The sequence below is a fragment of the Electrophorus electricus genome, chromosome 7 (genome assembly GCF_041902795.1).
Source record: "Electrophorus electricus isolate QZ-2024a chromosome 7, ASM4190279v1, whole genome shotgun sequence".
NCBI classification, from domain to species: Eukaryota; Metazoa; Chordata; class Actinopteri; order Gymnotiformes; family Gymnotidae; genus Electrophorus; species Electrophorus electricus.
The window spans coordinates 25,082,678-25,149,674 of record NC_137503.1 but is presented as its reverse complement, the minus strand read 5'-3'; the positions used below and the strand labels follow the sequence as shown (position 1 = coordinate 25,149,674).

At 40.7% G+C, this 66,997-nt stretch overlaps 4 protein-coding genes across 6 annotated transcripts in view; 2 read left to right on the top strand and 2 right to left on the bottom strand.

Annotated features, from left to right (window-relative positions):
• Positions 1-8,932: 8,932 nt before the first annotated feature.
• Positions 8,933-15,285, top strand: LOC145658797 (plasminogen-like). 2 transcript variants are annotated; one of them, XM_081718414.1, is made up of 16 exons: positions 8,933-8,998; positions 9,122-9,151; positions 10,178-10,304; positions 10,424-10,542; positions 10,864-11,026; positions 11,212-11,336; positions 11,459-11,615; positions 11,876-12,090; positions 12,215-12,363; positions 12,463-12,556; positions 12,680-12,794; positions 12,897-12,971; positions 13,103-13,237; positions 14,250-14,356; positions 14,625-14,755; positions 14,976-15,285. In XM_081718414.1, exons 1-16 carry the CDS (start codon positions 8,950-8,952, stop codon positions 15,138-15,140), a joined length of 1,956 nt encoding a protein of 651 aa, XP_081574540.1. In that variant the 5' UTR covers positions 8,933-8,949; the 3' UTR covers positions 15,141-15,285. The 2 variants fall into 2 exon arrangements, with proteins under 2 accessions (XP_081574540.1, XP_081574539.1); XM_081718413.1 differs by having other exon boundaries at positions 14,613-14,755.
• Positions 15,286-16,024: 739 nt separating this feature from the next.
• On the bottom strand, positions 16,025-25,884 carry slc22a2 (solute carrier family 22 member 2). 2 transcript variants are annotated; one of them, XM_026998201.3, is made up of 12 exons: positions 25,754-25,881; positions 24,221-25,655; positions 23,811-23,914; positions 23,313-23,467; positions 22,415-22,583; positions 22,199-22,313; positions 21,788-21,885; positions 21,498-21,712; positions 20,956-21,064; positions 20,657-20,769; positions 20,339-20,438; positions 16,025-20,231 (listed from the first exon to the last, which is right to left on the bottom strand). In XM_026998201.3, the coding sequence occupies exons 2-12, from the start codon at positions 24,623-24,625 to the stop codon at positions 20,144-20,146; spliced, it is 1,671 nt and encodes a 556-aa protein (XP_026854002.1). In that variant the 5' UTR covers positions 24,626-25,655; positions 25,754-25,881; the 3' UTR covers positions 16,025-20,143. The 2 variants fall into 2 exon arrangements, with proteins under 2 accessions (XP_026854002.1, XP_081574541.1); XM_081718415.1 differs by lacking the exons at positions 16,025-20,231; positions 20,339-20,438 and having other exon boundaries at positions 21,460-21,712; positions 25,754-25,884.
• Positions 25,885-26,555: 671 nt separating this feature from the next.
• On the bottom strand, positions 26,556-52,036 carry igf2r (insulin-like growth factor 2 receptor). Its single transcript, XM_026998238.3, has 48 exons — positions 51,827-52,036; positions 51,174-51,313; positions 49,593-49,708; positions 48,705-48,803; positions 48,422-48,554; positions 47,982-48,093; positions 47,789-47,888; positions 47,358-47,517; positions 46,938-47,127; positions 46,598-46,701; positions 46,312-46,467; positions 45,048-45,194; positions 44,638-44,925; positions 44,358-44,508; positions 44,087-44,264; positions 43,610-43,725; positions 43,114-43,273; positions 42,335-42,511; positions 40,780-40,881; positions 40,290-40,391; positions 39,866-40,040; positions 39,508-39,681; positions 37,848-37,991; positions 37,582-37,760; positions 37,399-37,486; positions 36,783-36,986; positions 36,557-36,687; positions 36,303-36,406; positions 36,090-36,217; positions 35,555-35,751; positions 35,293-35,419; positions 34,886-35,017; positions 34,514-34,779; positions 33,536-33,748; positions 33,214-33,264; positions 32,985-33,083; positions 32,738-32,896; positions 32,101-32,299; positions 31,770-31,922; positions 31,419-31,659; positions 30,768-30,904; positions 30,550-30,667; positions 30,131-30,277; positions 29,773-29,957; positions 29,384-29,570; positions 29,104-29,250; positions 28,909-28,978; positions 26,556-28,799 (listed from the first exon to the last, which is right to left on the bottom strand). The coding sequence occupies exons 1-48, from the start codon at positions 51,946-51,948 to the stop codon at positions 28,434-28,436; spliced, it is 7,374 nt and encodes a 2,457-aa protein (XP_026854039.2). The 5' UTR covers positions 51,949-52,036; the 3' UTR covers positions 26,556-28,433.
• Positions 52,037-60,808: 8,772 nt separating this feature from the next.
• The window catches only part of cnksr3 (cnksr family member 3), a 24,225-nt gene continuing 18,036 nt past the window's right edge, over positions 60,809-66,997 (top strand). Inside the window, exon 1 of the mRNA XM_081717606.1 lies at positions 60,809-61,061. Coding sequence (XP_081573732.1) covers positions 61,010-61,061 — 52 coding nt within the window. The 5' untranslated portion in view covers positions 60,809-61,009. The remainder of the gene's footprint in view (positions 61,062-66,997) is intronic.

Below are 66,997 nucleotides of genomic sequence, written 5' to 3'. Positions count from 1 at the left end.
CAGGTTGGATCAAGCTCCCATGCAAGAAGTTTAAGAGAAAAGGGCAAGGAGATGCACGATCAGGAAGCTAAGAAACATAAGAAAGAATTTAGTAAGGCTTGTGACTCCTGGAAGCAGTTAACAAGAGAGGCAAGAACAAGACTAAACGCATTCTGTTCTAAAGAAGACTGTGTTAAAATCCAACAAGATATTCAAGTTAGTCATGACATTGTTTGCTAATGCTATGAACCCATTTGACACAATCACACTAGTACTTGAGATATTGTTAGGAGAATGGATGCTTGTGTCACCTTGACAGTAGAGATCTGTGGTCTTGTGACCAAGCAACTAGAGACCATTGAAGAAGCCTTTAATGTCCAACTGGAGAATGAAAGGGTGAGGATGGCACTAAATAAAAATGAATATGAGTCTGTCTTTGGCTGCACAAAAACGAAAACTGCCATTTTAAATTTATCCCAGAGATCATACAGCCACTCAAAAGCCACCTCCAGGATCTCTTGTAAGCAAGCAGATGCAGACGAAAGCCGAAGTCACAGCAAAACTAGAACAAGCAAAGGCTATGCAAAAAGATCTATGCTCAGCAAGCAAGACTTCATAAACATAAAAATGACTGGGAACTCTTGGGTGAAATTGTTGGCTGAATTAAGACTTAGGAAAGCAGAAATGAAACTACAACTAGAGGAGAAGAGGACAAAGCTACAAGCAGATGAGGAAGTTAAGGTAGCTATAGCGCAAGTGAGGGTATATGACAACCTTGAATCTGCTCTTGATGGTTATGAGGATGAACATGACAACAGAACCTTGAATCCAGCAGCCATGTCATTCCAACTTCAACATGCGCCCCAATAATCAGCAGTTACTCAGGAGACAGTCAGTCCAGCCCAGGCAATTGTAAGCTCACAAAGCATGAACCGGTTGTCTGCTCCAGAACCAACAACGTTTAGTGGTGACCCTTTAAAATTCATAAATTGGAAGACATCTTTCATGGCCCTTATTGACCGTAAAGCCTCTCCAGTCAGTGAGAAGATGCTTTATCTAAAAATCGGCCTTGCTGGAGGGGCACATAAGGCAGTGGAAGGATTCTTCTACAGAAACTCAAAGGATTCATTCAAGGGCACCTGGTCAGTCTTATGGAAACCCATTTATTGGTCAAAGGGCCTTTCATTAGCAAATCATTGCCAATGATCCTTTAGAGCTTCCAGAGTTTGCTGAATTCTTATAAAGTTGTGTCAAGGTTACTCCACATATCAAAGGACTAGCCATCCTAAATGATTGTGAGGAAAATCATAAGCTGCTTAAAAAACTACCCGAATGGATTGTGTGCAGGTGGAACAGAATAGTGGTTAGATAAATCTGGAGACTACCCCAGTCACAGATGAGGAAACACCAAAAAGAGCTAAGGGCTTCAACACCAGTGTTCAAACAAAGAACTCCGCCTCAGTGATGCAAAGAGCATCAAAATCAAAGCCACCTTGCGCTGTCTGTGAAGATGAAATGCATGGCATTGCTACATGCCCCAGTTTCTCAAAAAAGCCGTCTGAAAATAATGCCTTCATTCTTGAAAATCGCCTTTGCTTTCGTCCCCTTGCCTTAGGAAGGGACACACCAGCAAAGAGTGCAGAAAGTGACACACTTGTAGCACATGTGGCAGATGCCATCCTACCTGTCTGCATGAAACAAAAGGCCTTCTGACAAACCAAAGAAGGATTCCGTTTCCACAGAAACCCATTATAGCCAGAGTGTCCTCAGCATCAGCTCACATACACTGATGCAGTATGTGTCCGCCAGCAGCAGCGTTGTCCCAGGCCTTGTGTCACCAATAGGGGAGCCCCAAAGGGAAGTTCTCACCTATACCCTACTTGATACTCAGAGTGATTCAATATTCAACATTCAACATTCATCATGGAAGACTTGGTAGAGAAACTACAGCTGGCTGCACAGCTAGTGCAGTTGAAATGACAGCTTTAGACACGGTCATAGCGAACAAGAGCATCCATGGGTTACAAGTTGGAGAACCACACTCTGAAAATCATATCCATCTACAGCAAGCTTATGCTCAAGACTTCATTCTAGGTGTGGTCATCACAAGAGGGGAGAATGAATTATTTGCACAAAGGACTGAACTCGGCTGGAGTATAGTAGGTTCATCCGATCCCTGTCTGGATAGACAGGGAAGCCAGCACTTTGTACATCGAGCTGTTGAGAAATACCACTTTGGAGACCTCTTGAGAAATAACAATAAAAACTCTGGAGTCAGGCTTCAATGAAAATAATTATAAGGACAAGTATGTGTCCCAAGTTGATGTTTACTTCATACAGTTCCGTAGTGAAAACATCTGGTAAAAGCTAAATGGACACTATGGATGCCCCTCCCTTTCAGGTGTGGTAGTCCACCCTTGCTGCCAAACAACAAGAAGCAAGCCATTGTTTTCCTTCAGTATTTAAAAAGCACATTAAAGGCCAACAAACAATATCATGACCACTCTAAAACCTTCATGGAAGAAATTATCAATAAATGTGATGTGGAGCTTACTCTTACAATGTCTGAAGGAGAGATTGTGTGATACATTCCCCATCAAGGTGTGTACCATTCCAAAATGTCAGACAAACTGAGAGTTGTGTTTGATTGCACAGCAACTTTCCATGGCATCTCTCTGAATGGCACTTCATTGACAGGCCCTAATCTAATTAACTCTCTGGTGGGAGTTCAGTACTTTGTTGCTTCAGGAAGGAAAGTGTAGCTGTGATCTGTGATACAGAGAGGATGTTCCACCAGTTCTCAGTCACTCCTGAAATGCGGAATAACTGAGGTTTCTTTGGTGGGAGGGAGGTGGTTTGGAAAAGGAGCCACAAGAATATTGAATGGCAGTTTATGTCTTTGGTGCTGTTTCATCACCTGGATGTTCCAATTTTGGCATTAAATATCTAGCAAGGCAACACAAAGCTGACTATTCATCTGGAACAGCCTTCATAGAGAAGAATTTCTATGTAGATAATGGATTAACCAGCTTTCCATCTGTCTAAGATGCCAGAAAGCTGATCAACGTATCACAGATGCTGTGCAAAAGGGGAGGCCTACATCTTCACAAATTTGACTCAAACAAGAAATAAGTTCTTGACATCATAGGCCCTTCAGAAAGGGAAGCATATGCTAAGACCTTAGTTTGAATCAAATAACAGCAGCTCATGCACTGAATATTCAGTGGTCGGTTGAAAGTGATGCCTTCAATTTCAATGGTGACCTGAAAGACAAACCTTTAACACGTCCTGGAATTCAGTCATTGCTTCTCTTTTTGACCCACTAGGGTTTGCTGCTCCATTCACTCTAAGTGGAAAGCGCATCCTACTAGACTTGTGCCATAGAAGTGAAGGCTGGGATGATGATTCTCCTGTATCAGGAGGCCTCTGGAATTGCTGTCCAGAAGGCTGACTTCATCTCAGCCCAACCATCCCTCCACTTGCTACAATTCCTGGCTCTAACAGAGACCTGGATCACCCCTGAGAACTTGGTGAAACTGGCTGCCCTGTCCTCTGCCTTTTCATTCACACATTCTCAGAGTTTTACTATTGTCTCGAAAGTGGTATTTCAACTCCACTTTCCTTCTCTGCTCTTTCCACCTCTTCTTTTGAATTTCATGCTATTACAGTGTCTTTCCCTAGCAAACTTCAAATCATTCATCAACTGCCTCCAGGTTCCCTAAATAACTTCATTGATGAGCTTGATGTTCTCCTGAGCCAATCCCCCATTAAAGGAAATCCACTCATTCTCCTTGGGGACTTCAACCTTCCATCAGACAAGCTGTATTCCTCCAGCATCCTTCCACTGTTGATATCATTTGACCTCACCCTCAAACAGTCTCCTCCGACTCACAGAGCAGGCAATGTTCTGGACCTGATTTTTACCCAGATCACCACAACATTGGACATCGCAGTCAACCCCTCTACCTCATTTTCTATCCTCTCTCTCCCTCTCTTGTTTTTCCACCTATACCTCCCCAACTTGTTCTTTCTCCTTCCATCACAATCTGTGCTTCATCACTTCCTCTTCGTTCTATTATTTTGTCCACCCTTCCTCACCCTGACTTTCTTTCTTCTCGCACTGGATACCGTTACTAATACTTTCATTTCTACACTCGCCTCATCAATGAATCTTCTGTGCCCCACCTGCCCACTAGGTAACAGAAACACTCCACTTCCACAGGAGAGAGGACTGCAGAGAGATGGTGGAGGAAAACTCACCTAGATTCAGACTTCAGCTCATACCAGTCTTTCCTTTCCAAGTTCTCACTAGAAGTAACATCTGCAAAGGCATCGTACTACAGAGGAAAATGTGAATAATCAGCATCTGATCCATGCAAGCTCTTCAGGATTTTTTTCTTCTTTCCTCATCCCCCCCCCCCCATTCCTCATTTCATCACCTTCTTTGAGGAGAAGGTTGCAGCCTTTTCAAATGTGCCAACCCCTACAACCAGTGTTCATCTCAGCATACTTGACTGAAGTTGCATTATGGATGACAGCCCACCACTTGAAGCTCAACCCTAGTAAAACTGAGCTTCTGTACATACCAGGAACTTCCAGACCTTACCATAACCTTTGGCCCTTTCTCTTGCAGGAAGCTGCCCAGGTACTTTCGCAGTCTCTTGTAATCTCAAAGCTAGACTACTGCAACTCACCACTTGCTGGTCTTCTTCTAAGAGCCATCAGACCTCTACAACTTGTCCCGAATGGAGCAGCATGACTGATCTTCAATCTTCTGAAGTTCACATGTCACTCCACTGCTGCGCACCATTCACTGGCTTCCAGTAGCTGCCTGCATCAGATTTAAAACCTCGATGCTTGTCTACAAATCCAAAAATGGATCAGACCCTCCATACATAATGTCAATGAACAATGAACAAAGTTCAGTCTGTACCTCGAGTTCTTTGAACCTCATCTTGATATGGCTCATCTTCAAATTTCAAGCTTGAAGACTCATGGAAGACAAGCAGTGAGACTGTTCTCTGTCCTAGCTCCTAGATATTGAAACAAACTTGCTGTCTGGTCAGCAGAGTCCCTTGCAGTCTTCAAACACAGACTGAAGACCCATCTAATTGTGGAATATTTAAATGACCACTGGCCCTGCTCCTATGTTTACTAACTGAAACTCTAGTACTTATTGTTTATTGCACTGATTGTTGTCTGAGATAGAGCTTATGTATTTTGCACTTCTAGGCATCAGCATTGATCCCTAGAACAGCATCCTTAGATTTTAACAGCTTTCTAGTTCATTGGTATCCTGGACTCTAACATACTGTACTGGCTAGGATGTATTCTATGAGTAAATAACAAAGCTCTTTTGTAAGGTGCTCTGGATAAGAGTGTCTGCCAAATTCCATGAATGAAAATTAAATGAAATGCTCTTCCTGAAGATCTACAGCCACGGTGGGAGGAATTAATAAATGGCCTTCAGAAGCTGAAAGAAGTCATGATACCAAGATGTTATCACTCACAAGACTTTAGCAACATTGTCAGAAGACAACTGCACCACTTTTCAGATGCCAGAAATGTGTGATATGTTATATGCTCCTATCTAAGATACAAAAATGACAAGGATGAAATCCACTGCAGTATTGTAATGGCCAACCTTTTTATTTGCTGTAGTTTCTCCTCATTTTCCATTTCTTTACAAAATCCAACAAATACAGCTACTAAAACAGTTAAAAGGTTGGTCGAAAAGAGTTTAAAAAGTATAATTAAAAGAACCTATGATCAAAAACAGTAAGAAGGGGTTGAAATATAGTATTCTAGTTTGGTAAACACACTCTGACCTCTGCTCTGTGGTAAGCACAATATGACCTTGGCTCTATGTCCATGTTAGGATAATGACTGGCTGAGGACTGAGATCTATTCCTTTTGTTGACAATAAAATCAGCGTCAATACTAGAACATGGACGTGTACAAAACTCCTCTTTTATTCTGCTCCATTCTCTTTGCAGGTGAGCTGTTTCTTTAACATAATTACAATAGCATAATATATTAAAATAAGCAACATAAGTGCACAAAAAAGGGAATGGAGAACAATAATGATTTAAATTAGCAGTAAATTTTCATCAACGGGTGTCTTGGCAAGGTAAACCAAGAGCACAGGTAAAGTAATTCTGACCTAAACTAACACCGTACATGTTTACATTTAACAAGAACAACAACAGCAGCACCCACAGAGGTCACAAGCATCCCAAAATTAGAACTTTCTGCCGCTGTGGTCTCTGCCAAAGTGAGCATCATGCTGAAAGTGAATCAAAACCATGAACTTATGAACGCTGAATTTAAATAAAGATTGATGATGAGTTCTTCTGGACAGACTCTCGGGTTGTCCTGGCTTACATCAACAACAAATCTCGAAGATTCCATGTATTTGTTGCTAATCGTGTTCAACTGATAAGAGAAAACACCGATCCTAGGCAGTGGCACTGTGCTGATAAAGCAGCAAACCCCGTGGGCAATGCCTCTAGAAGTCTTTGTGCATCGGATTTCTCTTCATCTGTCTCGTTATCAGGACCCACATTTTTGTGGGAGCAAGAAGTGCACGTTACATCTAACCCTTCTACTGAGCTGCTTGTTGGCAATCCTGAGGTCAGGTCAGTTCAGGTATTTACCATCAAGAGAAATGATTGTGTAGACATTCTTAGCCATCTTAGACAGTTTTCTTCTTGGTCAATGCTCCTTAAAGTGGTTTGTGAACACCCTTTCTTTACTGAGAGGTCTACTGACAAGTTACTTTGCCATTTTATATGCTGCTCGCATTCACATAAATTTGGATTAAGGAAAGGGTTACACAGTAACCAAAAGGAGAAATTACAAAGCACTTCGAGTAAAACTGCACCCTTGACACGCGGAGTTTTCACGGTGCTCTTTACTGTGCTTATTGCAATGCTCATCAAGGAACTAAGGATATTTGAAATCTGACAAGCTGAATAAATCTAAGCACCCATTTTAAAGACTCTGTGCATCTTATTCTTCAAGGCCAAGGGCTGTTAAAGTTGGGGCATGGATTTCTGAAACACCCACAATAGTTATGATGACATGTTGGTCTTTGAGATAAAATGATCAAAGTTGCTTTACAATGAATGACCTCTTAATGCTTTCTGTGCATATATCTAGTCCTTTATGGTTAAACTAATCATATTTTGATTACTGTTACTGTTATAGTTACTATTACTTACTGCCATGATTCACAAACTTTTTTGGGTTAGGACACCATTGTAAATAATTCCTTTGTCCAAAACACCACAAAATGGCATTTAAAATTTGCAACATGTAATAATTACCAACATGTAATAATTATCTACTCTCCACAGTAGATGTTTAAACATTTACATGGAATGGACAGATGCATTTACAGCAATATATTTTCATGGCGGTTGTACGAATATGACAAGAGGTTAGTTGGGGCATAGATTTCACGCACAAGAGTTATGCTGACATCTTGGTCTGTGACATAAAATGACCAACGTTGCTATGAATGACCTCTAAATTCTTTCTGTGCAACTCTAACAACTCTAGTCCTACACATTTAAACTCCACATATTTTAATTACTTCTGAACAGTTACTATTGCTTAGTGCCATGGATTTTATCTAAAGATTAACATGGGATGCATAAACTACTGTAAAACTGAACATATTTCAGTCACCATCACAGACTCAGTGTCTTAAAAATCCAAAAGTAAGAATGTGGTTTTAAAAGAACATCAAGCTTCACCAGCAAGACAGGAACCAGACGGCAGGCAGCATGATGGTCACCCACAGCCAGTGCTAGTCAGAGATGAGGTAAAGTGAAGACAGGCAGAATGAGAATGCCAAAATATAAAAACAATTGTCCCCCATTTTGGTCTTTGCTCCAATAACTGAGCATAGAATGTGATGGTTGTAATTGAATGTAGGTACATAAGGGTACAAGTACACCTGGATGCATGTCTCAAATTGCAGCTCTTGCTCCATTTCTGAAGTTGATATTGTGGATCGAGACAAGAAAGAAAGCTCCACCATATGTTTTCGATAGTCTGGACTTGGGTAAGATGGTGGAAGAGGATGATATTCTTTAACATTGTTTTATTTCACAAGATAGAGGAAAGGAAATTATCCACATCCTCCTGCTAGCTGCCCTGAAAGTGTGATGTGTTGATCAGCCTCCATAATGTCCATGCACACCAAGGATATTTATTAAATATAAATCATTATATGTAACAGTGGTGGAAAAAGTGTGAAAGATTTTGTCAAATGTAGCTAAGGCAAAAATATTAAGCTTTATGGGACATTTGATAGCTACCAAACAAATTGTTATACTCTCTTTTAATTTGGAAAATTTGAAAGCATCTTTAAATGTCATGAAAAAGTCCTTATCATGACTGATGTATTTTCAAAAATATTTATAAATATTCATGAGCAGGCCAACCCAAAGAAGAGTGTGCCAGCAAAGTTGATGAAGTACTTTCTTCAGCACGTAAACAGTGCGTGGCCTCCCAATGGCAATTTTAGATCAATCCAAATGAGCAGGCCATTCACATATGAAGTACAGGTGTACTACATATTTGTGGCGAGACTAATGGAACCAGAGTGTCCGGTATTGGCCTGTTGGGAAGGTGGCAAGGCTAATAGGAGCACAGTGTGTGTTAGGTGTGCAGTGTCCACTTGTAATGGTATTATGCACATTGTATTAGTTCCAACAAATAGCTACTAAAACAGTTAAAAGGATGGTTAAAAAGAGTTTTAAAAGTTAAAAGAACAAAAGAACTGATTAAAAGAACATATAATCACAAACAGTAACAAGGGCTTCAAATCTAGTGATCTAGTTTGGTAAACACAGCGCGACCTCTGCTCTCTGTCCATGTCAGGACAATGACTGGCCAAGCACTGAGGTCTATTCCTTTTGTTGACAAACCTGCATAAAATCAGCGCGTCACTGCTAGAACATGGACGTGTACAAAACTCTCCTTTTATTCCGCTTCATTCTTTATGCAGGTGAGCTGTTGCATTATCATATTTAAAATAGCATAATATATTAAAATAAGCAACATAACTGCACAAACTCGGGAGTGGAGGACAATAATGAGTTGAACTAGCAGTAACTATTTTCATTAACAGGTCTACTGGGAGCGATAACCGAGAGCACAGGTAAAGTAATTCTGACAAAAACTAACACTGTACATGTTCACAATTAACAACAACAACAGAAGCAACAACAATAATAATAATGAATGATAAATAATATTTTATATATTATTTACATCAAGTAACGAAACAATATTTATCATGTCGTGTTACTGGTGCTTTATACATAGGCTATTTGCCAGATATGTTCTCCCAGGGACCTCAAACTGTCCATCTAATTTTGCAAGCATTGCTTTAAATACTAACATGGAAGCTAGCATACTAAGAGACAGAGAGCCTGTTACAGAATTTGTTTAAATTCTCTACCTTGCAGTGTCAACAGTATTTACAGGATTTGGCAAATGTTGACACATGACATGGCTCTTCTGTTGATGATGCTGCGAGCTCATAGATGGTGGGAGCTGAGCTAAGGTGCTGGAGATAGATTGTCATAAACACGTCTGTAGATTTGATGTGATTCCTGAAGAACATTCTCTGGTTCTCCCTGATCATTTGATTTATTCAGTTTTGATTCACTGATTTGCAAGCTCAATTTTTTAAACATTATACATCCTCACATTGTTAGTGCATACTACTAACAATTAAACTTATAGCCTGACACTGGCCTCCCCTATATTTCCTGTTTACTTTAGCAAATGCAGCAGAACAGCTACAGTTCTACTTGAAGAGAATCATTAACACTTACAGTAAATGTATTTAGGATATCAACTACATGTCACCTATACATCACATGGGAATAAAAGTCTATACTGGATTTTACATCATAAAAAATGTTTTTGGTTTTCCTGAACTACTAAGAGGCTTACTCATCCCATAGTAGGAGGCTGCGGAAATGAATATTGACAGAATAACTACATAACATATATTGAATGTGCTATATAGCCTTCTATTGATAGTATGTTGTGAGCCTTTTACCCATTGTTAGTTAACACTTTTGTAGTCATGCCTCTTCGAGATTCAAAGTTCTGTATTCCACATTGACTTGTCTCCTTAAATGGATGCCATCTCATGAAATATTCTCTTACATAGCTATAGAGGAATGTATACATTGCAGTGGGGAAAACTACAGAGGCAAAATCTCGACAACAGAGGGAGGATATACCTGCCAGCGGTGGAACTCAGAGAAACCCCATAACCATGGATACATTCCCTCTGTGTAAGTGCTCAAAGCTTTGTACTGCCTCCTGTGTATCTGTCCAATTTACAACTAATGTAAATTTTATGTTCATGCTACATGCATGAGCATCCATGTTTCAATGGCTGTATCGTGTGTAGGATTCCTGATAAGCACCTGGAGGAGAATTACTGTAGGAACCCTGATGGAGAACCCAGACCTTGGTGTTTCACCACCAGTCCATCCAAACGCTGGGACTTCTGCTCCATCCCTCGCTGCAGTGAGCTCTACTTTTCTCCTACTCACTCATCACAGTCTGTGAGTGCACAGACCCGCAAAGAGACAAAAACATAAAGTTACTATTTGCTGTTACTGTGTTGAGAAGTTGTGTATTATTCACAAATTTTCACTGTTTTGATATAGCATAAGCTTCACAATTTTAAAGTCTGCAGGAGTTCATTCATCCTCACACTAGATATTAAGTCAGCACCAAGGGTGTTTGCTTTGTCTCATTACCTCAGCCATTCATCTTTACATTCAGATGAACAAAAAAGACTCAGCATGAATTGTATACTGTAAATGTGCCTGTTTTTTCTTGTAGTTTCTGAGTGGCCAAGCACTGTGCCAAAGCTGAGCTGTGCTACAGGAGATGGTAGTTCATATAGAGGCACTGTTGCTGTGACAGCGTCAGGGAAAACCTGTCAGATCTGGGCATCTCAGTACCCTCATATACATTCTAGAACACCAGAAAAATACCCATGCAAGTAAGCAACGATGTGTGATATGCGCATAAGTTGATGAAAGCATTTACAGTGGAGTCTTTGCTTTCTTATATGTCAGTCTCATGCATGTTATTCTTCAACCAAACCTCTAAGATGCACTTTTACCTTAAAATTTATCTTTTTGCACATGTGGACTACATGCACTGTTAAATCTGTGCATATTTCAGAGGCCTTGAGAAGAATTACTGCCGAAACCCTGACAATGAGAGGAAACCTTGGTGTTACACGACTGACCCAGAGACCCGCTGGGAGTACTGCACTGTGCCCATCTGTGATGCCATCCCACATACTGGTCAACTTCTCATTAAATCAGAAGGAACTTACTCATCATGTATTCATATGTCTCTACCTTTTGGGGATGTATATGTATGTCATGAGTACAATAGAGCTGATATAATGTTATTGTGTTTTTAGAGGAGCCAATTATCACTCCAGCTGAAGACTGTTATGAAAGAGATGGGAGCTCATATCGTGGAGTCATGTCAGAGACCATCAGTGGGAAGAAATGCCAATTATGGACTTCCATGGAACCTCATGCACATCAGAAGACACCTCAGAAATTTCCCAATGCGTAAGAGGAGAAAGAGCGTCTAAATGGCATAAACCATGTGGCATTCCTTCACAGACATTGTCTAAAATATAAACAGATTACTGTATATGCCTTCTTCTGGAAGTTAATAACAACACTGGTGCTAGTTAAAAGTTCAAAATCAATTAATAGTATGGTTGGAAATGACCCTATTCTGATTACCTGAAGAGTTGCAGCTTTACATTCTGGTGATTTCAAATTTAAATTTCCATGTGTGTATATGTTTCTCCACCAATATGCAGAGACCTGAGACGAAACCTATGCAGGAACCCTGATGGAGACCGTGCTCCTTGGTGTTACACCACAGATCCCTCCGTGCGCTGGGAGTACTGTAAGATAGAGCGCTGCAGCAGTCAGCTCCCCTTTTTCCACCCAAAGCCCACTCAGTCTGCATCCAAAGCCTTAGCCCCATCACCAACTGCTGCTCGTCCCATCACTGTACCCACGCCAGTCACAGGTCTGCCATCATGCAGTCAAGCACATCACTTGCTGTTCACTGTGGTGTTGACCAGGAGACTTTTGCTACTAGTTCTTGTCTAAATGCTTTAAATTTCTTATTCTGTTTATAATCTGATTTGAAGATTGTATGGTTGGTAGTGGAGAAAGCTACAGAGGTCCTACATCAAAGACTGTAATGGGTGTGACCTGTCAAGCCTGGAGTTCCATGATCCCCCACCAGCATTCTACTTTCACCCCTGTGACACATCCAGACAAGGGTCTGGAGTCCAATGTAGGTCCCTTAGCACATTCACATAGTATATGTAGTTGACACTGAATTGTGATTGACTAGACTCTCAAGCACTTTTCTAATGTCAATTTTAATGGATAGCAATGCAGAAATCCTGATAATGATGTAAATGGACCTTGGTGTTACACTACGGATCCTTATAAGAAATGGGACTACTGTCAGATTCCAGACTGTGGTACGAACTTTCACTGTTGCCTAAAGCTGAAAGAGTGCTGTTTGCTGCACTGATGTCATGGGTTTCATATCTGCCTCACCATAATGGCTGGTTTTAAATGCAAGAGATTTTCTTTGTAAACAGATGGCATGAAGTGTGGACAACCAGTAACAAAACCAAAACAATGCCTTGCCCGGATTGTTGGAGGATGCGTCTCTAAAGTTTATTCCTGGCCTTGGCAAGTCAGTTTAAGAACCAGGTACTGCAGCCCTCCCTGTGTCTGTGTGAGTCGATGTATGATTGCAAACTATATTCATGTCTGCAGAGTGACAGCATTTCAGTGCCTTCCTGTGTTTCATAGCTCTGGAATTCATTTCTGTGGAGGAGCTTTAGTTGATGCTCAGTGGGTCCTGACAGCAGCACACTGCCTTGAGAGGTGAGAGACAGGTGGTCTATAAATGTCCATAAACTTAACCATTCAACTTGCATTGGGGATCTCATCCACAATACGATAAATTTCTTTGTGGTGACATTTTACCAACAATCCTTAACACATACTTTCTGCAGATCTACGAGTCCATCTGCATACAAAGTATACCTAGGAATTCACACAGAGAGTGCCAGTGAGCCATCCAAGCAGGTCCGAGAGCTGGAGAAAATTATTATGGGCTCAACACATATTGCACTTCTCAAGCTTGACAGGTGAGGAAGTGTCTTTTGTTGGTTCATAGGGTGGCCAGTCTATTTTGAGTTTAACACTCACTGAAAACCAGATAGCATCTCCTTTTGCACATGTTGTTTTGCCTGATTGTTCAAATCACTATTTTATGGAATTGTATTGGATTAGTTACTGGAATTTCATAACAAAGAACGTTGGTGACTGCATCTTTAATGTAGGCATTATATTCTGGTTCTCTGAGCCTTGTTACAGGTAGGTAGGCTACAGCCTTGCACAGTCTACACATAGACACTACAAATTTGCATAAGATGTGTTTGGCTGTTTTATATACATTTTTGGAACATTTCTACCTTTATCTGGCATTGACTTTTAATGGTTTAGCCTTGTGTCTTTTTTATTTAGTTTGTCTTGTGCTTTAGCTTCAAATCAAAACAAAACAAAAAAGAGATCATCTCAAATCAAGCAATATTTTGCATTAAATATAAATTGCTCTGACAAATTGTTCTGTGGTAGAGGGTAGCCTATCTCACATCGTTCAACTGCATCTCCACAGGAACCATCAGATTTAAAATCTAAAATGTTTGTCCCTTTTGCTCATAATTTGTGTATTAGTCACATACAAAGGCAAAGATGCCCACCGTACCTGCTGAATCTTTCCTAGGTGCTACAAAGATCAGGCTGCCAACTGCTGGGTGTGAAAAGCTTCTAGAATTTACAGTCATTTTAATACATCATCGGGGTATTAGCACTATACTACATCTCATTGCAACTTCCATTGGCTGGTATAGGCTCACCCCATGCCCTGTTTGAGATGCAGTTGCAGTTTTAAAGGGTTATTTAAAGAAGCCAACATGAATTACAGGTGCATGTGTTAATGAGCAGGTTCACGAACATTAATCTAACATTTGTCACACTCAAATGGAACATTTCAATTTCTGTCTAGATTGCTTAATGCATCATATCTTTATTAAATATTTGCTACGTACCTAGAAAAACAGTTCCACATACCTCAAATAAAGACTTCTCTCCTTTCAGGCCAGCAATTATAAATGATAAGGTGTTGCCTGTATGCTTGCCGGAGAAAGATTACATTGTGCCAAGTGGGACAGAATGCTATATTACAGGATGGGGGAATACAGACGGTATGTTTCTAGCATAACAAATATACATTTACAAATATACATATACAAATATGCATAACAAAATGCTCCAGAAGCATTTTACTTAAGACCTAATAATATTTGCTGTAGGTGGTTTTCAACTGCCTTCCAATTGAATCTGTGCACTGCACATTTTTATTGTTTTCTTTCAGGGCCTGTGACTAATGGTTTCATGTATCAAAGTAGAATTAAGATGTTGACTCTCTCCACGTTTCTATGCTTATCTGTTTTCTATGAGCTGGTGAAAAAGGTATTCTAAAGGAGACTGGCTTCCCTATCATTGAAAACAAAATATGTAACAGCAGATTCTACTTAAACAACCAGGTAAAAGAACATGAGATGTGTGCAGGAGACACTGAGGGAGGAACTTATAGCTGTCAGGTAACAAAAATTGCTTCATACCTCTAATATATTTTATCGTTAAAAAAAAAAAAACTTTCTGATTGACATAAAGCTCAATTCCTTGATCAATTAAAAATACACCAACTTGTGTTAAATGTAATGATACAGTAGCAGGTACACATGGCAGTTACATGTGTGTCTTGTATTACTGCTGCTTCATGCTACTCTACTCTTATTACTTTCTCATTTTTATTCTAAGATGGAAAGTGGAGGTCCTCTTGTGTGCGTCTCAGAGAATAGCTTCATTCTTCAAGGATTAACCACACTGAGACTTGACTGTACCCATGCCATAAAGCCTGGCATATATGCCCGTGTTTCCAAATTTGTGGACTGGATTGAGGGACAGATGAAAGCAAATGCTTAGTCGCACAGCTCAGTCACAGACATGTAATGAGTTTGGTGTATACATGGAGTGGTAATCTAGACATTCATTGTTAAACTTTTTTTGTCTACGTTTTTCTCATAGTCCAAGTTGGATTAATTTTTTGATTGGTATTAATGTTACAAACCCAACCTTACCTACATAATAATAAGGCTACTGTTGTCTAGAAAAAATTAAATACACTGGCCAGCTCGTAATGTGACTGCTATCCCTACATGACATAAGAATGTGAAAGTAAGTTTATTGTATGTTTATGCATTTGACTACCCTGTCCCAGTGGCCTGTACTTCCGGTCGCCAGAGAGGGCCAGCACCACTACTTTTCTCGTTACCTGGGGAATCTGATCAGTTTTAGTTACAAATTTTCTAATTTGTGGCGGTAAAACAATAGAAAAATATGATCACTAGGAACAGAACTTCAGATGCACTCAGAAGAAAAGATACAAGTCCACATGTCTCCAAACATGCCATAGTCTCGTTTTTTTGTTGTTGTTGTTCCTTTTCTTTCATTTATGGCTCACAGGGTAATCAAATTATGATACCCAGGTAAGTGACATCTGGAGTTCCCTGATTAAGTCAGTCTCTATCTCTAACCATGAGCCTATTCTAAATTCCTAACAATCACTGACTTGAGCCAATTCTAACCTCCTAACAATTACTAGGTAACATTGTTAGAATTTTTAGTGAATTTCACAATAAAGGTCATGGGTTCAACTCATATTCAACTCATAGCCCATATACTATCATACTGGTAAATATGTAAGTCATTCTGGACAAGTCATTCTGGTCAAGAGCATCTGCCAAATGCTGAAAATGTATATCATCACTAAGAATGATGATAGTGCTTTGGTTTTCTCATTAGGAGTCTTTACGATTGGGTCCTGTAAAGCTGCTTTGATACACTATCTATTAGCAAAAGCTGTGTATAAATAAAATTGAATTGAACTGAAAACATTTGTGGCCTGAAACATGGTCTACTCCGATATATGAATGCTTGCTCTGTAAGATTATTACTAGACAACAGAGGAGGTTACATTAATCCCACTAGCATCCACATCTTAGTTGTCTCAGAGACACCAAAATGGCCAGACCTACTGGTATTCCTTTTCCATGTTGTGGGATGTTTTTAGAATGTGATCATTTTCGATTGGTTATGACAATGATTCTGCGATTTGGTAAAGATAAAACCACAAGGATTCTGAGACCTGTTAAAAGTTCGTTAGAGCAGAGTTAGGGCCAAAGAGGAACATTAGTACCTAAAGAGATCTGAAGAGATCATTCCTCGTATGTGTCTGTGGTGGCAAGTGTGTTGTTTCTTTCTTTCTCTCCTGCTCTTTTGTTTGCTTTCTCTCTTTGCTCAATCTGTTATTATGCTGTTATTATGGTGTAATTACAATCGTACAATGAGTCATTACAAAGCATAATTACATAGTAATTCGGTAATGTTATTACAATGCATTATTACATAGTTATTACACTGTGTCATTACAATGATTTATACATTAGCATATTACAGAGCATTACAACACAAACTTATTACAATGCATTACTACAGTGTGTTATTACAGTATTATTACAATGTATTACATAACAATTACACATATTACAATAGGTTATTACATAGTAATGACAATGGTAGTGCAATGTTATTACATTGTTATTACAATGTGTTATTGCACTGTTATTACATACGCATTACATGATAGTACAATGTTATATTATTACAATGTATTATTACAATGTTATTACATATGCTAGTGCAATGTTATTACATAGTAATTGCATTATGCTGGTGCAATGCATTACTTATAGTAATTGTAATTACATTGTTATTACAATACATTATTAAACTATTACATTGTATAAATACAATGCATTATTTTAATGTTATTACATTGTGATGATTGTAGCTGCATGTTGCTACATTATTATTGTTATTACAATGTGTCATTACATTTTACTGCATTGTTATTACCTTGCACATGCAGAGCATGTCTTGCATGCCCTTCCTCTATGCCAGTGGGCAGTGTTAGTATCTTCCTCATTTAGGTGAGTAACAATGTTCTGTAGTAAGAGATATTCAGATGTAGAGATATTCAAGTTCTTCACTTTGCAAGAGCCAATGAAGAACTTCTGTCCAAAACATACTTCTTTTCTGGAAACTTTGTGTACTTTTGGAATATCTCTACATCTATATGCAGACATTGGCATTCTCGTTCTATGGGCAGTGCTCTGCCAATGAATGAATTAAGTTATATTTATATAGCACCTTTCAAGGAGCCCAAGGTTACTTTACAATTAACACACACACCTTTTGCATCCAGTCAGACTCCAGCGAGAAGCACCAGCCAATTGCACGCAGCGTACTCAGAACAAGAACCCCCAGCCCCCTGGGGGACTGAATCAAGTGCAGGGGGAGGAGAGAGGGCAACACTGGCAACACTGGTCGTGTTACCCCTAATCCCTCAGGGAGAAAAAAGGTCTGAGAAAGTCATCACAAAATGTGCGGAACCACTTAAGGGCAAGGGAAGAACCACTGACAACTTTCAACAGAGTGCTGAAATGCAACAAAACTCTGCTTGGCACTATCAATATTTAGACAGGGAATTCCTCCTCCAGCAAAAAATACCAAGAGATGCAATAATTCTATTATCAGTGTTACTAGCCTGATTCTAATAGTGAGGTGAGAGAAACCTATGTACCTGTCCTTTATTTGTGTTTCCTTCATGTGATTTGCTAGAATGATGGTACAATAGTGGACGGTTCTTGCTGATATTGGCACGTCTTTTGTTTTTTTGATTATCTTGTCTAAAATTGGGAAGCCATTGAACAGTTCTTTGGCCACAACAACAAGGAATGTTTTGGTATACCCACCATCTGTGAAGGACTTCCCTTTCCTCATGATTGTCAAAGTGATAGCAAATCTATCCAAGCTACCATCACCAGCATGGAGTTGCTGCTGACCAGCCCAGTACTTTCCGCTGGAGCTCTGCATACTTTTTTCCTACTCTTTTTTTCCTGCTCTTCCCAACTGGACATTTTGATGCAAATATGTCAAAGTTCTGCTTTCTTTTTCGCCGTTTCATTACTGCAGTCCCAGCTCTCTCAACAAAGGCAAACTCCTCTGTTCACACAACCTGGAACACACAGTAACCTTCTTTTGGACATGTTTTTATTCAATCTTAGGGTACAAATAAACTAGTTAGCTAGGTTAATTGACAACAAGGAGGGAGATCTGTAATTTTATTTAAAGTTGCCCTGACAACTTTCGGTGCCAACTGAGGTTAAGATAGATCAGATTAATGAAATAATTGAGAAATGTAATGTAACGTGCTGGCCCGAGTGCTGAAGGGCGTGGAGCCGAACGCACAGACTCTCTTGGCAAGGACGAACATTTAATTACATGAAACAAAACACAAAAGTGGCACTTACATACTATACAAACAACAGACAGACACACTAAACACTAACGATATTTAACACTTAACACGATCAAGACAACCAGTTATGACAGTTATGTTTTACAAGCAAATAACACACTACATTAACTTCTACAAGTACATTAACAATGACCAACACCCTGCAAACAAGGACATGGGTTTATATACATAAAGACAAGACAGGATGCAGGTGTGGCCACAAACAAATACCCTCCCACTTCACATGCCAGGCCAAACCATGTGACTCGCGGGAGGTGAGCGTTCCGTGACATGTAAGTACTGTCATAAAGGTTTTATGCTGAACTGAAACAACAGCATTATTGCTAGCTGCTTATTTATTGTATTTAAAATCTGATCTCAAATTGGCCTGTGAATAATATGCAGTCAGCAAAAGAATCTTATACAGCTTGCAAAGCATAGTTTCCTGAGCCCCTTCTTTACACACTAGACTGCTGAGAAGTTTTAAATGTGAACTTCACATTTGGATCACGTGAAATGTGGGCTACAATACTCTTGTTTCTTCAGATAGCTATAACACTCTGCATCATACTACAAATAGTGGTTTTACAGAACAGTATCTTCTAGATAAACTGCTCACAATACTGAAGATAACAACCTAGATAAACAGACATATTGTCAGATGGACCAACCTGTCATATAGCTAACATTTAACAAAGTACTCTGTGAATATTTATTTTTATACATATCTGCGTTTGAAAGGTCTCATATGTAAATCCAACATTATACTGATAAGGGTACGATTACAACAGAAGATAACTCTTTTGAGTACATTTCCATCCCCAATTTCCGATCGAGATGTGTTTGAATACTCCATGAACATGAAATTATTGGGTAAATTCACTCGGGGATATAGAATGCAGCACAACCCACATTTCATATGTTCTTCCACACATTTCACACAATTGCATATTTCCACCAGAGAGGTTGCCAAGTCCCCAAACTTACATAGTGCAGCTTTAAACAGGAATGAATAAATAGGGTCTGAGTATTTTTAGAATATATATTTTTAAAAATCAGATCAATATTATATAGTCACTATATGTTGGGTATTTCATCAAAAGACAAACCACAGAATCAATAAATGTAATCTCAGAATAGAATGTTCCAGAAAGAAAATAACAATGTATAAAAATTCCATGTGTTGAAAATAAATGTGTTGTCAAATACAAACATAAAATTTAAAATTTGATAAGTGGGACATCCTAAACTAATAAGGACAAACCTTGTACTTTCTTCTCAAAACTTGACACAAAACAAAGCTAGCAACTTGTTGCAAATGTGACATTTCTGTTTATTAGTCACATTACATCAACAAAGACTTCATGAGCTCCTGGAATAGGCACTTTATGCCAATACAAAGTCTATTAAATGTACCTATTGACATGTTTTAGTGCATACATTGTTGTAGTAGTGAAAAGTGGTGATTCCTGATTGGAGCTAATTTACAAAGTACTAACAGATTTAACTGTACCTTCCTAAAAAACGAGTAAATCGTTACTTCTCTCTCTGAGCAGAAATGCCATACTCAGACAGTCACACTCTCTTTGTTAGTTGCCACATCTGAGTGCAACAGAGTCTCCATCTGATGACTCTTCACGGTGTCTTCTTTGTTTCTGGGGCACAAATGGACAAACACAGCAACAATTACATTTTATTCTCATTGTTATGTAAAAAGAGCACTAGTCTGCTAATCCATAAGTGGTTGAATAAAACAATGTACCTGTTCGGGTGTTCAATGTCGTCAATGGTTTCGGGAAGAGGTACACCTCTAGTTTCAGGCAGCAGGAGCACCAATGCCCCAGCAACAAATGCCAGAGCTCCTGTCAGAGTCATCCAGTCAGCTATCCAATCACCACTTAGGACACCGTCCCACTGTACTGGGCATGAGAAACTAAATGCTCTCCTTACTAGTGTGATCTAATATATTCAGGGGTGATTTATCTGAGTGGATAATTTATACATTGTCCAAACAGCTACTACATGATTACGTCTGTGCAACAATGACTGAAATAGAGGCTTTTATGACATTTCTACTAACCAAAAATGATGAGTGGCAGCTCTAACCAGATGACAGCCAGCCTATAAAGCAGGAATGGAGCTACAATTCCTCCAACATCACACAGAGTGGAGCATACAGATACACCCAAATTCCTGTAGGAACACAGTGGACAGTATGAGAATTACTGCCACAGGTTATTCTTAAAATATGACAAGTATTATTTGTCATTTTAGAACCCAGTGCAGCAACCAGTTTAATATTGTTACATGTAGTATAATATGTAACATGAAATGGACCATTTTGCAATACATTCCTCTTGGATTTTAGGGTGTACTTACCTGATGAAGGTGGGATACAATTCAGTGTTTACAAACACCACCATTTCAAAGGCCAGAGTGATACCCAGTCTACCAATACAAGCCACTGCTGTCTTGAACCAGAACATATCTGCATGGAAAATCTGAACATTAAAATTGTAGGGGGAATAAAAACGTTCAAAATGGTACACAGATGTGTTTACTATATTGCATTTTCTTGGAACCTTTACTAATGTTGCAGCTTCAGAAACACCCAGAAGAGTTACGATGACCTGTGTTGGTCTGTGACTAACACAACACTTCCAGCTAATTTGTAGCAAGCTTTGAAGTGTTTATTGTGCATAGCTCTGCATTGCAAAAAAAAAACAAAAACGGTTTGTATATAAAGATCAAGGCTGCCTTTAAATTTGGAGCTAAATGAACCTCAAATTCTAGTTTAACAGATCAATAATCTGTGTTGTGTTAAGGCAGTCCATACATTTACTTTAAATTAAAACAAATTGTTTTTACAGTGTAATCCTACACCTTTAAAAGGAATGCTTTCACTCCTGTTGAAAACATACTCTCCGGAATGAAAGCTGCTATAAGACATGCAGCTCCAGACACTATATTGGCCGTTGCGAATGGGAGCCGTCGCCCAATGCGGTCAATGGTGCAGAGGATGAGAATAGCAGCAGGGAACTCCACTATTCCGGAGATGAGGAAGTCAACGTAGACGTTTCCTCCAAGGATTCCCAGACGCATAACCAGACCCTGATAAACCACAGCACTAGTAAACCTGCAGGAAAGGACACATCTGATAAAGAGGTCTGTATGTTGGACATCACTTGTGTAATGTAGTTATCAGGCTTACCAGTTGAAACTGAGGATGAGTGTATGTTTTCTTATGTTAGGAGTCCTAATTAAGTCCATGAAAGAGGCAGCAATGGATTCTGAATCATCTTTGAGTGTCTGTGAGATGAACACAGTTTTACTGTCAATAAAAAGGTTTTGGTCATATTCATTTATTTAATGTTTAAAGCTGTCCAGTACAGATTTTGCAGAGCAGGATATACTAAAAAAGAAGAATAGCTCAGAACATAATCTTTCATACAAGCTCTGCTGAAGAAAATAGTTTCTGACAATATAATATGACAATGCTTAACTTTACTAAATAGTTTTAGGAACCATTTTAGCTCATTTGCCTTACAAAGAATAGAAAGAATGTCCTATTGAGCAGATTAAACTGAAATATTATGAATACACAGCTGCAGTATGAGAACACCTCTATGTTCTTGGAGAGTGTCTTCTTATTCTCTTTAGCTATTGCCTTAGTTATCTCTACAGCTCTGCTGGAATTTCTCTGGGAGAGAAGCCACCTTGGCGACTCGGGGACAAACCTGAGATGCACAATATTAAAAAAAAAGAGTAAAAAGTTAAACAATTAGTGACTCAAAAACTCCAAACCAAGTAAGACTGCACAGGAGCATCAGGGCCTCACCAGAAGTATGACAGAAAGAAGAAGTAGGGCACTGTGATGGCCACCTGCAGCCAGCGCCAGCTGGATATCAGGTAAGCAACGAGAGGCAGTAGGAGGATGCCTAAACTGAAGAACATCTGAAAGACCACCCCCGCTGTCCGTCTGTACTCCACGCCTACCACCTCTGTGACTGAGAGTGGACAGATGGGCCAAGATCAAGAACCTACAGCCATGGGAGTGAACGTAATATTGCACCAAGTGCTAACTTATTGTGAGTAAAGGAGCAAACTGCAACAAACTGTGCTGAGCAAAGTGGCAAACAAAGTGCCGTACGTGACAAACGCCACCTATTATCGCTGTTTGGTGCTCTAGAAAATGATGTACACATACAAATAAAGCCACTATGGGCAGTGGTAGCTCAGTGGTCAAGGTACTTGACTTGTAATCGGCATTGGAAGGTTGCTGGGTCAAGCCTCACTGCTGCCAAGTTACTACTGTTGGGCCCCTGAGCAACGCCCTTAACCCTCAATTGGACAAGTTGTATTCAGTCATAATTGTAAGTCGCTTTGGATAAAAGCATCAGCTAAATGCCGTAAAGGTAAATACGCATATAAAACACTCCTCGCGTACAATGCATTTAATAATAAGTAAATAAAGTAAATTTTTTATGTTTAAAAGACGGACACTCATGGGGCATGGGCAACCAACACTGGAAAAAAAAAAACTAAGCTGTATAATCATAAACAGGCATAAACCAGCCACGTATTTAGGGAGTCTAATGGAGAACAACCTTTTTAAATACAGCCGTTAGCTATTAAAAGGCAGGCAGTGTGGGGTTAAGAAATCTAGAAAAAACTGCCACTTGTGTAGCTTATTTCTAATGTCAGTGGTTCAAATGAAGTCTAGCATGCTTTCTTACTCAATACATATGCTACCATCCAACCTCCCTTAACCCCAAAGCCGTATAGGGTTCTGAAAACCAGCAGGGCAATGTAGTTAGGGGATATCGCCACTAGAATTCCTGTAATTCCATTTAGAAGGCAGGACATCAGGAAACTCATTTTTCTACCAAACCTAGATGAGGAGAACAATGAAACAGCATTTATTACACATACATTTCAAAAATACAATTTATTCATTTACTTATACATATAAAAATATACTTTACATGTCTTATTTCATTCTGTGAACACAGTTGTTTCCTTGATAGTTTTACTATAATGTTTTGCTAAATGTATTAACATACCACCAATTTTATGTTAAAGACTGAATTAAGGGAACAATATATAAGAAGAGCATGCATATAACAGGCACTGGAATTATTATTATTTTTGTAATGTTCATGTAGCGTAAACTACTGTTCAATTAGATAACATAACCACCAGGATTCAGTAAGAGTGTCAGAAGTTAGTCATACCTATCAGCTAGGTATCCGGTCGCAATACTGCCAATTAAGAAGCCAACACTAAGTGTGGCTTGGAACATATCTGCCAACCAGGCATCTGTGCACACCAGGTCAAACTGAAACACATTATTCCCATGTTACAGAACAAAAGGTTTGCTTTTGTCCATCGCCCCTGCATTCACTTACTGCTACTCTAGAATTCAATAGTGCTTCCCTTGATTAAAGCAAAAGTTTTCAACTGCTCTGTACTTTCCATGCTCAAGCACACCTGATCAATGCAAAAATAATGTTGAGCAGGATATGTTGGGGGGGGGGGGGAGAATACAGCTATGTAGCAATGCAATAGGACCTCACAACTAGAGCTGAAACCCCTTGCAAAAAAGTAGTGTTTGGAACGTTTGTATCCATAAGCCCTTCCTTACCTCTGTGACAAAGGACTCCCTGCCTTCATAGTCGTACTCCCAGCCATCCTTGCAGACAGTTATGGGCAGTACGGTATGCTGGTTGTCACCCAGGTCATCACAGGTGAGGGCAGTGGCATTCCAGTCCACTTCATACTTCTCACACTGGCTGTGAACGGTGCCAGTAGAGGTGTTGAGTAAGGGCACGGTGACCATGCGCAGCTCCCGTGGGGTCCAATCACAGCGCTCCTGAAGCGGCTTCACCCCTGGATCATGGCACCAGTGGTCCGGGGTGAAGCCCTGGAACACAATACCTACGTAGATGCCAGGGAAGGGGATAGACACCAGACACAGCAGGCCGAAGATCCGCTTCTGGAACTTGCCAAAGCTGCCGGCTTCTTCTAGGATGTCGTCAAAAGTGGCCATGACGGAAGCTCTGTGTGTGGTGGTGTCGAGTCTGGTTGCCTGGTCAGCAGTGGGGTATTTACACTTATCCGAGTGCAGAGTCCAGAAGTGAGATTGACCCTCGAACTAGCTGCATGGAGATTGACTAATGATACAGTTAAAACAGCATCATGTTATTCTTTAATAGAGTAGACTTTGAATGACAGAAAGGTTATGCATTGCATCTTCCAGTAGTTGCTTAATAGATCTTTTTTTTTAAATCAGTGCAGTCCTTTCCTGCAAAATTCATGAAGGTCACAAGAAAGCTCAGTCTTCCAAATGAGTTAGGTTTTTAGGTTTTTCTTGCAAGCTTTAAAAGTGTTGGAAAAAACCATTGTTAAAAAAAAAAGATTATTGACTCAGCTGCAAAAAAGAACAAGGTGATATGAAATTCTTCTTGAGGACACAGCTCTTTTATGTAAACATCTGGAGCTTTAAAAAGACTCACACCAGTAAACAAGCAGAAAAGGTCACACACCCAGAGAACAAGAGGAGAGACTTAACACATCAAAACTAAACTAAATAATGTACTAAATAAAGTTCGTGGAGAGGCACACTGCATTCTGGGGGTCCTCACCATGCTCCTCTCTGCTCTCCGGACTGGCCTACCCAAATCCAGTGGCCGATGCCACAATATGTTTACATGTGGTTTTTTGCAGGCTTATTTGTTGCCTACCAAAAATTCTAAGCTTTTGTTCAAGTCAAATTTACAATGGAAATATTGATATTAAACAATTATAAGATGAATAGCCCATTATTTGCTTCATTAAGCCAAAATATATAAACTGACTTTTGTAAAGAAAAATTTTGAAACACATTATATTGCATAAATTTCATGACCTGTAGGAATCTTGCAAATGTCCTTAATTTTGTTCCTGTTGTGGTGCCTGGTGCCAACCAGAGGATGGGCTCCCCGTTTGTCTTGGTTCCTCTCAAGGTTCCTTCCTCATGCCCTTAGGGAGGTCCTCCTTGCCACTGTTGCCTTTGGCTTGCTTACTCGGGGCTCATCAAGCTGCATTGTGATAAAAGCTTAATAAATTAATTTGACTTTGACTTTAGAGACCTTTAAATTAGAAACAAGAAATGTTTTCCAGTGAAGTGTACACTTACGTGAATGTTGAGAAACTGGTGGCACAGGCCATTTTGTGCTCGAGTTGGGGTCAGAAAGGTCTATTGGGAGCTGGGATTGTGAGAACATGTAGGAAGTACCTGCATGGAGAAAGACTACTTTAACAAAGCTAGCTAAAAGGATTATAGTTGGTAAGATGGCAGGACCATAACTACTATAGAGACACTTCCCTACAAATGGCACATTGATTATGGTATATTCTTAGGATGTTGCATGTTAAAGTCAATACCTAATCATATTGGATAAATAATGAGCAAAAAGCTAAGGGTTTAAAGAGGTCCATGACCAAGGTCCTGTTAACCTTGATTAATGTAAAACCTTTTGTGACTACAGGACTCAAATCACTTCAGCAAATCTTAACCCTTAACTCCTTTCGTGTGCGTGGATATTGGAAGAAACATGCTGTAATTAAACATTGCTTTTGCACTGCATCTCACAAGGAACTCTTGTGAAGTCCATATGTAGCAATGCTGGATGGACGGATGGCCGCATGAGGAACGCACAGAACGTGTGACGTGCAGGGCTGCAATCTACGGCAGAGATAGAAGTGTGATGGAGACCACCACCCGAAGGCGAAGGTAGTGTGAATGAGAGAGTGCCCTTCTGTGTTCTGGCTTCTGTGCTAGTGATTTGGCCCTTTGGTCTTGAAGTCAAGGCACCCATTTGTCACCTAAAGACCCAGATTTGAGGCCAGGTATGGTTGCTGCTTTCAATACAAATGCATATACCTCAAAAAAAAGCAACAAAAAAAGTGCTTTAAAAGCATTCACTGAAGATGCAAAATGCTTTTACAGCTATTTTATTGAAATAATGCAATAAAGTGTCAGCCTTAACTTCTTTTAAATACAAAAAAAAACCAAACAAAATAAAAATACCAACACGAAAAGCAATAAAGCATCTGACAGAACAATTCAGACCCAAAATTTAATCACAGAACCTTAGCCTTACTTCCATCAGTAAGGATCAGGCTCTTCCACTCAGGTGACTAAAAAGAAAACAATAATAAGAGACAGATGTACCTAGCTTACATGCATACAAGAGTGGCAGATATATTCTTAGGAGCACAGAAAGGAGTTAGTGATGCCAACACCCAATGCCTTCGACGTTTGACCAGAGGACACCGAGCTTCATCGACTTCCTCTACATATAGGAAGAACCATCATTAGAACATCTTATTTGAAGATGTCAAGTCATGACACCCACACACCGTATGATACATACAGTATCATAATTGTGAGGAATGCATAGAAACATGTCAGAATGAGCTATTTAAGGAAATATTAGTCAATGGAACTCAATACTGGAGGTTGTTTTCAGTGGTCACTGTAGAAATGCATCATCTTTTAAGAATCTTATTTGAAAGCCTTATTTGAACCATTGCTGATCAAACTGATTTTGCATGACTTTTTATGAATGTAGAATATCAACATTTCAGAAAGTACATTAAGAATTGTGCCTAAAATCGAAAAGAACAGGATAAGTCTGGAACGAAAACATGCATCACAGTCTCAAGTCTTTAAATAAGAGGTAAGGCCAAGGACATTCTCAGGTGACCAATTTCCTTTCCATTGCAATTCCTAAAAAAGTGTACATTTGGAACTGAGCCATCACCATTTAACAATCACTCTTCCAGTGAAAAAAAAAAAAAGATCAAAGTGCATTGTACCCAACTGGGTGCCATAAGCTCATGTGTATGCATCTATATTATAATAAATCACGGCTGTGCAAAGAAATTAATCCAACAATTAAAAAAAAAAAATAAAATAAAAAAAAAAATAAAAAAAAAATAAAAATCCCTGAAAAAAAAATCAATCACACTGTGATTGTAATATGGTCAAATAAAGAGCTACTGTATTTTGGACTTGGAAGTGAAGAAAGGCATCAGCTTGGGACGGGTGTCCAGTGTCATGCCTCTAATGGCACAAAAATGTATATACACCGAGTGCACGTGTTCTGTATAAGGGATATGTAAAGCATTTGGCAAAAGGGAAGCTAAAGCAATACAGGAAACATCCTGTTGCTCAATAAATAGTTTTTGCTTCAGAGGCATGTTGCCCTTAACAACTGCAAATACGAAGCATAGGTGCATTTTTCTTCTTCTTCTTTTTAATCAGCTTCATGTATGAGGCAAGTATCGCAGAAATTCATGAACATTTTCAGTTGAATGGAAAAAATTAATCTGTAAAATGTTAAGTACAAGTTTCCTTCATGGCCCTCTGTGACTAAAGACATGTAAAATACTCTTTCAGGACACTGGTTTGTTACTGCTCACATAATCCTGCCACTAAGGGAGATCTAGAGCTGGTAAAAGAAAAATAATATACCCAAATCATTAAATAACAGAACACAAATCATCCCGTATGACTTAAGAGAACTTCACATCATAAAGAAAAACCTCTCTGTGATTTAAATCAACTCAAACCACAGAAAACAGACAGAAACAATAAACAATGAAACGATGCAAAAAACAAAAAAACAAAACAACTTTTCACCGCAAAGGTGTTGGCTGTCGAATGGACGTAAAAATTTGCTCTTCAACACTTTGCAGTAAACAGCCGACAGATAAATAGATTTCCCTTTAGAAAACCAGAAAGAAAACAAACTAAACGTCTGGAGCCGGATGGGAGAGACGTTCAGACGTCCGAGAGGAGTGGAGCGCTCTTAGACTTTGAGGAGGTCCTCGTCACTATCATCGGGATCTGGCTGTGTTTTCCTCTGGTGTTTGCTGCCAAATCCAGATGTGTTCCTACTCGCTGTGTCATCGAGCAGCCCTACGAGGTCCTCGTCACTCCCTCCGTGGTGTTGGGTGACCCGCGGCCGAGAAGATCCTGATCGGATGTGGACGCCCGGCACGGTCAGCACCTCGTCCTCGCTGTCCTGCTCGTCCAGGGAGAAGGACCGCAGGGCGTCAGCACTCACGGGTTTGGTGGTGACGTGTCCATTCTCCCGAGGCGCCTGTGCTGGAGCCTCGATCTCCTCCATCAGCCACTCCATCTCGTCCTCACAGCCATCCTCATCAGTGCTCACCTGACACACAGTTCATAAGTTCTGAGCCTTATCTAGTCCTAGAAGGACTTTATGCCATGTGATAAAATAAGAATATACCAATGTGTTATGTACTGTGTGAAACTGATACCTTAGAGTACTTATAGGACACTGAATTGCCTCTCTTGCAGCAGCTTGTGACTTTCTGCATAAAAAGTCCCCTAAAATGAGAGTCAAGAACATAATAATAAATTTTGAGATTCTAAAATAAAGCTTTTTGTGAAGGTAAAAAGGTGACCATAATGGAAGAGAACTGAAACTTTGGATTTTTTTGGGTTTTTTCCACCTTCTCTCCTGCTTGTGTAGAAGTAGAGTAAGGAGACACACGGTAAGCACGACCAGCAGCAGGCTAAGCACTGCCCCCAGTGCCTGGCTCCGCCCTGATAACCCTACACTGTCCTTACTCTGTTCGTCAGCCTCCCGACTCACGGAACTACAATACAAATGAGAGGGAATCACATACAGCATGTCAACCCAAACCAATATCGGAAACTATTGCATGTTCATGCATTCAAATGTCATTAAAATACGTAGGAAAGAACCTATGAGGTAGTGCTGCTACTTACTTTAGATTGCAGACTGTGGAGGTGTGCCACACAAACAGGTACTGACAGCCGTCTGACTCCAGCAGGAACTCTGGGATGCCCTCCCCCGCCGTCGGGCTGCAGTGGAACAGGATGACTGATGAAACTGTCTTCGACTTGTCACGGCCACATTGAGACTCGGATGGCACCAGCACGTCCAGGCTGTCCCCTAAAAACGTCACCACATCATTTTAACCAAAAGCGCTGCTAATGACAACAAAACAAAAATGCACAAAGTTCAAAATCAGCCCCTCTTGTGGGCACAGATGCAACGTGTGCGCTTGGTAGTGCCTTTCGGGGTCACTGGCACACATCCCAATAGTAAATTCTGGCTGAATTCTGAGAGGTGCCCTACAAGGCCTGGATCTCACCTTTAACGTAGTACTTGGCCTTGCTGGGCAAGCCGATCCTCCTGCAGTAAGTGTCGTCCCTCTTCTCCTGGCAGATGTTAGCTCCCTTGCATTTGGCCAAGGAGCTGTCTGTGATACCAGAAAGCTGGATGTGGTAGATGTAGCGGTCGCCGTTGGCCCGAATGTCTCCACTGGCTTTATGAAGGCTGGAAGTTGAAGTATACACAGTGAGTTCTCAAGAGCTCTATAACTCATTGTTGGAGAGCCGCTTAAGCTCTGTTTATATTACTTGTATTTCCCTTGAAGAGGCCAGAATTAAAAACAGTGTGGCACTGTACATTTGCCATAAAACTATATGAAAAACAAACAACAACAAGACCTGTAGTAGAGGGCTCCCAGGCTGAAGGTGGCACCTGTCTCTGGAACTTTAATGGTACCATTAACCATCTCCACTTCCTCCCGCTTCATGGCACAGGCTGCACGTGTCTCCCACTCCACCCAGAACTCGCATACCGACATGTCATCACTAAAACACACACACACACACACACACACACAGGTAAAAGTTCAACTGCCTTACTTAAGTAAACATTAACCCTGCTCACATTTGGGTTTGGGTAAGCATCAATAGGTAAATGGAATGTAAAATGGTACTTGGGGTCATTTTATTCCAGGCTTAGTCCCATCCTAGTCTGAATGAAATAGTCACCAAAGGGAATTCTCCATTAAAAATGCTTTAGAGACCGGAACTGGGATGACTGGACCCACAACCGAGTCACTCGAGTTTACTACACTCACCGCAAGAGTCTGGGGTGGCCCACAGTACTCCCACACAACAGCTGCACAATGGTTTTAGCTCGGCGACTGTTTCCACACACAGCGTCTCCCATGCTATAATTCACCTGGATTTTTCCATCTGGAAGAAGGAGGGGAGGTGAGAGATGAGGTTTTTAGATTTTTTTTCTTGAGGTCCACTACAGTGCAGATGCGAGGAGCTGCGTGCAAGGACAGCTGACCGGCTAAGTGCATGCTCTGTGTGTGTACGAGTCCAAGGGTCTCCGTCCTCCCACTCGAGTGCCTGCGGCACATGGCCGCTCCCTCTGGGCAGTCTGTCAGACCGCCGTGGGTCCCCTGGCACAGGTTCAAGTAGTACCTGCAAGAGCAGGCCGCATGCTTGCAAAACCTGGTACGTCTTTATGGAAGCTGAAAGGACACTGGCTATATGATGGTGATCAGTGTTGTGCTTGGGTCAGTTTTTAAGATGACCCTAATAAATTTCCGAAAGCTTGATCGACAGCACATGCACGCCACATCAAAATGAGCTGAAATTCAGCGTACATACACTAGGTCGATATCAATAAATTATGAATTAACTGGCAACTAAATTCAAAGAGTGCAAACGAAAACATTTTACAGGCATTAAAACACTGGAAAAACAGTGGTAGCTCGATGGTTAAGGTACTCAACTAGTAATCAGAAGGTTGCCAGTTCAAGCCACTGTTGGGCCCCTGAGCAAGGTCCTTAACCCTCAATTGCTCAAGTTGTATTCAGTCATAATTGTAAGTAGCTTTGGATAAAAGCGCATATATATATATATATATATAAAAAATTAAAATCTATATAAGAAGTGGAGCTTTATACAGAGATGCAGAAAAGCATGTACATACGCATCACTTTTGTCTCTGCTGGTGAATTTCCAGGGATCGGTGAGGGAGGAGAGGGTGCGCAGGTCATAGGTCTGGTGATGGCTGGCCAGCTTGCACTCCATCTTCTTGGGGGGGCAGACCACGCTGGTGCGCCACTGGAAGGTGCTGGAGCAGGCCTGGGTCTCACTCAGCAGCTGGGGGAGGCCCCGGCCCACCGCACGGTCACAAGTGAACAAGATGGACGACTGCCTCTTGGCCGTCACTGAAAAATGCGACACTGTGCCTTGAAGCAAGTCAAACTGCATCGAAAACAGCACACTTCGAAATGGTCGTCGGTGAAGGGAGAGAAAAGAAACGAGCATGACGTCTCACCATTGGAGCAGAAACCCCATTTCCTGTCTTTGTCATAGTTGGATGTTATAGCGCACCACTTCCTGCCATTACTCCCAGCTTTGGGCAGGCACTCTGAATAGGACTTGCCCATGTTGATGAAGGGAAAGACACACACATCCCCATCTACAGTCACTGCAAAAAGGAAGCGAGGACTCTTTCAAGGGCAATGCAGTAACAGCGATACAGAAGGTCTAACAAGTAGCAGAAATATGAGGGAAATATTAAAGTGAACTACAACAACATTTGTTAACGTAGAGGGGGACCTCTGGGATTATGAAGTTTGTTGTGCAGGCCTAGCTCGGAGACTGACCTGGAGGGCAGGAGTCTCCTCCTCCATACTGCATGATGACAGCCTGCTCCTCCCACTTGTAATTCAGGTTCATGGCCTTGCTAATGCCAAAGGAGGAGACAGAGGAACCGGAGAACAGACACACTGGGCTGTTCCTACACGCCTCGTCTGTCACAGCCCCGCACACGTTAATCTTGTAGAAGCCGGAGTTGGCACGAACCTAGAGAACACCGCAGGGTGAGCTCAAAGGCCGGAGAATGGAACGCACACGCTTCATGCAATCCTGACGGTGTTTTTTAGAACTCACAAGGGGTCATAATTATAATACCTTCATAGCCCATAGTCATAAAAGATGAATAACATTTTGCATGAAGCTGATAATGCTGATTGAGGCACAGAAAATCAAAAACTGCAAATTACAGAATTAAATACAATGACTTCATGTGGAAGACCTTTTGCATGTGAGCACCCTATATAAAAATGTATAAAGAGAAAATGGTACATAACTTCCACCCCTATTTTATAAGTTATATAGATAGTGGTTTAATAAACCAATCACACCATCTGTACAAAATTAATTAAAAAATCACAAGTACATTTATAGACACATTCTATAAATGGATTGAGAAAGGATTTGAGTGTGTAAGTGAGAAGTTACCTGCATGACCCCTGACAGAGGTGAGAGGTCAAAGGTGTACTGCAGCTGGGAAACGTTCAGCTTGCAGCCCTCTGCACTGACTGTCTCAGTGCACACCACGGGAGTGGCCCACTCAAACATGTACGTGCAGCCTTGATGGTGAATCATCACCGGGGAACCCTGCATTCAAAAGAGAACACCTCGTATTCTGTAGCTCTGCAAAGAACTCGGCTTAATACAGAACATGGATGGTCAGAAAAGCTCGCACCAGCTCTGTGCCTCTCTGGCATGTGAAGATGATTATGGAGGTATAGTTAATTTTGGGATTAGCAGCACAAGGTGTTCTGCTGGCAAAAGAGATCTCCACCTAGCAAAGGAAGAATTGAAATAAATTGAAATACGCGTGGCATATAAGGAACATACAAAACAAGAAATCAGTAAAGCCTTGAGTGAAAACAAGCTTTGAAAAAAATGACAAATTATATTTTTGTCTGTACCCCATCCTTAGCAGCGTTATACGTGGGAGCACTGGTGACACGTCCAATGTCCTGTACAGAGAGGATACGAGTACTGTTACCGAGAGAAACAGGAGACTCACTATAAAATCATACTGTAGTTGCACACGGCAGTCAGGCACACATCAAAGCCCAACCTGTGAAACAAGCCTTTGTAAGATCCGTAAATCAACTAAATGAAACTCACAGGCACTGATTCAGAGATATGTGCCTTCTACCAACAGCCCCACTAAATTTGCCTGGCAAAAGTAAAGAACCTCTGTTTCCATATCCTGGCTAGGCAGCACTGATCTAAACAACTCACTATTGGGTCGCCATCAGCAGGGTCCATGCAAACGGCAGCTCCAGGAGGACATGCGACCCCTGGGATAGGGTTGAGAGGCTGGCAGATGTTGATGTAAAAGTCAGGGGAGTTCTCTTTGTGCACATCCTCATTTGTTGCAGTGTAGTACCCGTTCAGGTGAATTAAAGGACTCAGGTCCAGCAGGATGGTTCCATTCCAGACCGAGCACTTCACCTAAAAACATAGAGCGCGTTTCCGTGTGAGAGACAGCACGGAATGTGGGTCATTAGCTGCGAGGTTTGGTGAGCTTCTGTATACAATCAGACAGAAGTAATGTATTATTATAAAAATCAAATGATAGCAGCAATAACAATAATAATTAAAAATTCACCATTAAAATTGGGTAACTAATTCAATTGAGAAATGTATAGTTTTTAGGTTTAAATTAATCAGAAGTGGTCTAAGAATGATACAGGTATGAACATATGGGTGTTCTCATAGGGGCATGAACTGACTTTTTTTTTTTTAAAACACAAAAATCAGATGTCAGCAATCTCGTTTACTCTCAAGTTCATTTGGGAGAGATTCTAAGAAATAAAAGATTGTACATTAACCACACGCCCCAAAGCATAATGCACCACACAACTGAGCCTTACTACGTTTGTATCTCTCTCTGTAAGCTTCGATACTGTGCAATGTGTCTATGGCAATTTGGGACATCAGTTATCATATGCAATCAGCAACAGAGCCACACGACTCTTGAAGCAGCAAAGACAAGGCAAATGAACTGAAGACACCCATTTATCATCTTCAGCCCCAGTCCTGGCGACTGCTGCTCCAAATGTAGATCTTTAATTTTCACTCCCGCAACATACCTTGCATCAATTCATTAACCAATTCTGAATTCCGCATTGGGGGGGAGGGGGGTCAGATGTTTTAGAGAACAGGGAAAACATCAAAAGTACACAGCATTACATTTCCCATGTGCCCCCTTGATACCTGCTCTTCGCAGACCAGAGGGGTGTGCCAGGAGAAGTAGTGTGTGCAAGTGTTCTTGTCGGAGACAACCAGAACGGGATTGCTGCTGCCGCCTTCATCCTCAGACTTGCAGACGAAGCTGATTGTGCTCTTGTGCTTCAGCGAGGGGTTGCCTGCACACGCGTCTCCTCCTTCATAGGTAAGCTCCAGCACCTGGTCCTTATAGACCAACTTCCTGTTGGCCACACCACCGTTCAAAGCCGTCCTGGAATCCTTTATACACACCCCTGGAGCACAGACAACAACTTCAGCATTCACATGTCACTTTATGAAGCAGTGTTGAGTACTATGGCGAGACAAAGCTCAACCGTAGCTTTTTTGTTTTGCCGTCACCTGTTCCAGGAACACAGCCTGCGTCGTCTATTGGCCCACACGCGTTGAGCCGATACATCTTCCTGGGGTCCACTCCATCATACACAGTGTATCCACCGTTACGGGTAAGGCCATTCAGGTCAAATAGATGCCCTGCAGAGTAAAGGAACACAGACATGGCGTACACAGCCTTTCATCGCATGCATTTTAAGCTGCCTTTATTTTCGAGAGCTGTAACAAGTTCACAACACTGACATTTTTCAGTGATTTAAACGGGTCGCTTTGAGGACTGACACGTGACCATATAAGCTCACGATGGGCGTCCAAGAAAATGAAGCAGACACCGACTGGAAGCCAGAAAAGAGCAAAGGAGCAGGGCACCAGACACCTGGGATGGTGAGAAGCAGGCGCCTGGGGAGCTGACTCACCTGTGGCTGGGTTGGTGACTCGACAGTCTCCGTGTTGCGTGCTGTTGAGTGGGCAGGCGGCAGCTGTGAACCACACGAAGCTGTAGACACAATCTTCCAGTGCAGTAATAAGAGTGGGCGTAGAGTCCTGTGGAAACACTGATGGGCGTTACTCACAGAACAGTGGCGCACTGTTCTCATGGCAATATTTAGCCGCCTACCGCTTTGTGTGTGCGCTTCACGTGAGAAAACGTCAGTACTCTAGTTACGAAGAGGGTCTCACCACTTTGTCATAGTCACATTTGAAGCGGATGATGGTGGTCCTGTTGCGATCGCCCTCTGGACAGGCAGCCCCGTCCGTGTACTTCAGCACAAGAACGTCCTGCTCCCACTGCAAGCCAGCTTGCGTCTCACCCAGGCTCAAATACTGCTCACCGTTCTTCAGACATGCCGCAGCGCTGCTTGGACAGCCCCATAAACCTGACTCACATGGACACACGCAGGTACAGGCAGACGCACACGTTCTCAACTTGGGTCACGTTTCCTAATGACCAATGCAGATTTCTAGATTTACACATGGAAAAATGGAAAACACTAAAAAGAGCTGGATCTACAAAAACTGCCAGTGAAGAGGGCAGGTCTACTTTCGAACATAAGATCTAGCTTTCCAGAAAAATATTATCCCCAGTTTTAAGTAAAATATATTATTACGGTATAACATCAGAATTCAACATTAGAAATATATAGTTCAGAGCACCAGTCTAGACTAGGCTTAACCCAGACAGTGGCTTGGGCATTAGTTCTAGCTTGGTACTCACCATTCATTGGCACCAGGGACTTGCATACATTGATATAGTAGCGCTGATCTTTCTGCCCAGTTGCGACCACCCAGTTAGTGGTGTGCTGAGTCAGGGAGGACAGGTCATATGAGTGACCAGAACCATCACTGCAAAAACAAGACACTGTCACCGTCGGGAGCCCAAAGAGATACACGATTCAGATGTGACATCATGAACAATATGGCCACTCACTTGTAGGAGCAGCTGATTGTCTTAAAAGGGGGGCAGGCCAAAGCGGTGCGCCATTCAAACAGGTAGGTACAGTCTGCCGTTTCCCGAATAAAATCTGGTTTTCCCTGTGGTGAGTGCACACAGACGACAGAAAAGAAAATTGAAAAAAAAAAAATTTTACATGATAGAACCTACTGTAGCAGGCAGCAGTTTACCTATGACCAAAAAAAAAAACAAAAACAACCAACCAAACAAAAGCAACAAAAACAACATACTGGATTCTTGCTGTGGTCACAGGAGAAGAGAATGGCCGTCGATCGCTCATAAATCTTGTGGCAGGTCTCTCCATGTGTATAGTTGATCATGATGACTCCATCATCAAAGGTTAGGTCCTGACTGACCATCCCTGTCACAAGAAAATGGAAGCATGAAACGTGGTCCCCAATAAAAAGACTCTTTGTCTGTAAAACATTCTTAGGTTCAACAACAAAAACTACTGACCAGAAATCCTGTGACTGGTGCCCTCTACTTGACAGGAGGACACAGCCTCACTCGTTCCATGTTTACAGACTGAGGTCTGAATGGGGCTGCACACCGCGAAGTGATATTCGTACTGTGCGCTTTTCACCTTGTAGTTAATTCCAGACAGCGGCGTCAGGTCATACACATAGCCGCTCCTGGGGTCCTTTACCGTACAGTTTTCACCTAGAGGAAACAAACCCAGGGCCGAGTTCACACAGGAGCTTCTTATTCTTAATGACATCACATTTTGACTTCAGCAAACTATGCCAGGAAGAAAGTAGGTTACACAGAAGCAGACAACTTTTCAAAATGTAATATAGAGTCATCACTGTAAATCTGCAATAAAATTTCATACATTACAAATGACAACTGCATTAGAAATAAATAATTACTATGCTTTTTATCATTTACAAATCATAAGAGTAAAGGTCATATTAAGCACTGTTTATTAACAAGACAAACTTATTTTTCTTCTTCATTCAAGCCACCTGCATGAAATTAAAATTTAAAAATAGATATGCAATCTGTAATGAAGCAACATTTGAAAGAAAAAACAAAAAAAACCAACACAGCATTAGATAGTGTTTCTGCTCACCTTGCACTCTCTTCACAGGGCAAGCCTCTGACGTCCTCCAGAGGAACACATATTCACAGCCATCTTTGCGATCGAATATGGGAGAGCCCTTCAAACATAATGGCATAAAAAAATTGAAAATGAATGGCTATTTCAAACCCATCATTTAGAAGAGTGGAGATGAAAGGAGAGCTGAAGTCTTACAGGGCGGTCGTCACACTGGAAAATCACACGCGTCGAGTATCGGCCTGTTGGGCCACACTTATCTCCATTCAAATACACAATGCTGATGGAGCCATCAGAGGCTGCCTGAGGGCTGGACTGCACATAGCCCAAATTCAGACCTCTGCCATTAATCTGCCCACATGATCCTATGAGTCCGACTGCCAAAGACAAACATTTGTTACTGCTCCCTTCCCTTCTACTGTTTTAATGGAGCACTTTTAGGTTACAGTGAAAAATCAACTTACTGGGGCAGCCATCAGTAAAAGGCAGGGGTTTGCACACATTGATGAAGAACCTCTGAGACTTGGCCTGCTCTGATGTGTCCAAGGGAAGATAGGCTTTATTGTCTAGACTGAGGTCACTGAGGTCATATTCATTGCCTTGAGAGTCTGCAAGTACAGCCACAGAGGTCAGATGAGAAAACCATCTTCAAAAGCTCAACATTAAGGCCGAGCAGAGTAGTGATAATAAGAAAAACATTAAAAGATAACCAACAGTAGAACCTTAAATGCTAATTGAACTAATGTTAGTAATTAAAAATGAGTATTTTAAATTACAATAAAATAATTAGACATTAACGAGGGAAGATACTTTAAGGAAAGAAAGGTTAAAAAGTCGACCCATAATGGAGAGTAATACTTTGGGACTACCAGGATAATGCACTGCCTGGCCCCCCAAAAAAAAAAAAAAAAAAAAAAAAAAAGTCACCACCTACATTTAACTAAGCAAATAGGTAAGAGCCTCCCATTGGATAATTACTGCATGGGTGATTATGTTTCAGCTGGCAACAAGTTATTTAACCCTAACTAATGCAGTGAGTAGCTTCTCATTTGTTAAACAACCATGTCGAAAGAGACATCCTGTGGTCGTGGAAAAAAAAGTAGATTGCTGAAACTACTAAAATAGGGTTAAGAACTGTCCAAGGCATTATTAAAAAGCGGAAGGACAGTGGGGAAACATCATCTTTGAGGAAGGAATGTGGTTGGAAAAAATCTTGAATGATCGTGATTGGCGATCACTTAAATATGTGGCGAATTCAAATTGTAGAGAAAACAGTAGAACTCGGGGATATGTTTAATAGTGAAAGTAAGAGTATTTCCACACTCACAATGCGACGGGAACTCAAGGGATTAGGGCTAAACAGCTGTGTAGCCTTAAGAAAACCACTCGTCAGTGAGGCTAACCAGCAAAAATGACTTCAATTTGCTAGGGAGCATAAAGATTGGACTCTGGAGCAATGGAAGAAGTTCATGTGGTCTGATGAGTCCAGATTTACCCTGTTCCAGAGTGTTGGGCGCATCAGGGTAAGAAGAGAGGTAGCTGAAGTGATGCACCCATCATGTCTAGTGCCTACCATACAAGCCTGTGGGGGCAGTGCTATGATCTGGGGTTGCTGCAGTTGGTCAGGTCTAGGTTCAGCAACGTTATGTGCCCAAAGACATCATCTGACTACCTGAATATACTGAACGACCAGGTTATTCCATCAATGGATTTTTCCTTCCCTGATGGCACGGGCATATTCAAAGATGACAATGCCAAGATTCATCGGGCTCAAATTGTGAAAGAGTCATTCAGGGAGAATGAGACATCATTTTCACACATGGATTGGCCACCACAGAGTGCAGACCTAAAGCCCACGTAGAATCTTTGGGATGTGCTGGAGAAGACTTTGCACAGTGATCCAAATCTCCCATCAATACAAGATCTTAGGGAAAAATTAATGCAACTCTGGACAGAAATAAATGTGACATTGCAGAAGCTTGTGGAAACGATGCCACTGCGAATGCGTTCCATAATCAAAGATAAAGGCGGTCCAACGCAATATTAGTGTGCGAGACCTTTTCTTTGGCCAGGCAGTGTAAATGCTATAAATAATATACCTAAGAAAGAAAAATATTTGCTTACCAATGACACGACAATCCACAGGTGCAGGCTTGCAAGCCAGAGCCGTGGAGAACTCAAAGAGCACATCGTGTTGCACGTGCTCAGACGTGCCCATCTCCTCCCGAATGAGCTTCAGGGAGCCCGTAGAGGCATTCTGGTCACACACAAAATTAATGGTGAAGGTGGCTCTGGTGCCTGCAGCATAAGAGGGACAGTTCAGTGGGGAACATTAGTGAGACTGAGCAGGGACCAGACAAGAGACAAATCCCCCAGACATGAAAACACAAAACGGCAGAAACTTTGATAGAAGACTGTGGTTGCCACGACACTTGTGTAATCACTTTGTATTACACAGCTCTGATGTGAAGCATGAACCCACCCAGTTCTTCGTCTAGCTCTCCTTTGTACGTGAGGCTGAGAAGGCCACTAGTGGAGAGCTGAAGGGACTGTTCCACGCCTACAGGACTATGCGGCTTGCCGTCCTCCAGAAGACAACCCGATATGGTCTTCTGTGCATCTGATCCACACTGAGGAGCCCCCGCACAGATGTTCACCTGGCCAAGTTACAAGTGACCTCAATACAAATGTTGCAACACATTTTGCTTCTCATGTTTTTGAAATTATTTTGAGATCTTGTAACTCACTTAGAGATACACTGTTATTAGCAGTCAAGTAGGAAGTGTTATTGTGTTATTGTTCTTACTGTACCTGCTCAGAAATATAATAAACAAATTTGATCAAATGTTTGTGTTCTTAAAAAAAAAAAAAACAGACTCAAATTTAAAAAAGTATATTTCTCTCACAATGAATTGATTTCCATTTGCAGTAGTGGTGTATCCTGTTTTGGAGGCCAGCGGATTTAGGTTGAACTCAAAGCCTGTGTTCGGATCCCTCAGAGAACAGGTCTATTTAAATAAAAACACACGCACACCAACAACAAATTAAAATGTTCTTGGGTTTCATTACAAGGTAAAAGTAGGATACCTATTCTAAATGCCTATTCTATGTAAAGGGTATCACAAGGATTCCTGTGACAGTGCGAATTCTATTTGGACATTTTTATAATTCTCTGCACCACATTAGTTTGTACTGTTTAATTGTTATTACACCTCCTGATTCTTTTATTTCTCAGATTTGCTGTTACACACTTCCTGCCCAGAGTCTGATGCACTATAATTCTACATAATGCACCACTTCGCATTACATGATATTGAATTTTTGCACACAAGTTTGTAGTCCAGTACAAGTTTGCAAGTATAATAGCAATATACATGAAGAATACAGAGTACTCACGTGACTGGTGTCTACAGTGGTTGAGATAGCACAAGCTGCCTCAGTATTCCATATAAAGTTAGCGGTGCAGTTCTGACTTGTGAAGAATCGTGGACCAGAAGACTGCTTGCCATATGGGCCAAAGAGAATGACAGGCAAACTGACACTTAGATCAAAAACTCAACAGCTTGTTCTGATAAAGATGGCACAGTTTAGAGGCATTCACCCCAGCATGTAAATCAGTATGTCTTAAGATAAAAGGTGCATCTATGACATTCAGGGGATACCAGCTTACTTCAGAAACGTAGTCCTATGGGGTCAGAGAGCCCAAGCCCAAGAGTTTGATAAATTTGATAAAAGCCTCATTATTATTCTCAAGTTGATTCAGATAGACCAATCAGCCATAATATTAAAACCACCTACCAAATATTGTGTAGGTTCCCTTCGTGCCATCATAACGGCTGAGCCATCGAGGCATGGACTTCACAAGACCTTTGAATGTGTCCTGTGGTATCTGATACCAAAACACTAGCAGCAAATCCTTTAAGTCCTGTAAGTTGTGAGGTGGGGCCTCCATGGATCAGACCATTCCTCAAGAATTTGTTCCTCAAACCATTCTGAAGAATTAGTGCAGCATGGCAGAGCACATTATTCTGCTCAAAGAGGCCATTGCCATTAGAGAATACCATTGCCATGAAGGGTTTTACTTGGTCTGCTACTATGTTTAGGTAGGTGGTACGTGTCCAAGTAGCATCCACATGAATGACAGTACCCACAATTTCTCAGCAGAAAACTGCCAAGGGCATCACACTGCCTCCACTGGCTTGTCTTCTTCTCATAGTGTATACTGGTACCATTTCTTCCCCAGATAAGAGACTCAAACAACCACGGCCATCCTCATAATGCAAAAGAAAACATGATTCATCAAACCAAGCCACCTTCTTTTACTGTGCCATGGTATAGTTCTCATGCTCACGTGCCCACTGTAAGCACATTCTGCAGTGGTCAGAATGTGCGAACTCCGACTGGTCTGTGGCTAAGCAGCCCCTTATGCAGCAAGTTTCTGACTCCTTTCAGTTGTAGTCAGCATTAACTTTTTCAGGAATTTGTGCTACAGTAGCACTTCTGTGGGATCAGAACAAGTGGGGTACCCCTCGCACCCGACATGCACCTGTGAGCCTTGGCCGCACATGACCCTGTTGCTGGTTCACGGGATAGCCTTCCTTGGACCACTTTTTGTATACCAGGTTCCTGCATGCCAGGAAGCACCCACAAAGTCCAATCATTTTGAAGATGTTTTAACCCAGTCTAGCAATCATAAGTTGGTTCTTGTGGCTCTCTCAAATCCTTACATTTGCCCATTTTTCCTGCTTTCAAATCACATCACCTTCAAGGTTGACTGTTGCCTTGCTGCTTAATATATCACACCCCTTGACAAATGCCAATGCAATAACCACTGCACCCGTCAATGGTTTTGATATTTTGGCTGATCAGTGTACATCGCATGTGAGATACCGCTCGGCACTCAGAGCACTTTTGCAGAACTACTCCGCCAAGGGAATTAGTTGGTCCTTACCACAGGTCCTCTTGAGCAGATGAGGTGAATACGGGTAGTGTAGGTGGTCATCACCCCGTCTGCCTCACAAGCTGACCCATCGGTGTACTCCAGCAACAGCTGGTCCTCCTCTAGGATCACTGGGCCTTTCTTAGCAATGCCCAGGTTGCTGACAGACACCTTTTCTGACAACATCCCCTGTAAGAGTAACATATGCACAACATGTAATGGGTTATGGCATTTGTGCTTAACTGGTCTTTGCATAATGTGGTCAAAGTAGACTATTAAGGAGTCACAAACTGGATCCAAGTTCAAGTTTGGTGAAATACTATGGCTGGTATCATTCTCATTGCATCATTGCCTTCTACAATCATCCAGTGCTAGTTAGAACGTTTTTAATGAATGCTTCAGTAAATCCAATCAAAACACAGTAGTAGAGGTAGCTTAGTGGTTAAGGTACTAGACTAGTAATCATAAGGTTTCCAGTTTAAGCCCCAGCATTGCCAGGTTACCACTGTTGGCCCCCTGAACATGGCCCAAAGACCCTCAGTTGCCCAAGTTGAATTCAGTCAGAAGTGCTTTTTGTATAAAAGCGTCAGCTAAATACCACAAATGTAAACCACAAAGGTCTCGTTTCTCCCCTGTTCTCCGTACTCCATCACAGTATATAAGCAGAACCTCCCCTTCTTTGTCAGTTCACAATAGGGGCAGTTTCCTGGCTTGACTTGCATAACCTAGACAATGCTGTACGCTTCATCATAGCACGCAGGGCTGAGTGCTAGCGCTGCTACTTGGCCAACCTGCTCTGCCTCGTATTTCATCTCACAAGCGGAGGCCATCCGGTCACAGCCCGCCACAGGTCTCAGAGGCCGGCACACGTTGATGTAGTACTTCCTCAGGTTCCTGGGGTCAGACAGATCCATGACCTGCCAGTTACTGGGCCCAGTTGACCGTGACAAACTGTGGGATTAGTAGGAAAAGAACGAGTTGCTCATTACAAAGCCATGACTTAATACCATCCCAGCTGAATACTAAAATAGCCAAATACCAAAAAAAAAAAAAAAAAAAAAAAAAGAAGGAAAAAAAAAAAAAAAAAAAAAAAAAAAAAAGTAAGAAAAATAGTAAGAAAACACACTCAAAAATGAATAGAACAGATCAGAGGGTAGAGGAAATGCAATTAATTTGAAGAATAGCAAGCTTCTGTTAAAAATTCTGCTTAATAATATACTCTGAAGAAATTAATAAGACCAAAGAGTCTTTTTGTAGCTGTGTGTCTTGGTTTGAAAACCAGTTCACCTTGACAGGTCATACTGCTGGAAGGTAACAGGGTCAGTCGCCACACACTCCTGAGGTCTGTCAGGACAGGCGTAAGAGGTATACCACCTAAAGTTGTAGGTAAATTCATCTTCAACCTGGGTGTGACAGATTACAACCAGGATGATCAGTTGGTTTTCAAAAAATAAAAAAAATAAAAAAATAAAATAAAATAAATAAAAAAAATAAAATAAAAAAAAATTTGGAGCTTAGTACTAAGACCAAGCCGATTTTATAATAATAACGGCAGTGGTATAAGGACTAGGACAGAAATTATGCAAAAAGCCAGTATGCGCCTATGGAGCAGATGTGCAAAACTGACAAGAAAACTGCTTATCTATGATCTTGCTGGGAAAAGTATTAATTCAGCTAGACTGTGAAACCAGCTTAGCCAGCACTAACAGCACACATAAGCACCCCTCTTCCTGTTTCTCTACCTCCTTTTTATAGGTACAGTACCTGAAACTCAGGTTTGCCTGGCCCCGCCTCTCTGTTGCACAGGAATGAAATGTGTGTGGATCGCTGTGTGTGTTGTCTGTTGTTGTACCGAGTGCCATTCAGGTAGTCCAGCTGGATCATACCGTCATAATATGACAGCCTGGAGTTAAACTTGCCAAGGTTCCACGAATTAGCCTTACTGCAGAATGAGAACAGAAACTCTCAGAAGAACAGCTCTACATGTTCTGTGAAAAACACCTTTAGGCTTAATTGAAATGAAGAATGGTCTTGCCTCTTGTCAACCTGACAGGCACCTGCAGTCTCTGGACAATTTCCAGCCTTAACACTTCCACAGACATTTATGAAGTAATCATAATTGTCATTGGATACGTTATAGTAGCCTCCTTCTGCCTTGCTAAGTGGGGTCAAGTCAAAAGAAAACCCTAGAAGCACAGAAAAAAACACTCCTTCACATACTGTCTGTAACAGACACAAAAAAACACATTCAAAAAGTCAGAGATACAGGCCGGCATGCTGGCAGGCAGGATAACTGATACAGGTAGGGGTTCTACCTGCAGTGGCGTCCTCCACTTTACAGTTATCGCCATTTGCCCTGGTGAGCACACAGGCAGCAGCAGTCTGCCACTCAAACTCATACACACAGCCATCGCTGGACACACTCCTCAGGATGGGCACACCCTCCATGTCCCCAGGTTTGCACTTCAGGGTGATGATGGATTTAATCTTTGTTTTCTTCCTGCATGGATCTCCCTCCGTGTATATGAGCCTAATGTCATTCCCCCGAGGGTCCTTTCGGGGCGATGACAGAAATTTACCCAGACTGATCGACTTGTCCCTCCCTGAGGAGTGAGAGCTTGCATTAATATAATATTGTCAACCAAGACAAAACTTTAACAACACAGCCACTGGGACTACAAATGACATCATACATTTCGGAAAAGGAGCTACGTGCTGTGCTTACCTATGGCACATATAGCAGCATCTTCCGGACATGAGCCATTTGACTCCTGCTGGATAATCTTGTGGCATACATTGATGTAAAAGTGCTTTCTATCAGACTCTGGAGCATTGGCATCCATAGCTACCCAGTTCTGCGGTGCATCAGACTCTGCAAGGTAAACATCAGATTTAAACGTCTATGAGTATTTAATAGGAGGCAAGTTGTCAGACATTAACCCATAGTTCACCAGGAAACACTCTCAAAGGAAGCCTTTTACATTCTCACAGGCCGACTGTAGTAACAGTTACATCACATCAGCAGGCAGCCGCAACAGAGACCCGAGTTCTCTTGGTATGCTATGTATTATGTCCAATCCAAATCTCCAGTCTCAAGGACTATGACATTTAATGAAAAGATCAACATCATATTATTTGGTGTTAGCCATATAGCCTTCAGATTTAAAGTTTAACATGTGTATATGATGGCAAAATAGGACACTGGAAGTAAGATGTACATAGCTATCCCTGTTGCTCTTGACTACATTATCGCGCGTTTTATAACCGCTGCTGGCATTCAGAGGCAGAGCAGTTAATACCTGAGCCAATTATTCAGGCTGTTGCCCTCCAGGACTGTTTAAAGATAAACCAGCTAGCTCTCTTAATACAAACTACAGAATAAGTTACACTGTCAGAGTCAGTGCACCTATCGTTAGTTATAATGAATTTTAAAAGTTATAATTCAACAGACCTACCGTCCCATATGTGACATAGGCTAATTAAATTTAAATAAAAACTTGATCAAAATCATTCCTCCTTTCATTTACATCACATCCATGTGCAGGTAATTCCACAAGCAAAATCTACTGAAGCCTGCATGCCAAGCAGACTCTCTGGCAAATCACAAAAAGTGTACATCACTCCCTTTATGTCCTAGCTGAGCAACAGGATTAGACAGTCCCTCCACCCTGGGGACATTTTCAGGAACACAAGCCTACCTCTCTGAAAGACCTGAGAAGATCTGAGATTTAGATAGGGCATTGGTGTTTGCTTATAGGAAGTGTCCTGCTGTTGAAGAATGTCTTTTTAGAATTCATACATTCTGATCTCGGCACAATGGTTGCAAGAAGAAAACTGTGGGAAAGCTTTCTTGTTATATAAAATGTCCATATTAATAATGAAATTATGTTTAACGGTCATATATTCAAAAAGGAAAACAAATGCAATGTAATAAATTTTTTAATTAGTTAATTAATTAACTTGACACTTTAATGAATTCAAAGGCTCACCTGGGTAGCGTGTGAGAGGGGACAGGTCATAGCGCTTTTTGCCATCTGTGACCCTGCACAGCAGATCTTGGCTTTCATTCACACATGCATAAGCTGTCTGCCAGTTAAAGTAATACGTGCAGTCCGTCTCGCCTGTGAATACTGGGTGGCCATTCTCTAGTAGGGAAACAAATACAAAGCCGCTTTGTGTAACTCATAAATTTTACAGATGTTACAACTTAACCAAACAAGTATGAATGAAAAGGTGAGACAGAAGGCGTGTGCGTGTTTCACACCATCATCCTACCTGTAGTCGCGTTACACTCAAAGTTGATGATGGTCATACGCTGGAAGCCTGAGCTGCATCTGCTTCCTCCTGGATAGATGAGAGTCAGATCTCCATCCGAGTACCTGTCAGGGAAGAGACCGCTTTACACACTGCTCAGCCTCCCAGCTGCTGCCATCGTAGCAAATGTATCATATTGGTCCCTTTTTTTCTTGGACGTTTTAATTATGCTTATTTTATTTTCTCCGTTTACGCTTCCTGTTGCTTTGTTAATTGTTGTTCCATCCCGTTTCTGCTTGTACATGACTTTACACCGCTTCCAAAAAGTGCCGTGTAAATGGGGGACAGCGAGCTGGCCAACCTGAGTGTTTGATTCCGGGATCTCCCAGTGACCTTTGCCACGTCTTCAGGTTTCTTCACCTGGCAGGAGGAGATGAAACCCTCGTCATCATCTTTACACTCGCCAGCTCTGGTCTCTCCACATACGTTCAGGTAGAATAAATATCTGTCCTTCCCACTGATGGCCTCAGCCATATAGGGGTCATCTCCAGCTGCACAAGACAAAGACAGAAAAGTGGGATTAACTGTGAAATGAACTGTGAAACAATTTGGCAGGGACTGCATTCATGTCTGAGTAGTACCCTGCTCAATCAGGAAATGTCTACTCTGCAACCACACTGGTTCAATTCACAATCTGCTCAAATTCTGAGAACAACTCACTGGTTGAATCTCTGACTCTTCTCACCCACCCACAACCTGCTGCTTTGTAATGGTGACTTACAGCTGTGTGTGAGGTGTGTGAGATCGATGGAAATGTCGTGCTGTGCGTTTGTCAGTTTGCAGTCATGACTCTCCAGATAGTCTCTGTGGCAGGCATACTCAGTCACCCACTCAATCTCAAAGCGGCAGTTTGTCTTGGCAGTCAGCTTGGGGTCACTTCCCTGAGAAGAAATGGTGTTCGTTTTATAACAAGACATAAATAACAGATGTCACTTCATAAATACGCACGTATGCCATTTCATAAATACTGTTTTTAGATTGGCACCTGGTGTTTTTAGATTCATCTGGTGATTACATAATCTAACTAAATAAACAGAACACAACTTGATGTGTATTAAAAGTGTGGGCAGGACCCAATTTGCACTCTATGGGAGGGCCAGAGTATGGGTGGAGCCTTTTTAGTGAGTAGCAGTGCATGAGTGGGGCTCTTACCGGCTGTCTGCGAGACGGGCAGAGGAAGGTGATGGTGACAGCAGGCTTGTGCCCATCGCAGAGCTCATACTCAGCTTCGCTCTCATACTGCAGCCTCAACCTGGCGTGCACACACTGTGGTCATTCTGTGCTTGGGTGATACTGACACGGGTTCAAGCTTGGAGAGAGCACAGCTGCCTCCGTGGCTTCCTACCTGTCTTTAGAGATCAGCTCCAGAGACTTGTTTGGTCTTCCCATGCTAAAGGACCCAATGTGGTTCGTCAGACATGCAGCGGAGTCTCCAGGACACCGGCCCTCTGCTTGGTCTAGTTACAAATGACAGGGATCCATGACTGTGGACTCTAGCTGCTAACACAGCTCAGACAACAGTACAAAGAAGCTACAAATTCTAATTAGATTCAGAAAGATTTTAGCATCTTTTTCCCCCCACCACCCTTGTAAATCAACCACCAAATCTTGAACCTAGCTCAAAGTAGTAGCAGATGGTAAGAGTACAGCTGTTGTTGGTAGAATCCACACAAATGTTACAAAGCATCTGACCAGGAGTCCAAACAAACAAAGTTCAGCAGAGTGCCAATTTGGACGCCGAAATGAAGCTCAGTTATTATAGCCAACACTATGATACCAACTCACTCAAACTTCTGCAAACATTAATATAAAAGTCCACATCATCATCAGCGTCATCAACCAGGTAGCCATCTGTGATTTTAATGAGAGGGTTGAGGTCATGTTTTTCCCCATCTGAATCAAGCACGTAGCAGGGCACCTTAAAGACAAAGCAAAAAAATGAGGCGAAGAAATGAATCATAAGCTTACGCTGAGGAACCTGAATCTTATAATATATATGTATAGAGATCATATATAAATATTACAATAATTTCCCTCAGTCATATTTCCATGTTAGTATTGCATTTACCTCCACATGTGGTTTGAACTTCTCTCTTCTGCAGGCTGCATATGTTCTCCATTCAAAGTAATGCACGCACTGTGACTGAGTGACAAACTCTGGAGTCCCCTTTAGTACAAAGGCATGTTTTTAATGAGTAAACTGCAGCCCTGCATGTTTCACTACCATTAGTAAACTGCACACAAGACTTGAACTAGTGCAAAAGGAAGCTGTGCCATTTGGAAAAAAAATGTTGTACTCCATCTGCTGTGAACCACTTCCTGCCTTTCATTGTTCCTGCAAATGGTTGCTCAACTGTCTTAGAAGTCAAATGAAGGCTGAAATCAGCTTTGGTTGTTTTGTTTTTTTTTTGTTTTTTTTTTTACAAGCAGATATACTATCAGCATGTGATTACTAACTGGTTGCTTTGGTAAGTTAATATGGTGTGCATTTTAACTTACAAGATTGTTCTTTTGCTGCACTTTAGACACGAGATACGACACGCAACTTCACAGTGTTTAAACAAAAGCCATTGGGTTTCCTCAGCTGTTCTACTATAGTTCATTAGGAGATTACTGAGATATCTGGGAGAAGTCCACCTCCTGCTGCTTTGGGTGTTTAAATAATTATTATTTTTTTTTTTTTTTAAATCAGCAAAATCTTTTATCTCTGTAACAAAGGGCAAGTTTTCAGAGCCCGGTCAAACACAGGCACTTGGTTTATGATCTAGCTTTGTGCCTTGGGAGCAGGAAATAAAATCAGCTGCATCAAGTTTCATTTTGTGAATATGATGAGCTGTATTATTCCATCTGTGTAATTTCTTACTCAGTGTTACTGGAGATGAAGTAAAAAATTAATAAATACTGAAACCACTGCGTTAGCAGGTTTAGATTTAGCCGCTGCTTTTCTGGGTCTTACCATCGTTTTGCCGCATTGGAAAGTGATGCTGCTTTGAACTTTGTTCTCATCTTGGCAGCTCCGAGTTCCATTGAAAGTCAACACAGAATCAGAGGATGTCTGCAAAGAGAGATCACCTAGACCAACAACAGAACAAAACTCTACATTGTACATTTCTTGCATATAATTTTACACATTAGCAATTACCAAATTATTACAACTCTTGGCTACCATAGAAATAAATGAAATTAAAAAAGGCATGCTGGACTGCTTGAAAATGACTCAAGTTTCCCAGTGAATATCAAAGAACATTAATCAATGTCTTCCCATTGCTCAAGCACATCACAAAACACAGTTCTAGTAAAATGTTATATAGGTCTATAATGCCATCCAGGCAAACAGTCTGACACTGCAATACCCAGGGGAACAGAGAGCCTGGGAACGTGACCCACTCAACAGGGCGGGATTTCACCATGTACAGTAAATATGCCATCTAGAGTCAACTTTGGCCTGGCAGATGCATGGCTTGAGAGACTGGAAGACAGCTTTTTACTTCCTGATACAGAGGTCCACAAACAGTTCTTTCCAGTTCTACAGTGCTTCACCATCTTATGTGCAAAGTGAGCCAATGTAGCATCATTTGCAATCCGCTCATCAAAGGCAAAAACACTTGTCAAATATACAGCTTAGACCCTTTCATTAGCTGCTGAATAGGTATTTCTAATTGTACAGCATTCTTGAACACTTCGGCTATGTGATAACTATGACCTACTTATAGTACAACAACGCAAAGATCATAAAACCAAAGGCAAACACCGTAAGTACAATACAAGTACAAGCTACAGGAATTACAAACAAAGTGATGTGAAAAGTGTCAGTGTATTCAACTTAAACCTGTACAAATGATGTTCATAGTGTATCGCTAATGCCAGTGTGGCTGTAACTACTCTGGATCACCCACTGTAGCTACACTGTAGGCCATGTCAACAATTTTCATAGCACTACACTTTGGCGAGATTTTGGAAAATCACTTTAAAAATGAACCCTGCTGTTCACTAGATACCTTTTTTCATATTAAACAATTTTTTTTATATATATATATATATATATATATATATATATATATATATATATAGAGAGAGAGAGAGAGAGAGAGAGAGAGAGAGAGAGAGAGAGGCAGGCCACAGAGAAGTGCTGGCTAAATAACCAATCAAGAGTGTCGTCTGTGGATATCCTACTTGCCATTAGTAGGCCTAAAGGTATTAATAATTTTAATTCATATTTATTTACATTTCCTGTAGTGTAAATGTTGTTGGTCATTGTGGAACCCTTGGGAAGGTACTACATCCAGACCTATTTGGTTCACCTCTGCATGATTACATTAACTCCATATCAGAAATAAGTCTAAAATATTTCAAGATAAAGGCCTTGTGTTCACATGCCAAGAAATTCTATCACCATTCAAACTGGAAAAAGAACTCCAGAGGTTTTGTATTGGAAATGTTTTTAAAAATTAAATATTATAAATCCAGTATATCATCACCTTTTGTACAGCACATACTTCTGATTCTGATTGTTAAAGCTATGTTATATTGCACTTACCCACAGACTGGCTCTTGTTGGTGATGAGATTTTGTGCACAGACAGCTGTGCTTTCTCCACAGTCTGTGTTCGGAGACGAAAGACACAGCTTCAGAGTGTATTTCATTTTAGTGTCTTGGTCGATAGCCTCCCATTTGTAGCTATGTAGAAAATGGAAACAGTGACCATGACAAAGAATGTCGGTTTTACGTTTATGAGATATGTGTAACATAAAGCATTATGTTCTTGTGGAAAGTGACAATCATACACGCACTTCAGCATTATTTTTGAGTCATTTAGATCACATCACGTGTCCTTTCCTCTATGGATTTTATATCCGCCACGTATGAATAAACAACCTTGTATTATGGTTTCGTACAAGGCCGTTAAATATCGAGGTAAGAGGACAAAACGATAAATATATACACCGGGAAGCGAACAATACTAGTCACGAGATTGGCTAGGCTAGGCTAGCACACTGCGAACATTTTTAACATAAGTTCAGCTCAGTTGGCCTAGTTTCTGACGTGCCCTTACAACTCATAGCATGTCTGCTACAGCCATCAAGTCGCTCATCTTTATGCGCACAAACAAGTCCGCGGCAGATGCACTTGCAAAGAAGTCGTATTCGCAAGCTAGCTAGCCGTGTTTGCCTGAGTATCCGCCAACCTCACCTGCAAAGATCCTGATACCACGGGCTACCAGCGGACTCAGCCTGGGCGAGAGACCACTGTAGTATGAAAATGAAAACAGCAAATGCTATCTGGGAAGCTCTGGCCAAGTTAGACGCACGCATCGTGCCCGTATAATGTTCCAAGAAAATAAATTAGTGTGCGTTGTCCGACATGATACAGCAAGTCTTGACTGCCGTTGCAGGAACTAGCAGCCAGCATCACATGATGAAGAGACACATGAGGTCACGTGGTACTGCTAGCTTGAGTCATCCCTACAATATTGCACATTTAGCGTCTCGGTCAATAGTTTTAATAACTTTTCAGGTCCGTTTAACACCTTCTTTTTATAATCTACCAACTTTTCAGCTCAAACTTTCCATAGAAGAAAGTCGCCATTTCTGCCCCGTGAGCGAGAGGCGCGGTTCACCGTGTCTAGTCTGTTCAGTGCACGGCAGGGAAGATGAACGGGACAGAATTTTAGCAACTTGTAGTGTTAATGGGCCGCGTTTCGGTCACTATTTCATACTAGTCTGACAACAGAGACAGAAAAGATATGTAAATGACAACATCTTTATTGTACCTTCGACTGTATTAAATTATATGTGAGCAGACTGGAGAAAAACAAGTAGATGTAAAGGGCTGACACCATCATGCACTACGCATGCAGTATGCAAAATACGAGACAATGGCGTCGCTAATTAGCGCATGGCGTCATTTTACCTACTTTCCCTTGAAAGTCGGTTTCAGTGGAGTTGATCAACCTGAAGAACTTTACAGGATACCCGTTGGACCCCTGCAGTTTGCCTACTTGGCAAATTTGTCAGTGGATTACGCAGTAAACATGGCATTTCAATACATCCTGCAAATTCTTGACTGCCCGGGGACATATGCAGGAATTAAATCATGGGGATTAAGTGTTTAAGCAATCTCGACAAATAAAAAGTTGATCTATTTTATTTACAAAAATGTTGGGTTTCTATAATTATGGAAGTCATCTTATTTATTAAATGCTTGGAAGGTTTAGGCAGTTACGAAAGTCGTAACTGATTTTTGATAGGACCCCATTTAAATCATTTTCAAATCGTCCAGTGACCTAAATGAACAGAAACATGTATACTAATAGCTAAACACAATAAGAAATACATCATCACAAGTCTCATTGATCTTCCTTGGCGGCGTTTCCCACCCAAGCAGTGTGTTTCACATTTGCTGCAATGCCCCAAGCAGTGATAAATGTATATTGCAATTACCCCTCACCTTGCCCTCCAAAAGAAAAGGCCAAACATGTAGAAGAGAGAAAGGAATAGTGTGTAGACAAACAGAAATACGGCTTTTTGAATCCTGCCAGTGTTTTCTGCTGATGTTTGTGCTTTTAAAATTTGCACGTTCGCAGAAAGTTACCCGTATTGTATCAAGATACGAATTTTTATTTAAGTTAGCTTTTTTAGCCTCAGTAACCGATTCATCTGCTCCTCACGCCACCTAGTGACAGGATGCTGAACAACCGAGGTGATTTGTCAACTACTAGTGACATTACACGTCATTAACGGAAGCACGTTTTTTATCGCCATACTGTTTGCATCAAGATTTGTGGTTGTCAACCAATGCTCTTTTTCACCTTTTCTGTCAGTGAAATACCTAGATGTATTTTAGCAGTCCTGTAGTGTTAGATTACAGTTTTTCCTTATTCAGATACACAATGTAACTGAATTAATACATCAAGAAATTGATGCCTTATGCTAAAATCCCATAGTCATACAGTATTTCTTCACAACTATAAATACATTCTTATTGATTAAATATAATTTGTAGTTCTGCTGCCCTTATTTTGCAAAACTGCATACACTTCTCATTACACTATTCAGTTCTCATGGGGAAAATACCTGTCTCATTTTCTTAAACACTGGAGTCACCAATCAGAACTCCATCATCATCCCATGTCATCATGTGTGAAAACACAGTACATCATAATCATTGAATCACTTTTTTATTATTTTATTATTTAGTCACTAATTGCAATGGACATATAAACACAAACCAATTCAGGAAAAGCCAAACTTTGCAAAGACAAAACACAAATGGAGCAAGAAAGACCACATAGAGGATGATATCACCATCATTTTGTCTATTAGTTTTAGGTGTTTCTTCTTTCCATGTAATCATTCTGTGTATTTATATGGTAATGAGGGTAGCAGGGTTGTCAGAGGTGAAATGCTCTCCTGGTGGTTGCTATAGATGAGTAGGAGTTCCCAGATGGACCCAATTGCAGATGAGATGGAGCAGGAATGGGGAGTGTAGAAAGGAAGCAAAAGACAACTGAAAAGGAAACCACAGAACTTGGAAAGGGTTTGAACTGTAAAAGAGAGGGAACAAGAGCACACTGCTGTGCTTGCTACACTATTGATAAAGTGGAACTTGAGAGGGCATTACATAGCTAGAAGGTGAGGGGAGGACAGAAACTGGGGCCTCAGCCAACCAGACGGGATAGGTTTTTGACATATTGGTGACAATATAGATGAGATGGGAGCCACGGCACAAGTGCAGAGCCGTGATTGTGTAGTGGTTAATACTCTGTGTTACTACTCTGCGAATCCATCTCATGGCAGCCTTTTGAGACTGCCGCTTCAGGGCCAAACATGTTCTAGTCCACTGTCAATGCTTTTTGAGAGAAAAAAAGGACATGATTGTCTGTACCAGTGGCACAATGGATAACACATCTGACTATGGGTCAGAAGACTCTAGGTTCAACTCCGATAGTGTTCTATGCTCTTTTACTGTGTCCCCTATACAGAGCTCTTAGCATCTTTTTCATGACTCTTGCAAAGAGCAAGTTACGTTTATCGTGAATTTCTAAGGCAATGACTTCTCGACCGCAAGCCTGAATTCTGAATTATGCATTAATGATGATTTACAGACATTGTGCATATCTGGTATCTTTTGCATCCCTTATGGTGTAGTGTTCAGGGTTCCTTATTTCACCCAGGTGGCCTGGGTTCAACTCTGGGTATAAGAATCTGACCTTATGGTGTCGTACTTGGGGGGGGGGGGGTTTGGGAGAGCAGGTTAAATGTGACTGCTGACAACCCATAATGCTTAATCTATACACTACAGTGCTACTAAAAGACAGTTTGGCATTGGACTGGCAGAACGAAAGAAAGTTGAAAGAAGCATTGGTTGACAACCCGTAAAGCTCAGCCCAAATGCTATGGCACTACCAAATGTGCCCTGTGAACGAAGAATGAAATGAGCTGTTACTGAGGCTGGGAAGGTTGATTTACAGGGAAATTCGAGAAACCTTTGACTTGACAGCATGGATAGCTGTTGTTTCTGCAAACAAGTTGAGTCGAACGAACATCAGAGGAAAACATCAGGAAGATTCAGCAAGCCTCACTTCAAGCAAAACATTCAGCAAAAAGTTAGCATGGGTGGCAAATGCTGCCAACAAAGATCAACAAGACCTGTGATTTTGACACCTTGCTGGTTCTTTGCCCTTTTATTGTTTCTGCCATGCGGAGCACTTGGCATCTTTATTGTGGCGCTTGTGAAGAGTAAGTGATGTTTACTGTGTATTTCTAAGGTGTCAACTTGAGCTAAAGCCCCATTCATTCCACCGAATCTCTGTGAATTTTGAAGTCTTTTATACCCTATCCTCTGAGTTTGACTCAGTTTGATTTAGGCTCAAAAGCCTGCTGTGAGCTGGAGTTGCTCTTTGAAGAGTGTAGGAAGGTGTTACTGAGGCTGGAAACACAGGAGCTAGTCTCTTGCCACAACATAGGTAGCTGGTTTTTTTTTTCTGCAAACTTGCAAGTTTGATTGAACAAGCACCAGAAAAAACATCATTAACACTCAGCAAGCCTTATTTCTGTTTGCCTACACGCTATTTCTTTCACTGCTATACATGTTTGGTCTTTTGTTTTGGAAGGCTGGGTGGGATGTAGTAGCAACGTATGTTTATCACTGCTTGCAATATGTGGCCCACAATACAGCAAATGTGAAGTGTGCAAAAAAATCTGTCTTAGGCAGCAAATGCTGCCAAGGAAGATAAACCTGTGATGACTTATTTCTAATTTGGTTTTGCAACAAGCATACAAGCATGTGTGGATTTAGGCTACAGGAAGATTTGAACAGGATTCAAAAATTGACCTACCACAAACCATAGTGCTGATTCTGATAAAGTGACACTTGGTTTTCTCACGGTACCTTTTGTTGGAAAAGGAGCCAGGCTGCGAACCATTGCATGAACGCAAGGGTGCAGAGCCATGATCATATAATGGTTAGTACTCTTCGTTGTGGCCACAGCAACCATGGTTTGAATCTGGGTCATGGCAGCCTTTTGAGCTTCCTGCTTCAGGGCTGAACTCTCTCTTCACCACTCAGTGCTTTTTGAGAGAAAAGTTAAAATGGGTTGAATATGGACGATGTCACAGGCAATGTATGGCTATCTAGGCCAGTGGTGCAACGGATAATGCATCTGATTACAGTTCCGAAGTCTCTAGGTTGAACTCCTGGCTGGCTCGTTGCTCTTTTGCTGTTTCCACCACACTGTACTCTCAGCATCTTTATTGTTGACTCTTGTAGAGAACAAATGATGATGATTACCATGGATTTCTACGGCATCGACTTGTGCAAAAGCCTGATTGATTACACTGAATCTCTGAAATTTCAAGCTTCTCACATCCTATCCTTTGAATTCAACGATAGAATTTGGTATGATGTGTTGATCGTGAATTCCAATTTCTCTGTGGAACTCTGCTGTCCTGTATGGTCTAGTGGCCAGGATTCTCTGTGAAACTGGGCTGGCCTGTATGGCTTTCACTCAGTTGGCCCTGGTATGGGAATATAAACTTATGGTGATATGCTTGGGAAAAAAGCAGGCAAGATGCATTTGCAGACACCCCATAAGGCTTAATCCAAACACTATAGTTGTACTACAAAGCTACTAAAAGTGACAATGCACTGGCAGAACGGTTGAAAGAAGCATTGGTTGACAACCCGTACACCTTAACCCAAACACTACAGCAGTACTGTATGTTTTCTGTGCATTCCTTACGCAACCTATTCAGCTTTTAATGTTTTATGTCCCTTGCAGTTGACAAATTGCCTCACTTATTACACATCTTGTCATTAGGGTGCCTCACTGAAGAGTGAAGGAAGCTGTAACTGAGGCTGGGAAGGCTGACACCCAGGTGGCCTGGGTCCAAGAGTTTAAACGTTATTCTATAACAATAATTAACGTATATGCAAGTTTACATGAATGTATGACATTTTCATAATAGCCTTCACCAGTTGCCTAATAATCAATGCAAATAGAATTTAGGTTGTGGTCACCAATATATTCTAAATATTGAACCAATTATTATTTTTTAATAGTTTCCATAGGATGAAGAACCTATTCCTTCATTCAATGGAAAAGTAATGTCAACGATCCAGTTTTTAATTCTTATAATTGTCTTTGTATATCATGTATCTTTATCTTCTTTGCATGACATTTATTTAAATAAAATGTAAATTATTAACGCAGGTAACCAGCAATGTTGATGCTTTTGTTTTACTGTTAGGCTATGTCCTATGATTCATTAGCTATACACAATCTCAGTTTAGGACTCCAGTACTTGTCTTACACTGTTGGAATATTTTATAATATGTTATATAGATTTATATAATGCGATTGTATTCTTAAATATAGAAATGGAACTCAGTGTCTACATAATTGTGCACCTGCATGAATTTAAAGTGGTATTCAGTTTATGATGCAAGTTATTATTATTATTAAATACATAATGTATCCTTCTGATGTACCAAATACAGGCAAAGAAAAAAAAAATCCACAATGCTTTACTTGAAATATAAGCAAACACACTCATATACCCAGCAATGAGCCATTAAGAAGATTAATTTTGATTTGTCATATACACAACATGCCAAGAATATCCACACTGAAGTGCTTATGGTGAGGTGGAGACAATTACTCTACAGCTATACAAATAAATATACATAAAAGAAAATAAGACTATATACACACTGTATGCAGAAATATACTTAACACATAATAATGTGCAGTATCATAATTCATGTTATGGAATTTTAATAAATGTGCCTGTGATGATAGAACTGAAGTTAACATTACTATTATAGAGCAAGGACAGAAGACTACAACCAAACTCTAGTGGTGTAGTATTAAATATGAATAAATGAATACAGAAAATAAGTATGCATGTGTGCAGAGCCAATGTATCTATAGCAAGTGTCTATTTAAAAAACAAAACAAAACAAACAAACAAAACACTAAACTAAAAGAGTACGGTCCATAAGTGACAAGTGAAAGAAAATAGCAGCATTATATGTAAGCATATGAAAGGACACGGGGCTATAAATGTAGCTATAACATTAATTGATTTAATGACAATAGAAAATTGATATGAAAAGCAGCCTATTCAGTAGTAGGATGCTTCAGTACAGCTTACTAGATGACAGCCTGGGAAACAGGCTCAGTGATTGCAGGCTGCTGCAAATTTATCCTCAGGCAGTATGACTGGTAACATTTATATTTACAACGTTTATCCATCCTTTTAGCACTTGTCATCGATAAAATAAATAAATAATAATAATAATTAAAAAAAAAACATAATTAATTGTATGCCTCGGAACACCTTTTAGTCTCAATAACAATGAAATGGTAAAAATATTAACACCGTTTTAACTGGAATAAGATAGCCTAAATGTATTGTGGTTGTAAACGTGTATTGGTTGTATTTTGACGAGGAAGAGAAACATACATGTGAACAGTCCCCTAATAATTTGGCACACGATGTAATCATAGGTCCATAAACAGTAAGCGGTGCTATTATGTTACATTTTACTGCGACTCTGACCAACCTTTCGGAACTAGCTAGCTATCTCTGTACTAGGCAAATAATGACTTGCTCAGCAAATTGTCTATCTAAATTAAACTTAACTAGTTAGATCTAAAACAAAGCGGTAAGTTCCCCAGCGTTTTAACATAAACACAGTTTGGGGTTTCAACGTACCGTGCATATGTGCTCAACACCTCTGCAAATCAAATACCTGAAGGGAATGCGAAATCCATTGGCGGCAATAGAAATGATGGAAAACTAACTCTGACTGGTGATTAGCTTAATAAAAACCGACTGACATCAAAAATCGGTTGTGTAGTTGGCTTCAGTCAAAAATAATCGACAGATCCGCCGAGCTTTACTTACTCCCACCTGCAGCATTACCTTTAAATGTGACTTTTGGCCACATTTAAATGACTTGTGGCATTCCTCTATGTCATCCTTACCAGAAGGTGGGCAAAAACAGTATTAACCAATAATATCATGGCTTGTTTTAACGGCTACTTCGCGTTAATACCATAGACTGTATATATAAATGGACTGGCGACAGCGGGTGAGAACTGAAGGCAGCATATATCTGACGCCCTCTAGGTGCTGACTGCAGGACAACTTTTAAATCTTCTCATTCTTATGGAAGCAAGCGGCTCAGGCGACAAATTTTCCTTTCAAATTGCACATCTAATATTTTTTTTGCCCGTTGTGTTCTGTCTAATCTATAAGATGTCCATCTCTCCCATTATTTTTCTTTGCGATAAAATTTCTTTACAATAATTTTATAGAAGTTATTTTGTGATAAAGGGGTGTAGAGATGAAGTGAATGATTGGCTGTGTTGATTGACAGCTAATATTGAAGGTCAAACCTGAACGCACAGGCAGTCGGCTCGACAGTAGCTATGTGTTAATAACTTTGTTCGCTTTGACATTATGTCCCGTACACAATTTTACCTGTTCCACTTGTTCCACCTCATATTAGGGAAGTAAAATACTTTCTGTTTTACACTTTTAAATGTTTCCTTTAAGTCCTATATATTTTTGGAACGGACATCTTTAGTGGTCGATGGCTATTTTCTGTGTCATGAAAGTTGATCGTTTGTTTCTCAATTTTCTGTCTTATTTATAATATCGGCCTATATGTAAATGTAGAAATTGCTTTTTCTCAACGATTTCTTTTGAGTGTAATAATTTATTATATTTTTCTTGTTTAGTGATTATTTATTGTTGAAATTGCTGTTGGTTGTATGTTTGGTGTTTCTGGAGAGGTTTGTACCATAGATTGATATTTTATTTTTATTTATTTTTTTTTTACTTGTGTGAGGTATTTTAACAGTGGCATTCTTGTTTATTCAGATCACGTGATCGACCTCACTAGCGTGGTTATATATAAGCCTGCAGAGTGCCGCGTTTAAGAGTTTGCCTTGATGAAGGCTGTTAGGCTAGAACATTGGCATTTTGTTCAACAGTAGGTTATTCCTGCTTATTTGCATTAAGCATAAAACATCCTCTATAAAAATATGAATATATTAAACATTTAGATTTTAAGTTTCAGTATATAATGTAGTTATCTTGACTAATTGCGTAAATTCCACTGGCCAGTTATGGCCCCTCTGTCCATAATACCACCTCCTTCCAAATAACAGTTAGTCTACCCCTCTGTGTGCTGCTTGCACATGCGAAGTCACTCACAGGCAGAGTGGACTGGCTCTTTGTACAGAAGATTGCTTAATACAGTCGGGCCCTGTTTAAAATATTATTTCTTATTTGCACTGTCCAGAATAATCACGAAGACCATTTTTTTCCCTCTTAGAGCAGCTACTTTACTCATAGTACTCAGGGTGTAAGGATAGCTTTGCCTGTATTCATACAATAATTAGCTTACAGCAGCTTTAACACTAAATTGACATCGTTTTTATTCCTGTTTTAACTCTTCAAAAGCACTTCAGTGACAAGTCTAAGGTGGGAAAGTAGTGTACTTATGGCATGTATCTAATTTTGATGTGCATATTAAAACTCTTTCTGAGGCGTTCTGACCACCCATAAGGTGCGTCAGGTAGGGACCACTCTTGAAAGTAAGTTGCCTCCCCAACAGCGGTTTTCGCTGAAATTAGCTTGAAAGCGTAACATGATCCGCCCATCCAACTTCTCCAGCGTTTGCCTCAGTGCTCGTCGAACTCACTCAAGCCCAGCCGTAAGCTACTCAGCACAGTGGTCTACAGTTGCTGAAGCCCATTAAAAGACATTTGCAATTTATTATTGTGTCTTTGAAATGACAATGGAAAACGTGCATGAGGAATAGATCCTCAAGTGATCAACGTTTTGCCGCAGAAGAAAAATGGAACCAATATCAAAATGGTCACCAACCCAGGTTGTCGTTTGGATGAGAGGTAGGACTTAAATACTTATTTCGTTTATCTCACTAATTGCACTTTTTTCCAGTGGCCACGAAACTTTTCAATGCAAACTTCAAAAAGAGATCATTTTTACTCTTGACATACGGATGTATAGCCTATTCAAAAACATGTCTTTGGCGGTTGCTATCTGAATTAAATTATTTGTATCATATAATCGTACTATACAATTGTAATATTTTGTGTAATTGTTTACTGAAAGCGGTAGAGTGCTTCTGTTTACTACCATGCATGTTAAGGAGCACTTGCGATCATGCTTGGATAATCTTAAAAAAAAAAAAAGAAAAAAAAAAAGAAAAACACATTTAAGCGGGCTTTCTCAGATCAGTAAAAATAGGACTGTTATCATACCGATTAATCAGTTTGTTCTATGCCAACTTTGGTTAATGCCACCTGTTGGTAAATGGCTTGGACTAAACGCCAAGACATATGTAACCCTTACATCTCGTAAGATAAATAATGCTGTCAGCTGGGATGTTCATATTAGAAGTGTAAATTATTCAAATCAGTAAAAAAAATAATAATAATTGCACCATGTTGTTTGCTGTTATTTTTTGGTCTTTGGTGATCCTTGATCCCACACAGACACAGCCAGGCTTTCGAGACCCTTTCCGTTTTCTTTACCAATTTCCCATTTAGTTTCTGGCCATCAGGGGGATAATAACAGAATACACATGACTGGTTTTAAGAATGTTGGCTGCCTGCCAAATTTACATTCTGTCGCTGCTGATACAATAAAGTATTAAATAGAGAGAGGATAGTGAATGTCACAGACAGGACAGTTCATGAAGAACCATTGGCTGTTCAATGCATTTTGCAATCCTGTTGTTTTGATTGCAGATATTGTAATGACAGTTAAGTGTAATATAGGCTGTTTGGAGTAAACAAAACACGTAAAGCAGAAAGACAGAGTAAAGAAAAAAAACCATATTGAATGGTTCATGTAGTATCCTTTATTCAACCTTTAAATGTTTTGGTATTTTATTATGCATTATCCAGTACACCACAGTACACACTGTGGACCAGTGTCCACAGACATGGACATTTGAGACATCAAATAGTTAAATCGGTCAAAATAGACAATCAGCTTCCAAGGCACAGACCATGCAGCAGCACATACACAGGAGTGAAGTTACAATGGGAGTGAAGTTAGCTTTGCCTTCAAAACACAGTGATTTAGAGCAGCTTTTTTTTAATTTCTTGATGTTTGGGGTTACTGATCTGCAAAAAAAATGGGTTTATGCCATGACAGGAATCTTTAGGTAACTAGTGTATTGCCAGCCATGAAATGTGACAAGAGAATGCAGTTTCATTGAACTTTGGTCTAGGCAGTAATGAATGTAAAGAATGTACACTTAGGCTGTTTCAGCATTTCGAGTGGACTCGGACTGCACAGAGTCATAGTTTTTTTGCCTATGTTAACATGCCCAACCACCTCAAAGTCAAACAAACTCTAAACATGCCCCAAAATTAACTGAATTCAGTTTGTTTCAACCACAATATGTACCATCATTCATTTGACAAAACGATCCCAATTTGTTTCAAATTTTTATTTACGTCGACCCTTGAGGTTTTCCATACACAGTCGCAGTGTTCATGGATAAAAACAAACTTGAGAAAAAATGACTTCACAAGGGATTTTGTGGTTCCGCGGCAAAATGCGTCTCCTCCATACTTGTCTCCTCTTGAGTTTTTGTAAACAGTTTTGATATTGTATGCCAGTTTTTGTTGTCTTTTCATGTGTTTCATGAAATTTCGTAAAACCAAATAACAGTGGCATGAAAAGTTTCCATCTTTAATTCAGTAGTCATAATTTAATGTTTCACAGATAGGGTCTGTTTTCTAAAGGAACTGTGGTATGAATGACAAGTGGTCAGAGATCTCATCCATTCCAAAGAGGACCAGAAGGAGAACCGAGTCCTCTTTATAGTTCGCTTACATTGTCAAAGAAGTGCAGTCAGTTGCACATGGCTCCCTTTTCGGTTGCCCTTATCAGAACTGAGTTTGGTTCATTTAAAAATAATTATGTATGAAAAGATCACAACAAAGATCTTTTAAAAATATGGTGAGGATATGGTGAGGATACACTGCAGTAAATTGAGTAAGAGAGTAATGCAGGTACCAGTGAGAGTTGCATCATGTGCTGGCATGTCTGCATGTTTCTGCTGGCAGGTGCTATTATGGAGCATAAACAAAGGATCTTCAATCACACTAAGCTGCTGAAAGGCCAACTGAGTAGTGTGATGTAGCTACTAACTGATCGTTCTGTAGAGAAACAGCAGGAGTATTGGAAAGCAGTGTAGATAGTGATCATCCTTGGATATGCAGGAGATAAACTGTGACAATACGTTTCTGTCTGTTTATGGGTGTTTATGAGTAGATGTGAGTTTTGTCCCCTTTAGAGTCCCTTCCTCCTCCCCATCTTTGCTTTGTTGTAATAATTAATACGTAATGCTGATAGATGAATAATCTAGGGAGAAACGCTGAAATATCAAAACAAAACAATTGCCACTTACTGGTTTATTAAGTATGACCCTTCCTGGTTCATGAGACAGAACTACAATGTTTTGGCAGCATTTTTCAAAACAGTGCACATCACCATGGGCATAAAGGTTATGCCAGTATAACAATAATTCCTGATCATCAACAAAACAAAGCAGCTTTTATACGTCAGCAGGCATGTTAGTGTCACAAGCCAATCAGTGCTGATGAGGTAACATTGGATCAGTGGAAATGATCACATCAATTAGGCTGCAGGTTTCTAAGAAATGTCCTGGGCCCAAACCACCAGAGTCAATTCTGGCATATGAGGTCTGTAGAGCCCTTTAATGATAGATATAACCAGGATTTGACATAAAGAGCCACCAAATGTTCTGTATCTTTCTGAGGCTTTACCTAAAAGTATTTTTTTCTATAGAGACATAAAGAACCTTAACACTGTGTAACATGTTGTAAGTAAGCTGGTGTTCCATGCATGCTTGAAGCTTATCTTGTAAATCCTCGGTAAAGCTAGCCCAGACATCAACCCTATGAATAGTCCTATAAAAAGCTAAAATGCAGCTGTTTTAGTAGTTTCTTACTGATGACTTATTGGTACCAGTTTTGTTTTACCTGGCGGGCGCAAACTGGGTCTGTGTCTCTCACTTGAATATGTAATACTAGGATCAGACTACACAATATTTTTGTCTGGTCACTATGTCAGAATAGGCGATCATAATTCCATAAATTCTTGCCGTGTCTTGGTCGGGTGACTGGCAACACTACACGTTTGACACTGAATCATCATTCATGTCCTTGTGCGAGTTCCTAGGTCGCCGGGGAGGAGGGTCAAGACATTGTCGATCATGGCTACAGAAGTACTCTGTGTGATGCCGGCAGCTTTGCGTTCTGAAAAGAAAAAGAAACGAAGGGAAGAAATGACAGTGGACCCATTCCTGGGTGTCAGGGACAGGACAGTATGTGCTGGGATTGTGAACCTTTCCTTTACTTCATGGTTCCTCCTGACAGCTGTAACAGCAGCATCCCCCTGTCCCTTCACCGTGTTTATATATGTGCGCCAGAGAGCACTCCAAAATCCTATTGGTCAACGTTCAAGGACATGTCGTAGGAATTGGCGAATTAGGCAGGAAATGTTTTTTTTAAATTCTCATGTGCTAGAATTTTGGTCAGGGTGTTGTGGGGTGTCCCAGACTCCACATCCCTGTTCGGGATGTCTCACCGCGAGGCCTAGCCCTCGTTCCTGACACTCTTTCTCTATTTCACTCTATTTTGCCACCCTCTCCTATTATTGTGAAAAAGATTGATGCAATAGCCACAGGGGAAGAGTCCCTTTAAATGCTTATTTTATTGACTCCCTTTCGCGTCGGCTCTTGTTTTTCCGTGTTGGTGGGGTGACGGGGTAAACATTCCCTCTGCTGACCTCCCAGCACTGGAATGCTGACCACAGCCAAAATCCACTCATTCACAGCCCAGAAAACAGAACCCATGCTCCTGGTAATGGGCCATCTTAGTTCAGACTGCAGCTAAATATGACCCTACTATACATATCACTCTGCCACTAGCCAAACAAACAGTAGCTAAATGTTTTTACACAGTAACTTAATTATTTAGTTAGAGGTGAATCGTGCTTTGTGAGCATACAATCATCATGACATTTGCATCCTTGGTCAATGCTAAATTAGAATAATAATAAATGTGATATGTTACAGCCTATTGTACATAATGTACAATATCTTACTTTTCAGTAGAATCAGACATTTCAGCCTTTTAACTTAAGATTGTGTATAAGTCAAGAATCATCATCACATCAAAACCGTAGAGAAAACAATACATATGCCATCTCTCTCTTTGCATAAGTATGCAGCTTTCAGAAGGTTTTATGTGAATGGCAGCTGTTGTGTTCCTTTGCTGTGTGACTGATGTGTAACATACACTAAACGCTCTGTGTTTACATTTATGGCATTTAGCTGACGCTTTTATCCAAAGCGACTTACAATTATGACTGAACACATCTTGAGCAATTGAGGTTAAGGGTCTTGCTCAGGGGCCCAACAGTGGGAACCTTCTGATTACAAGTCAAGGACCTTAACCACTGAGCTACCACTGCTATGTCAATAACTAATGTGATGATTCATAACTGTCATGGTGACCGAGTTCCATCGGCTTTTGAACTCTGTGCCACCACATTTAAAGGAATGTTCTCAAGCACACTGCGCTGATGCCTAGACTTATTTCCATTTTCTCATGCTTGGAAGTGCGTTCCCAAGCCCAAGAGCCAATGCAAGCTAGATACTAGGATTGCTATTATGGAAAGATGTGCTTGGGTCTTTCTTTCTCTCTTAGATAAAATAATATGATGTATTCTAGCTGGTCATCTTCTTAAACTGCTGGTTGCTTAGATACTTTATCTAAATGACACTTTCACTAAATTTGGATGTAAATGGTATTTATATGTTCTAATGGTACTATTGCCTGAATTGTTTTGTTTCTGACTATGGAGACTGCAGCTGTTGTCCCTTGGGGTGAAAAGAGGGGGTTCTTGACAATCTTGCCCTTTGCCCCAACCCCCCCCCCCCCATCACCCGCTCCTCCCACCTCCTTCTGCCTCTTTGATTTGGAGAGAGAGATACTACCCCCCACAAAGAAGCTCTATCAGTGCAGCAGACATAATGCCCTCCCCCACGCTACAAACACACATGGAGAGGACAAGCTAGAATATACAGCAAAATAATTAGCCCTGCTCGGTCCCAGTGCTACCAATTCAGTGGTTTCCGCTATGGGATTCACTGTAAGTGCATTCATTTGTTAATTAATTAATGCTTAAAGATTAATGTTAGTGTTATTATCTTGGTTTTAATAATGCTCAGTATTTATAATGCTGAAAAATATCAGTAAGTATATTTTTTTCAAGCTGGGACAGGGACAGCTGTCCCTACTTAAAAAATGGTGCTTTTCAGTAATGATTTGATAAAGGTGACAATAAAGATTGCATTTCTTTTGTATTTTAGCCAGCCAATAAGGGCAGCCAGATAATGATGATCAATTTTGTGAAGTGACGAATGATTACAAAGAATGAGAAAGACAAAAGACACTTCTGCCTAGGAGACAAATGAGTCAGCTGATCCCTTTCACAGTTAACAAACAGAACTTGTGCTTCAGGGCATGGTCTGAAAGACTAGTTGCAGTTTCTGTACCTTTGGAGCAATGTAGCCCAATTGTTCATGAAAATGTGTGTGTGAGCGTGTGTGTGTGTGTGTGTGTGTATTTGACTGACCTCATAAGTGTGAACTGCAGTGAAAGACTGCCTGTGTGTTTCTGGCTTGCACTCGACTTAGGAGCACAGAATATCTTTCAGGTTGGGGCTCATTGGGTAAATATGGGTTATAGGCTTAGCATTCCAGTATTTGCTGTAA

Excerpts from the sequence above, each read along its gene's own strand:
- igf2r (XM_026998238.3), bottom strand. The coding sequence starts at position 51,948 with ATGCGTGCGTCTAACTTGGCCAGAGCTTCCCAGATAGCATTTGCTGTT. Across the intron at positions 44,509-44,637 it reads AGTGGAGGACGCCACTGCAG|GGTTTTCTTTTGACTTGACC; the intron begins GTAGAACCCCTA and ends CTGTGCTTCTAG. Across the intron at positions 43,274-43,609 it reads CAGCAGTATGACCTGTCAAG|TTTGTCACGGTCAACTGGGC; the intron begins GTGAACTGGTTT and ends CTAATCCCACAG.
- LOC145658797 (XM_081718413.1), top strand. The coding sequence starts at position 8,950 with ATGGACGTGTACAAAACTCTCCTTTTATTCCGCTTCATTCTTTATGCA. Across the intron at positions 12,091-12,214 it reads TGTACCCACGCCAGTCACAG|ATTGTATGGTTGGTAGTGGA; the intron begins GTCTGCCATCAT and ends TCTGATTTGAAG. Across the intron at positions 12,795-12,896 it reads CAAGTCAGTTTAAGAACCAG|CTCTGGAATTCATTTCTGTG; the intron begins GTACTGCAGCCC and ends TGTGTTTCATAG.
- slc22a2 (XM_026998201.3), bottom strand. The coding sequence starts at position 24,625 with ATGGCCACTTTTGACGACATCCTAGAAGAAGCCGGCAGCTTTGGCAAG. Across the intron at positions 22,584-23,312 it reads GATGGTAGCATATGTATTGA|TCACAGAGGTGGTAGGCGTG; the intron begins GTAAGAAAGCAT and ends GTCCACTCTCAG. Across the intron at positions 22,314-22,414 it reads TTCTTTCTGTCATACTTCTG|GTTTGTCCCCGAGTCGCCAA; the intron begins GTGAGGCCCTGA and ends TGTGCATCTCAG.